This window comes from Rhincodon typus, chromosome 16 (genome assembly GCF_021869965.1).
Source record: "Rhincodon typus isolate 14 chromosome 16, sRhiTyp1.1, whole genome shotgun sequence".
Lineage (NCBI taxonomy): Eukaryota > Metazoa > Chordata > Chondrichthyes > Orectolobiformes > Rhincodontidae > Rhincodon > Rhincodon typus.
Window position 1 is genome coordinate 13,514,488 of NC_063347.1, and position 70,211 is coordinate 13,584,698.

General features: G+C 41.1%; 1 protein-coding gene and 1 long non-coding RNA gene across 3 annotated transcripts; one reads left to right on the forward strand and one right to left on the reverse strand.

The window, feature by feature from the left end:
• The first annotated feature begins 18,933 nt into the window (after positions 1-18,933).
• Positions 18,934-19,970, forward strand: LOC125485148. The gene is made up of 2 exons (XR_007263915.1): positions 18,934-19,125; positions 19,834-19,970. It is a non-coding gene; the product is annotated as an uncharacterized LOC125485148 (long non-coding RNA).
• Positions 19,971-22,357: 2,387 nt separating this feature from the next.
• Positions 22,358-59,391, reverse strand: ifrd2 (interferon-related developmental regulator 2). Of its 2 annotated transcripts, XM_020528265.2 has the most exons (13): positions 59,105-59,378; positions 51,649-51,708; positions 44,919-45,029; positions 43,684-43,768; positions 43,455-43,579; positions 41,432-41,589; positions 37,711-37,761; positions 34,884-35,062; positions 33,916-34,024; positions 33,086-33,220; positions 26,828-26,956; positions 26,041-26,136; positions 22,358-25,155 (listed from the first exon to the last, which is right to left on the reverse strand). In XM_020528265.2, exons 1-13 carry the CDS (start codon positions 59,139-59,141, stop codon positions 25,075-25,077), a joined length of 1,356 nt encoding a protein of 451 aa, XP_020383854.1. In that variant the 5' UTR covers positions 59,142-59,378; the 3' UTR covers positions 22,358-25,074. The 2 variants fall into 2 exon arrangements, with proteins under 2 accessions (XP_020383854.1, XP_020383855.1); XM_020528266.2 differs by lacking the exon at positions 51,649-51,708 and having other exon boundaries at positions 59,105-59,391.
• Positions 59,392-70,211: the final 10,820 nt, after the last annotated feature.

A 70,211-nucleotide genomic window follows, 5' to 3' on the forward strand; every position in this document is an offset into this window, starting at 1 on the left:
AGTGTACACAATTATGATATGTTGAGATGTTGTTATGGACCAGACCAAATCCTCTCCAAACATATTAAGAAGATGTCCTAGACCCTAACTTTTTCTTATTTTAAAGGTATTTTGTAAGGCTTTGCATTCCAAATGCAATTTGATAGGTCAAACTACATTTTATTTTTACACTACAGTTAAAATACAGACAAAATAAAAAGAAAAGAACTGGCTTAACTGCAACTATCAAAATGCTAAATAAAATGATAGTCTCTGACAACTGCCTTCAACTTCCTTTGCTTTACTCCTTGATTTGTCTTCCTGCTTAACCTGTGGATTTGTGACTTTTTTCCAGTCAGGAAAAATGCCCGGCTATATTTCCTGTAACAGCTCAGTTGCCTGATTTTCCACTGCCTTTTCAACCACTGTAGGCATCACTCCCACCTGTGAGCCACCTGTGTCAATTCCAAGGATAAACTGTATTTCTGGATCGAGACAGTCTCTATACTCCTACCACCACTTCACCACTTTTCACCGGACTGTCCAACCTCACTTTGTATAAAGCAACACTGCTCCTCTCTCTGTGGATTCTACATATTACCAGTTTTTCTGGCAATACGCCTACTGAATTAATATCTCCTCATCTATCACCATCAAAGATTGACTTGCTTCCGTATCTCTTGAAATCTTAATTTCTTTGCCAACTTCTCCTGGCAAAAATGAGGAAGTGTTACCTACGTAAGTAAATTCTTTAAAGAGATCTGGCATTTTCTTATCAAGCAACCCCTAGCCAAGTTGTATAATCCATTGCAACATTGTAGCTTCCACTGTATTTTCCTTTACCATTCAACAAAACTGACTTGCTTATCCTGTTTTCCCACATCTGTGTTCCCTGTGCTTTTTCTAAACCACCAACACTGCAACTTCATATGGTCTATTTTGTTGCAGTGAAAACACCTGAGCTTTTTTTTACCTCCCCTTTCCCCCTCACATGTTTCCTTTACCACCTGAAGGATTTCTCTTTTCCCCAGTTTCTACTGAAATTAATGTTGGAAGCCAAACTTTGATTTTCGAACCAACTCATAGTCATCTGGCATTTCTGTTTCTAATCTTGCAGTCTTCACTCTCTGCTCTTCCACATAAGTTCTCGCTACTTCCAAAATCTCTCTAAAAGTGTCACACATTTGATCTATTTTCAATGCCCTTATCCACTTATTAAAATTCCATTGTTAGATCCTTTCAAACTCAATGTATGTTTGACCAGGTTTCCTCCTTAGATTCCTGAAACGATGTCTGTAGGCTTCTGATACTGGCCCCAATGCACTTAAGATGGCATTTTTCATCTCCTCATACTCCCCAGAAACCTCTTTTGATAGTGATGCAAATACCTCACTAGCTCTATCTACCAACTTACTTTGGATCAACACCCACTGGCCATTTCGTTTGTTTAGCCACTTTCTCAGATGAAATGAAAAAGGCTTCTGCATTCTTCTCATTGAACTTAGGCCACACTTGTACATATTTTAACAGATCCCTAACAGGCCTTTGGCTACGATGGGATTGTTCTCCATAGTTGTCCTCATCACTACTCATACCTTTCACCTCAACCTGCACCATTTTAAGTTGACTTTGAGTTTTCAGTTCCCTCCTCTGAAGTTCAAAAACTCTCCCCTTTTCCCTTTCTTCTGCTAGGGCCTTCCTTTCCTTTCCTTTTTGTTCTGCCACTGTTATTCTTTCCTTTTCTTTTTCCTCTGGCAGAGCTATTTTCTCTTTCTACTTTTCTTTTGCTTTCAATCATAATTCAAACTGTTCCATTTCCTTTTCATGTTCAAGCTGCTTCACTGCAGTTGAATTTTAGCCATTTCCAAAGATTCTAATAACATTTCTGGCAGTCATAAATTATAGCTATTGCTGCAATTACCTTCCCTTGTACGCATGGACCAAGGCATCCCCAACTCCAGCTTCTCTGCCAATTCCAAAAGCTGTGCCTCGCTCACTTTCTGTTAAACTCCCAAACTGACTTCTTCCATCCCCAGGAAACTCTTAATGACTGAAAGAGCCATTATTACATGAGGCACACCCTATTTAAACCAACCAACTGCAACACCCAAAATAAAAAAACACCAAGACTCACCACTGACTACCTTTGAGTTCAATAATCCTAAACCCAACCTGGAATTAGAGATGTTGATTATGACAAGAGCCCCCAGTTTGTTATGGACCAGACCAAACCCCTCAAAATATATGAAGAAGTTAGCCTAGACCTTAACTTTTTCTAATTTTAAAGGTGAGTGTAAAGCGTTGCATTCCAAATGCAATTCAGTTGGTCAAACTACTCAACTTTAAGCAAAACACACTTTATTTTAAACTACAGTTAAAATACAGACAAAATAAAAATAAAACAAAAGAATTAGCTTAACTATTAATCTATAGAAATGCTTAACAAAATAATATATATATTAACTACTACTAATTAATTGTTCCAATATAGTAACATCCCATAAACACATCCTTGGCGAAGGCAAATTCAGTAAAATAGATTGTCTCACATGCAATTCCAGCAGCAGGAAGAGAACCCCAGCTTTTAGCTGTAACAGAGAGAGGAATAAGAGCTTCCATATCCAGCTTCAAGACCCCAGCAACTGCAGTAAGCTAAAACTAAAAACCCTTGTTCTGTGGGAACTTCATCCCACTCATTCAGGCTGCTTCTATTGTTCCAACTTAAATAAAAAACCAAGCCTCACAAGCTGCTTACTTTATTGGCTTTGAGCAGACTGCTCACCATCTCTGTCTCAATCTTTCTTCATAAAAAAACCAAGACAAAAGACATCTCTTAAAGCCATAGTATCATCACCATATAGGTAGATAAAGAAAAGCAGTCCTGATTAGCCAAAGGCACACAGGATAAAGGAGACGGATTTAACATTTTGTGCAATCAGTACGTAGTGGAATGTGAAGAGTTAGTGGTAATGACATGGATTTGCTGCCTCTGCTAATGGTGAAAACAAAAACAGTCAATGATCTCAAGAGGAAATTGGATAGGCATGAGTTAAATGAACATTCAGGGCTATGGGAGTAGAGCAGAAGAATGAGCCTGACCAGATTGATCTGCAGAGAGCCACCTAGACTCAATGGGCAGAATGGTTCCTTTCTGTGTCATACTGACTCTATGACTTTACTGGTCAGCCATCTAAATACTGTGCTAGAAATGAGATTGTGAATTCTGCAATTGGTAGCTCACCTCCTGGTTCTCCAAATGCTGTCCATCATCTACAAGGCACATGTCTAGAGTGTGTTGGGATACTCTCCATTTGCCTGGATAAAAGCAGCTCCACCAATACTCAAGAAACTCGTCATAATTCTGGAAAAAGCCCACTGTTTGATTGACATTCCACTTGCCACCATAAATGTTCATGCTGCTCCACCGTATCATGTTGGTAGCAGTGTGTACCATCTGCAACAGAGCCTTCCAAACTGTGGATCATAACTCCCACTGGGATCAGCGACTGAAATTTTGGGATCATAAGTCCTGAAGCAACAATGGCTGCAGTGTGACAACAACTGCATGACCCCTTTAAATCACCAGAGATTTTTGTAATAGAGGACGTGGGCTAACTACTAGAGGCTTGAATCCTGTCTTGAAAAACCTAATATTGATGTTGGTTACTTCATAATTTGGATTAAACAGCATCTGTTCCCCCCATCCCCAAACCTATTGTCTTTACAAGTCTTCCTTCCCATCCCATATACAGATCTCCTCCTGCTCCTGCCCCTCTCACAGATAGACTACACATCCTGACTTTGCTCCCACAAGTCTTCAACATTAACCTTTCTCTCACCTCTTCACTCTCAGTAACTTGCCAGAACCCAAAACAGGGTCAAATGGAAAAGATTTGGGAAGATGCACAGTAGCAACTTGTCAAACCTCCTCCAACAGCACCTTCCCAACCTGTAGTATTTACCATTTGGAGTTCCCCTCCAAGTCTCACACCATCCTCACTTGGAACCATATTACAGTTGCTTCACTGTCACTGAGTCAAAATCCTGGAACTCCCTTCATAACAGCACTGAGGGTGTACCTACACCCAATGGGCTACAGTGATTCAAGGAGATATCTCCACCATTGATGTGGCAAGTAAAAGGTTAACAGAGTTGTGTTATAATCCCAGCTGTTGGTAATAAGGTCAGAGTAAAGGATGATACCTGGTTTAACAGATTATAAGTTTATTCTTGTATTATGTTCATTGTGATAGCCAATCACTGAACATATTTAAAAGTGGCTGCCAGTGTAGTGTTAAAAAATGAACAAAGTTCATTATACACGAGAGGAAACAACGCAAACTATTTTACACTATGTAAGAACTATTTGAAATTATCTTATTACAAATGTCAGAAATAAAGACTCAATCGTTTTACCCTCAATAACAACCTTATAGATATTAAAACGTCACTAAAGGGTCTCCCTGTTTCCACTGTAAAGTCCTTTGTTCTATTGACATGGCTGCATTCACTTGATACTATTTCTTAGTTAACATTTCTTTCTGAGGCTCTTAAACTGTTAACATAGCTCACTTATTTCCTAACATGGATTCCTTAAATTCACACATGCAGCTGCCTTGTAGAATCTCTTCCTGTCTGATGCTTTAAAGGCTGCCATTTCTTGAACTTTTCTATAACTAACTTCAAAGCCACTCGGGACATCATTTTTTCTCTCCTCAATGTTCAGTCTTTTAAGCTACACTGCTGCTGTTCCGAGCTTTTTCTCCCTGAATGAACCTCTTCACTTGAAAAGAAGGAAGCCTACTTACCATCTGGATGGTTCTGTCTTTATTCTAAAAGGAAACTTGTTTCTCTATCTGTCTCCCTGAGGCATAGGATACCATGTGGCTGTGCCTCAGCCTTTATTATATCTTCTCTACCCTTTGTTTTCTAAATCACTGAACTATTCACCTCAAATGATTTTTTCAAAAGGTCTAATTAAAATGCATGCAAACACATTTCCAAAAAGCTGACACCACTCTCAGAACTCAAATAAAACTAAACTAGGCCCTTCCATTCTTAACCCTTACTGTATAGAAATACAAATCAAAATCAAAGCCATAGATAGCTCTGAGATAGTAAGAATTGCCGATGCTGAAGTCAGAGATAACACAGTGTGGAGCTGGAGGAACACAGCAGGCCAGGCAGCATCAGAGGAGCAGGAAAGCTGACATTTCGGGTCGGGACCTTTCAGATGGTGAAATTTGAATTCAATTTCTTTTAATAAATTGGTATTAAGAATCTAATGATGACCATTACCAATTGTTGGAAAAACCCATCTGGTTCACTAATGTCCTTCTGGGAAGGAGACCGACAATCTTACCTGGTCTGGCCTACATGCGACTCCAGACCCAACAATGTAGTTGACTCTAAACTGCCCTCTGAGCAATTATGGATGGGCAATAAATGCTGATGTAGACAGTCATGTCCTCATCCATGAATGAATGGAAAAAAAAGGTCTGTAGGATAAGTGATGACTGTTGGCCAAGAATTTTACCAAGAGGCTAGGAACACCTGGGTCAGAATTATCTCTCCAGGGGCCAAAAGGTGGGTCTGATGTGGGAAGCAAAGGTTGACTGGGTTCATGTCTTAAAATAACATTTCTCCCTTTCTGAATGTGTTTATCTATGTGTGTGGGACAAATGTAATTATACACAGATCACAAATTTGATTAAGAAGATTCAGAATGTGATCAAACAGGGGTGTCCCTCCCCCTTGAAACTGATGTATAAATACTTGTAACTAACGTTTTCAAGAGACTTCCCTTTGTTAAAGGCTCTTTCCTGCATGATGCTCATGATAATAGGTAGGTGAGGTGGTGGTGTTGTGGCAATATCACTGAACTAGCTATCCAGAACCTGAAATAACTCCTCGAAGGCTAGTATCCCATCACAAAGTCACCCTTTAGTTACACATGCATCGTACATGGATTCTGACCTGCTAGCTTAGAGCTGGCTCCCAGAGTGAACAGAACCCCTGACACAGAGATAGTAGGAACTGCAGATGCTGGAGAATCCGAGACAACAAGGTGCAGAGCTGGATGAAGACAGCAGGCCAAGCAGCATCATAGGAGCAGAGAGGCTGACGTTTGACACTCCTGTTTATATCCATCAGCCAGGACTCCCTGACTGGACCAGCTTAATAGCCCCAATCAGGGAACTCATATTCTGTGAGATGTTCTGACCCAGGTGCTCCCAGCCTGTTGGTAAAATTCTTGGCCATCCACTCATCCTACAGACTCCTGTGGGCATCAAGTCCTTAATAATTTGGAATTCTCTTACAGCTCTGTTGGTCACTCTAATAACATCAGGCTGACCTCGTTCCAATCATAATAGAATCCAGGACAGTGTTCTGGGAACATCAGTTTCACTTCAACTGTGGCAGATAGTGAAAGCTGAATTCAATTTTTAAAAAATGAATAAAGAGCTAGCCTAAATGGCAACCGTGTAATCACTGTCGACTGTTGTAAAAACCCATCTGGTTCACAAATGTTCAACAGGAAGGGAAATCTGTTGTCCTTATTTGGTCTGGTCTACATGACTCCAGAGACCCCTAGCCAGTTAATGAATCATTAACTGCTCCCCTGGGCAACTAGGCATCAGCAACAAATGCTGGCCCAGCCGGTGATACCAATATCCCATGAATGAAGGAAGCTAAATCGATCAATAAATAAATAAATACAGACTTTCTGACTTTCTAGTAATGTATTTCACCCCTCAACAGATACCTTTTGATGGTATAAAGGAATGAGCATCAAATACTGACATTGCTAGTGATGCTGTCATCCCTTAGAATGAATAGAAAGAAAGTCAACATAAATAAAAGTTCCTAATAATCAGCTGGAACTGAACAAGTGAAGTCAGCACCAAGATAGGACTGGATCTCTGATGCTTACAGTCTCCTGAAACCATCTATTGGGCCTTATGCCTGGAAAATGTACAGTTACAGAAGATTCTGGGGAACTGTACAGTGGCAAAGGATCAGTGACTTCAGCGAGGAAGAAGGAAGTGAGAAACGATTGTAAAGGAGTGGAAAAAACTAACTTTTCTTTAAAATAACATAATCTAGAAACAAATGGAGGGTCCCGACCCGAAACGTCAACTTTCCTGCTCCTCTGATGCTGCCTGGCCTGCTGTGCTCCTCCAGCTCCATACTGTGTTATGAAACAAATTACAGGATTTAAATTCCAATAATCTAATTGCTCCACTTTTGTCATCACTACACATGCATGATGTAGCTTGCGATATTTTTCCCATTCCAAATCGTCATGCAAAATAGAACACGTTTTTAAAACGTTAACTAGATTTTAAGATGTTGCATTCACTTATCTGTCTTTTTTTTTTGCATTGGTGTCCTAATATAAAGACAACGAAAAAGTGCAAAAAGGATTTGCAAGGCTGGTATCAGAATGGAGAGATGACAGCTACTGAATAGTTTGCGGCTTTCCTCTTTAGAAAAACCTGCCTTAGAGGCAGTAATCAGAGAGTGGGTTAAAATTATTCCGTTGAATATGGTAAATATCCAACATGCTGCCCTTGAAGCAGCTGTGGCGGGATAAGACTTTCGCACATCTCCTTCTGGAACATGCCTTTGCAAAGAAAATCTGGAGAGCGACGCAGTTGTTCTTGTTGTGGTTCGTCCCGAGCAGCTCTGTGACACAGGACTCTGTGATCTACGGTCTATTTCCTGGGATGCACACCGAGGTAAACATCGACTGAACCTGGAGGCCCATCAACTCGGTGAAAGACGCTCTTTGGTCTGCCCGAAACTTGTTGCTCTTCCAGAACACAAGTTGACCCCGACTGAATGTTGCAGACTGGCACATTCCAAGGTCCAGGACTACGTGCTGAGAGATGCACTAAAGCTCGGGGCAGCTGCTGACAAGGCACAGTCAGGAAAGACCACTACCTGAGGTCTTTCAGCTGAAATGATTATGTATATACATCCAAATATTTTCGTTAATGAATAACGTCTATTATTGAAATTTTAAAAATGGAGAAATTGTACCCGCCAATTCGAAAACAGAGGCCATAAATACAAGGCAACTACAAATAAATCCGTTACTTAAATAAGGAGAAATGTATTTATTCAGAGTAGTTAGAAAGTGGAACCCACAATCACAGGAGCTGGCTGAGCCATACAGCTCAGGGGCTTTTAAAAGGAAACTACATGAGAATACAAAAGAAAAAGAATTGAACATTAGTTGAAAGACTGGGATGAGAGATGAAAGATGTGGTGCATAAATATCAGCCCAGAGTAAGTTGAGTCAAATGATGTGATTCTCTGCTGTATATTCTATTTAATTCTATATAACACATGGCAGAAAATTCTCACAATGTCAACGTTTGACTCATTTTCCAAAAATAATGTGAAAAAAATGTGTTTTGCAACAGTTGCCTACGTACATAAAACCATGCACAGCATTTGTTGCAGTGGCAAAAGTGGTGATTAAATCAGTGTTAAATTAGTGGTAATGAATATGCAGTGTGTTTGAATTCCTCTTTTCCCCCATCGCCCTGCCCCATGATTGGGTACAATTTCACAGATGCTAGCCATCCTTCTATCACAACAGGCAAACTGCCAACATTGATGAGTGAGCCCAGACTACAAATGTTAAGTAACACAACTGAGCCTTTATGTCTCCTCAGCTGACGACTGTGCCTTCCAGCATGGCTCACTGATTTGCAATTCAGCTGATTTCTTGCCTCCTTCCAGTGACATTGTATTGCTGCTATCTCTCCAGTTCTGTTCACTTAACTCAGACAACAGCTAACAGCTCAGTCCAGTGCACTTACCAAATAACATTTGAGGTATTTACCAAAAGAATAAATCAGGCGTACCCTAGAACTCTGTGGGAAGCTAGGAAGTGATTGCTGAGCCCTTTGCTGAGATATTTGTATCATTCATAGCCACAGGTGAGTTGCCAGAACCCTGGAGTATGGCTAACGTGGCGCCACTATTTAAGAAAGGCTTTAAGGAAAAGCTAGGGAACTACAGACAGTGAGCCTGACATCAGTGGTGGCCAGTTGTTGAAAGGGATCCTGAGGGATAGGATTTACATGTATTTGGAAAGGCAAGGACTAATTAGGGATAGTCAACAGGGCTTTGTGCGTGAGAAATTGTGTCTCACTAACTTGATTAAGTTTTTTGAAGAAGTAACGAAGAGAATTGATGAGGGGAGAGCAGTGGACATGATCTATAATGGACTTCAATAAGGGGTTCGACGAGGGAGAACTAGCCATTTGGATACAGAACTGGCTCAAAGGTAGAAGACAGAGGGTGCTGGTGGAGGGTTGATTTTCAAACTGGAGGCTTGTGACCAGTGGTGTGCCACAAGGATTGGTGCTGGGTCCACTGCTTTTCATTATTTATATAATTTGGGTGTGAACATTGGAGGTATGGTTAGTAACTTTGCAGATGCCTCCAAAATTGGAGGTGTAGTCGACAGCAAAGAAGGTTATCTTAGAGTACAATGGGATCTTGATCAGAGGGACAATGGGATCAGGAGTGGCAGGTGGAGTTTAGTTTTGATAAATGTGAGGTGCTGCATTTTGGAAAGGCAAATCAGGACAGGACTTTATCACTTAATGGTAAGGTCCTGGGGAGTGTTCCTAAACAAAGAGACCTTGGAGTGCAGGTTCATAATTCCTTTGAAAGTGGAGTTGCAGGTAGATAGGATAGTGAAGAAGGCATTTAGCATGCTTGCTTTATTGGTCAGTGCATTGAGTATAGGAGTTAGGAGGTCATGTTGCAGCTGTACGGGACATTGCTTAGGCCACGTTTGGAATACTGCATTCAATTCTGATCTCCTGCTATAGGAAGGATGTTGTGAAACTTGAAAGGGTTCAGAAAAGATTTACACGGATGTTGCCAGGATTGGAGCCATAGATAGAGGCTGAATAGGCTATTTTCCCTGAAGCATTGGAGGCTGAGGGATGATCTTATAAAGGTTTATACAATCACAAGTGACATAGATAGGGTGAATAGCCTTTTCCCCAGGGTGGGGGAGTCCAAAATTAGAGAGCATAGGTTTAAGGTAAGAGGGGAATGATATAAAAGGTATCTGAGGGGTAGCTTTTTCACACAGAGGGTGTTGCATGTATGGAATAAGCTGCCAGAGGAAGTGGTGGAGGCTAGTAAAATTGCAAAACTTTTTTTTTCTATTCATTTTGTGGGATGTGGGCGTTACTGGCTGGCCAGTATTTCTTGCCCATCCCCAGTTACTCTTGAGAAGGTGGTGATGAGCTGCCTTTTTGAACCGCTACAGTCCTCCTGCTGTGGGTTGACCCACAATGCCATTAGGGAGGGAATTCCAGGATTTTAACCCAGCAACAGGTAAGGAATGGTGATATGTTTTCAAGCCAGGACAGTGAGTAGCTTTGAGGGGAACTTGAAGATGGCGGTGTTCCCATATGTCTGCTGCCCTTGTCCTTCTAGATGGAAGTGGTCATAGGTTTGGAAGGTGCTGTCTGAGGATCTTTGGTGACTTTCTGCAGTGCATCCTGTAGATAGTACACACTGCTGCTACTGAGCGTCGGTGGTGGAGGGAGTGGATGCCTGTGGAGGTAGTGCCAATCAAGCGGGCTGCTTTGTCCTGGATGGTATCAAGCTACTTGAGTGTTGTTGAGGTTACATCCAGGCAAGTGGGGAGTATTCCATCACACTCCTGACTTGTGCCTTATAGATGGCAGACAGGCTTTGAGGAGTCAGGAGGTGAGTTACTTGCCGCAGTATTCCTAGCTTCTGACCTGCTCTTATAGCCATTGTGTTTATATGGTGAGTCCAGTTGAGTTGCTGATCAATGATAATCCCCAAGATGTTGATAGTGGGGGATTCAGTGATGGTAACACCATTGAATGTCAAGGGACGATGGTTAGATTGTCTCTTATTGGTGATGGTCATAGCCTGGCATTTGTGTGGCGTGAATGACACTTGCCACTTGTCAGCCCAAGCCTGGATGTTGTCCAGATATTGTTGCATTTGAATATGGACTGCTTCAGTATCTGAGGAGTTGTGAATGGTGCTGAATATTGTGCAGTCATTGGCAAACACCCCCATTTCTGACCTTATGATGGAGGGAAGGTCATTGATGAAACAGCTGAAGATGGTTGGGCTGAGGACACTACCGTGAGGAACTCCTGCAGAGATGTCCTGGAGCCGAGATGATTGACCTCCAACAACCATGACCATCTGGATGGGTATTTGAATAGGAAGAGTTTGGAGGGATATGGGCCAAATGCTGACAAATGGGACTAGAGTAATTTAGGATATCTGGTTGGCATGGACAAGTGGACCAAAGGGTCTGTTTCCATACTGTACATCACAATGACTCTTTGACTCTATTTTATAACTCAAAATTATTTTTCATTAAGTGCCAATAGTATTTAAAAGCTGCAGTATATAGGATGATCCCAGCATATAATATCATACTGTATTTAAATAGCACCTCTAACATAGCAAACGTTTGATACCATACCACATAAGATATTATGGGAGGTTACTAAATACAAGTTTTAGGGAGCAGTGTAAAGGAGGCAAACAAAGGAGGAGGTGTTTATCTGATGAGTTGGATAATCACCCATGATCATGTTGAATGGGAAAGCAGGCTTGAGAACTGAATGGTGTACTCATGCTGCTATTTTCTATGTTTTTATGAGGAAATTCCAGAGCTTACAGCCTTAGCAGTCAAAGGCACGGCTGCCAATCCTCCAGTATTCAAAACTGGGGATGCTGAAGAGACTAGAATTGGAGGAGTCCCAATATTTCAGAGGGTTGTAGGGCTGGATGTTATAGAGATAGGATAGGGTGAGGTCATGGACAGATTTTAAAATCAAGTTGTTGCCCAACTAGAAGCAATGTAGGTCAGTGAGCACAAGGATGATGTGTGAACAGGACTTAAGGAGAGTTGAGTAGCAGTGTTTTGGATGATCTCCAAAATCATTATCTGCCATTTCCGCCAGCTCCAGTGAGATGCCACCACCAGACACATATTCCCCTCCCCTCCCTTGTCAGCTTATTGCAGGGACCATTCCCTCTGGGACACCCTGGTCCACTCTTCTTTCACTCCTAATACCACCACCACCTTCCCCTGCAACTATAGAAGGTGTAACATCTGTCCATTTACTTCCTCCTTCCCCAGTGTCGAAGGGCTGAAACACACCTTCCAGGTGAAGCAGCGCTGTACCTGTACATCACAATCAAGTTTACTGCATTCACTGCTGACAATGTGGTCCCCTCTACATTGGGGAAGCGAAGTGTAGACTGGGTGACTGCTTCGCAGAATACTTGCATTCTGTTTGCAAAAAAGACCCTGAACTTCCAGTTGCCTGCCATTTTAACACACTGCCCTGTTCCCTAGCCAACATCTCTGTCTCAAGATTGCTGCAGTGTTCCAGAGAAGCTCAGCGCACGCTGGAAGAACAACACCGCATTTTCCGCCTGACAACCCTGCAGCCTTCCTAACTCAATATTGAGTTCAATAACTTTAAGTCCTGAGCTCTCGCATGTCCTTACCCCAACTTCCAACACCAGGCCTTGGTATTATATATCTGCTCTTAACAACCCATTGTTAGCCACTAACAGTCTCCATTAACAGCTTTCACCCTCCTAGCCAGATTGTTATCTACTCCTTTGTCTGCTCTTCTCTCTCTTTGGGTTCTATCCCCACCTATTGTTTACTTCTTACCCCTCCCCCCACCCTATCTTTTGCATATAAATTGACATTTTCCTCGCTACCATCAATTCTGAGGAAGGGTCACTCGAACTGCGACATTAACTCTGATTTCTCTCCACAGATGCTGCCAGACCTAAGCTTTTCCAGCAATTTCTATTTTTGTCTCTGGTTTACAGGAACTACAATTCTTTCGGTTTTAATTCAGTTTGCAAATGATAGAAAGTGGATGGCTGCCCTAGAGTTAACAGAGGCACGGATGAGAGTTTAAGCAAAAGATGAACTGAGGAAGGGGCAGAGTCAGGCAATGTTACAGGGGTGGAAATGGGCAATTATAGTTATAAAACAAACACAGAGAATACAGGAGAAACTCAGCAGATCTGATAGCATCTATGGAGAGAAAGCAGAATTAGCGTTTCGGGTCCACTGACAATTCTTCAGAAGTGATTGTGGTTGATTTTGTCTGATTCCAGCAACAATCAGTTCTAAAGAAGGGCCACTGGACCTGAAGTGTTAACTCTGCTTTCTCTCTACAGATGCTGCTAGACTTGCTGAGTTTTTCCAGCAATGTCTGTTTTCATTTCTAATTTCTAGCATCCGCAGCTCTTTGTTTTGATTTTCTTCTCATTCTGTACAGAATGTCAGACAAGTAATGCGACACTTTAGAGATAGTGAATGAAACAGATGGTGCTGAGGCCTGCACCTTGGTGCTGAGGTAGAGTTGGGTGCATCACTGCACGTGGAAACCAATAGTACATTTCTGGATGATGTCATTTAAGAGTAGAAAGAAGATGAGAAATAGACCAAGGGTGGATCCTTAGAGGACACCAGAGGGAACTACACAGAAGCGGAAAGAGAAAGCATTGTCTGTAATTCTCAGGCTGTGCATGGATAGTTGAATATAGAGTGCAGTCCCACCTATCTAGAAGATAGTGGAGAGACGATGGAGGAGAGTAGAGTCAAAAGGTCAAATGTATAAAGACGAATAGTTTATTTTTGTCATGGCCACATAGAGTATCATGAAACGTTAATAAGAACATTTTCAGTTCAGTCTTGTGGCAGGCAGGCACCTGATTGGAGTGATTGAAAAATGGAGTTCTTGAAATGATGCCAAGAATCTGGGAGGTGAGAAAACACATTCAATAAATAAAGGAAAAGGGGAGGTGAGAGGCAAAGAAGTAGCTTGCAAGGTCAGGGGCATCAAGGAATTTACTTTTTGAGGAAGAGGTGATGAGGACAAGTTCAACTTTCAGGAACAAAAGGTTCCCAAGTCCCACTTTCACTTTGAGAATAGCTTACATCATCTTGTGTAGCACTATCACTATGCTAAATGGGACAGACTTGGAACAGATCTAGCAAGACTGGTCATCCATGAGGCCTCATGGGCCAACAGCAGCAGCAGAATGGTACTCCAACACAATCTGAAACCTGTATAACCCCCATTCCACTACTACCATCAAGTCAGGGGAATCAATCCTGCTTCAATAAAGAGTGCAAGAGGGTGTGCTATAACCTGTAGCAGACATACCCGAAAATGAGGTGTTAGCTACAAAACAGGACTACTTGCATGTCAAACAGAATAAGCAGCAAATGATAGACAGAACCAAATGATCCATAACCAAAAGTTCAGATCTAAGAGCTGCAGTCCTGCCACATCCAGTCATAAATGGTGATGGACAATTAAACAATTCATTGGAGGAGGCAGCTCCATAAATATCCCCACCGCTGGGATGTGAAAGTCCAGCAAATCAATGCAAAAGATAAGGCTGAAGCAATTACAACAATCTCTAGTCAGAAGTGCTGAGTGGATGATCCATCTTGGCCTCCTCCAGTGGTCCTGAGTGTCACAGATATCAGTCTTCAGCCAATTCAACCCAATCTACGTGGTATCAAGAAATGATTGAAGGCACTAGATACTTCAAAGACTATGGACTTTCTTCTAAATTCACTTGTGGGACATGGATACCACTGACTGGCCAGCATTTATTTCCCATTCCTAGTTACCATTGAGAAGATAGTGGTGAGCCGCCTTCTTAAACCGTTGCAGTCCACGTGCTCTAGGTAGACCCACAATGCCATTAGGGAGGCAATTCCAGCAACAGTGAAGGACAGCGATGTGTTTCCAAGACAACAGGGGAAATGGCTTGGAGGGAAACTTGCAGGTGGTGGTGTGTCTGCTGCCCTTGTCCTTCTAAATGTAAGTATGTGGCTTTGGATGGTGCTATCTAAAGATCTTTGGTGAATTTCTGCAGAGCATCTTGTAAATAGCACACTGCTGATACTGAGCATCGGTGGTGGAGGGAGTAGATGTTTGTGGATGTGCTGTCAATCAAGCGGTCTGCTTTATCCTAGATGGTGTCAAGCTTTTTGAGTGTTTTTGGAGCTGCACCCATCCAGGCAAGTGGGGACTGTTCCATCATACTCCTGACTTGGGCCTTGTAGATGCTGAACAGGCCTCAGGGCATCAGGAGGTGAGTACATGCTGCCGTTTTCCTAGCCTCTGACCTGTTCTTATAACCACTGTGTTTATTCGGCAGGTCTAGTTGAGTTTATGGTCAATGGTAACCCCCAGGATGTTGATAGTGGGGGATTCAGTGATGATAGCACCATTGAATGTCAAGGGGCAGTGGTTAGATTGCTCTCTAATAGAAATGATTATTGCCTGGCATTTATGTGATGTAAATGTTACTTGTCACTTTTCAGCCCAAGCCTGGATATTGTCCAGATCTTGTTGCATTTCAACATGAACTGCTTCAGTAGAAGTCGGAGGAGTCATGAATGGTGATGAACATTGTGCAATTATCAGCGAACATTCCGCCTTCTGAATTTATTACATTGCTTCTGACAACATTCCAACAATGGTACTGAAGAAGGTGCTTCAGAACTTACCACACCCCTAGCTTAGCTATTCCAGTACAGCTATAACACTGGCATCTACCAAACTCTGTGCCCTGTGTACAGAAAGCAAGACAAATCCAACTCAAGCCATCAGTAGACTCTTGATGATCAGTAAAGTGATGAAAGGTGTCATCCACAGTGCTATCAAGCAGCATTTGCTCAGCAATAACCTGCTCAGTGATGCCCAGTTTGGGTTCACCAGGGCCACTCAGCTCTAACCTAATTAGAGCCTTGGCTCAATCATGAACAAAAAAACTAAATTGCTGCAGTGTGGTGAGAGTGACTGCCCTTGACATCAAGACCACATTTGACTGAGTGTGGAATTGAGGACATTAGCAAAAATAGAGTCAACTGGAATTGGGGCAAAACTCTTCTCTGGTTGGAGTCATAGTTGGCAGAAAGGATGATGATTGTGGTTGTTGGAGGTCAGTCATCTCAGCTGTAGGGCATCTCTGCAGGAGTTCCTCAGGGTAGTGTCCTAGGCCTAACCATCTTCGGTTGCTTCATCAATGACCTTCCCTCCATCATAAGGTCAGAAGTGGGGATGTTCTTTGATGACCGCACAATGTTCAGCACATTCACAAGTCTTCAGATACTGAAGCAGTCTGCATCCAAATGAAGCAATTCCAGGATGATATTTAGGTTTGATCTGACAAGTGGCAAGTAGTATTCGTACTACAGAAATGCCAGGCAATGCCCATCTCCAATAAAAGACAATCTACCTACTGCCCTATGACATTCAAATGTGTTATTATCACTGAATCCCCACTATCAATATCCTAGGGGTTACCATTGGCCAGAAATTGAATTGGATCAGCCATGTAAGTGCAGTGAGTATAAGCACAGGTCAGAGGCCAGGAATCCTGCAGCAAGTAACTCACCTCCTGAATCCCGAAAGCCTACCCACTATCTACAAGGTATGGATCATGAATATTTTGGAATATTCCCCACTTGCCTGAATGGGTGCAGCTCCAACAATATTCGAACAGCTTGACACCATCCAGGACAAAGCAGCCGATTTGATTGGCACCATTTCCACAAACATCCACTCCCTCCACCAGCAATGCTCAGCAGCAGCAGTGCATACTATCTACAAGATGCAGTGGTTCACTGAGGTTTCTTAGGAAGCACCTTCCAAACTCATGACCACTTCCATCCAGAAGGACAAGGGCAGCAGATACACAGGAATGCCACCATCTGTAAGTTCCCCTCCAAGCCATTCGTCACCCTGACTTGGAAATATATCACCGTTCCTTCACTGTCACTGGGTCAAAATCCTGCAATTACCTCCTTAACGACTTTGTGGTCAACGTACAGCAGGTGGACTGCAGCAGTTCAAGAAGGCAGCTTATCACCACCTTCTCAAGGGCAACTAGGGATGGGCAACAAATACTGGTTCAGCCAGCAACGCCAACATCCCATGAATGACTATAAGAAGAACTGTTAACAGGACCCATAATCACTAACTTGGCGATTTTTCATATGGTCTTGATGTATCTATTTCTGAGATTTCTACTAATATCCAGAAAGACTTCTGTGTTTGCGATCTAAAAGTGCTCCACGTGCTGAGACTAATTAGAACTAAGCATCTAACATTATCTTATTCAACCGCTGATTTTTAAAACAAATCCCATTTTAGCCATTTGTCACAGGGAGAGCTGTAGAGCGGCATGGAGTGGCAACATTTTATTTTTGTTTGGCAACATTTTATATCTTGGTGCTTTAGCAACAAAAGGTCTCGGATCAGAGACAGAGTAAAGTTATCTCCGCACCCGAAACGTCAGCTTTCCTGCTCCACTGATGCTGCCTGGCCTGCTGTGTTCATCCAGCTCTACACTGTGTTATCTCTGACTCCAGCGTCGGCAGTTCTTACTATCTCTATCAAAGTTATCTCCGCGTTGTCCCCCAACAAATCCCTCAACTCCTGCATCACCAAACACAGTCTTCTAATTTTTCTTAAAAAAACAAGTTTCCTGGATTTTTTTTAGCTCTTATAAGAGACCCCAGCTGATTTTTCTTTTTTCTCCAGATCCCCTGCTTTTTTTTGTGTAATGAGACAGAAAATGACACCTTTGCGGACTGCGTTTATTATCATTTATAAGTTTTTCTTCGACCACCGGGAAAACAACCGAATATTTATAAATATTTACGAAAACTGAATATTCACAAGCAAAGCCTGTTACAGACAATGACAATGATAATCAAAAAGTGAAGAGTGGGGGGAGTAGGGAGAGAGAAGGGGACTTAATCAAAATGGAGTTGGAGAGAGAATTAAAACACTAACCCTGGGGTGCCCACCTCTCTTTAAACGCATCGAGAGCATTAAACACATTTTTCTACCGTGCACAATGACGGCAATATAAATTGATGCAAATCTGCATGGGAAAGCTCAGGCAGCTGGAACAAGGTGGCCCACACAACACGAAATATTCTAAATGGGAAGATTCGTCGTTTACCTGCATGGCATTGGGATATCTATCACACCATACTGTAACAAGTGAGATAGAACTGTTGCTGCTGTTGCCTTAGAGGAAGCCGCCCAGGAGGTCATCTCCGTGTGCTAATAGCGGCAGCGAAATTTCCTAACCCGCATCTGTAACTTCAGTGTATGGCAATAACTCACTGGTCCCGGACACTGTAATGAATTTCGCGAGCAGAGACAAATGTAACTGTCCTGCCACATCTACCTGCCTCGAATCAGTTCATCCATTTCCTGCAGAGTTGTAACTAACAACAAGAGAAAGTTGGAGAAACTCAACAGTTCTGGCAGTGGGTGTGCAGAGAAGACAGCGTTAAAGCTGAAGAAGGGTCACTGGACACTAAACATGAGCGGTTTTTCTCTCCACAGATGCTGCCAGACCTGCTGAGTTTCTCCAGCAATTACTATTTTCTGTTTATTTCAGATCTCCAGCTTCCGCAGCTCATTTTGTTCCTTAAAATTCTGTCTTTTTTTTATAATGCTACCGGCATCTAGGACTCCCTTGAGACTATACAAAATAAAGTAGAAACCGAACGTGGGAAATTGAAGAAAATAAAACCCATTAGTGGAAAAGTTAAACTAAATGTCTGCGATCAAAAACGTCATAAAACCGCATGATTCAAGTGTGGAGAAATATATCGAAGCATCTCACAAATTAATTCGACAGAAAATGACAGTGAGCATATAGGAAAAGGCAGGAATAAAACCTGCCAAAAGAAATTCCTTTATTGAGGTAAAAGATGACATAAGCAGAATCTATCAGAAGACTTTCCTAACGTAATAGCGAATCAGATGTTCAGCTATGCTTAACTACTGGGTCATTCGTATCTTTTTGCATATTTTCACACTAGGTGACTGAAGTGCAAGGCTTAAAGTCATTGAACATTTTCTCTTCCCCTGTTGATTTATCCAGGAGTGCAGTTTCAATGATGCCTTGCTGGCAGATGCAGGGAGGATGTTCCGGATGGTGGGTGTGTCCAGAACAAGGGGTCACAGTCTGAGGATTCGGGGTAGACCATTTAGGACAGAGATGAGGAGACATTTCTTCGCCCAAAGAGTGGTGAGCCTGTCGAATTCATTACCACCGAAAGTAGTTGACGCTAAAACATTGAATGTATTCAACAGGCGGCTGGATATTGCAGTTGGGGCGAGTGGGATCAAAGGTAATGGCGAGAAAGCAGGATGAGACTAGAGTTGGACGATCAGCCATAATCATGAAGAATGGCGCAGCAGGCTCGAAAGGCCGAATAGCCTCCTCCTGCTCCTATCTTCGCTGTTACTTTGAGCACTTTGTTGTTAGTGACACGTGGGCGCAGAAGGGCCAGTTTCTCAAGGAGCTACATAAATGCAAGTATCAGGTGATTTTCACAGGAGCTTACTCTGACCACAGTCAGATCCCAGCCTGACACAACACAAATGCCGTGATTAACAGCGGGAGCTAACGCTGCACGGTTTTTATATTATTTATAAATGCCGACGGTTTTTAAGTATTTGCTCTCTTTGGGACACCACCCGTAGACCCCAGACATCGTCACTGGGTAACAACACGGAGAAGGAATTTAATAATTGCTAAATACAGCGGATGCTGGAGATGGGAAATATAAGCTGGAAGCTGCTCGGGAAACTCTGCAGGTCTGACCGCTTTAGTGAAAACAGAAACAGAGTTTAGCGTTTCGGTTCAATGATTTCGGAACTGAATTTAATCTTTTACTGAGATCGGAGGAAGGCTCACTTGAACAGAAACGTTAACTCTGATTTCTCTTCACAGATACTGCCAAACCTCCTGAACATGCCTCGATTTATTTGCCCATCCTGTAGCAGCAATTGGATCTTTGTGTTACTAAAATAGCATCTGCCACTGAATCTCAAGCATTTACCAAATTATAAAACACGCGTGTAAACAAAGTTGGGATGAATATTGTCTACTGTTCTGTTTGGAAACGCTTCATCTTGCAAAGTCCATTTGTAAACTCAAAATCACTGACCTGGATTAAAGTATCGGGGTAAAGTTATCTAGTAGCCAGCAACCAGTAGAAGCATCCTTCACCTTCTGCCCGCGTTTACAGCTCTAACAAAATGGAAAGAACGCATCGAGGAGCTAGCTGTCCATCCGATGCAACACGCCAAGAGATCTTTCAGAGCTGAATGGTTTGTTTTTGTCTGAGACAACAGCCAGCTGTCAGCACACTCATTCACTCACTAAATACATTCTCTTCTAAAATAGGAGCGATCGGAAGATAAGTTAAAAATAGGTCCCCAGTTTACATTGAGGGCACTTCAGACAAGGGTGCAGCTGTGAATAGAGCAGGATTGAGGCAGCTGCCAACTGGCACATTTTCACTGAGCAGCTGAACAGGTAGCAAGCATTGGTCGAACGTCAGTAACTACAATCCAAAGTAGTGTCAGAGGGAAAACATAGATATCAAGTACAAAACGTCAACACTCGCCACTTACAACATCAATTAGGCATTTTGCAGGGTTACAGAAAGGGTGGTGGAGTGGGGGAAACGAGTGAACGGGCTTTGCAAACCGACAGTGAAACTACTATGGGCCGAATGGCTGCCTCTTGGGTTAAGCAGAACAAAAGTCAGGTTACTGGTTGGGTGCACGATGTTTTCCATTTGTAGATACATTCTCTCCAATTGACTTTTGATACTTACACATATTGAAGTTATTTTTTGAAAAGTTTTCACAAAATTCAGTTTGGCTGGGTACAGCTTTCATCTATTGGTGTTTTAGTATGGCCTGTCCCTGACATTCCAGATTTTTAGATCACTTTTTAAAACGAGGGGAAGACTGCTTATACACTGTAGACACATTAGCATTGCAGGGAAATTCTTTATATGCCAGTGCTTTGCCACCACTCGATTGATCATTTAAAATAAAGTTCTTGTCTAGTCAACAACTAAGCCCTTATGGAAACACCCAACCCTAAACGAACAATATTCTAACAAACTACGGGCAACAAAAACACTTGGGTCTGAAGCCAGTGGAGGAGAAAGATGTGAGGAGAGAGGAGAGAAATGTGAACAAATCCCTGATGCAGTTCTAGCAGACTTCCAACAATGAGGGAGGAGGTCACTTACCAGTCTCATCTCATGAACATACATTTTCAAACCCAAAGTGGAAAACATAGACAAGGTCAACCATAAAAGGGGTGCCACTTTAAGACTTAGATAAGAAGGAATTTCTTCTCTCAGAGCCTTGGAACTCCTTGCGAGAGAGCTGCGGGCACAGAGTTCTTGTGTATATTTAAATCTGTGATAGATTCTTGATCAATAGGGGAATCAAGGGTTATGGGGAAAAGGCAGGAAAATGGATGGGAGGAATGTTGGATTAGCCATTTTCCTATTTAATGAAGGAACAGGCTCGAGAGGCCAAATGACCTACTACTGTTCCTATTATTATGGTCTTAATTGAATTGATCAATTTCACCAATCAAATCAAATCTAGTAATGTTATACAGCCTTGAGTCTCAGGACAGAATGTTTCCAACCAGAGCTGTACACATAGAATTTTGAACAGGGTTGAGTAGATTTGAGCTGAATGTTCAAATCCTTTAAAAAATAGTTTGAGCAGCATGGTGGCTCAGTGATTAGTGCTACTGCCTCAGTGCCAGGGACCTGGATTTGATTCCAGCCTTGGTGACTATCTGTGTGAAGTTTGCACATTCTCCGTGTCTGCATGGGTTTGCTCCGGTTCCCTCCCACAGTCCAAAGATGTGCAGCTTAGGTGGTTGGCCTTGCTGAAATTGTCTGTGGCGTTTGGATAGGCTAGGTGGGTTAGCGATGGGAAATGTAGTCAGAATGGGATGCTCTAGGAAGGTTGCTGCCGACCTGATGGACCGAATAGCTCCTTACACACTGTAGGGATTCTATGATTATGCTTTAAGAATTCACTTTTAAGCAAATCTGTCATTTAAAACATTAACTGCTCATTTGCTGTGCTATAAACAGTTGACTCGGATAACAGCTGCAATTAGCATCAGCTGCATTTATCTGTTGACAAAAAACATCCAGAAATACAAGTTTCTTTTTCTCCCTCAGTGGAAGATGATCTCAAAAGTGCCTTCTCCAAGGAATTTAAATCCACCTAAAATATTAGGTTTTGAATTTCTGAGTGACAGCTATCTACAGTGATGACAGAAAGTCTTTCCCTCTATCTTGGTTTAAAAGGCAATTTTAAAAAATCCTTTTTTTTTTTTTTTTTTTTACAAATTGCCAGGCTTTTGCTGTCCTTCCATATTTCCAAAATCTTCACTCAACAAGTCAGTGAGATTAGAAGACCACCAGTACTTATGCAATATTTTAATAGGCTCTTTAGATACAGCATACATAATGCAAAGGCACATTCACAAAAATCCTTTTTTTTTCTTTACAGAAATTTAGAAAAGAATTTAATTGTTAAAAATTGTTTGCATAAAAATATGACTTGTCTGAAGCAGCACGAGACAGATTCCAAATCTGTTGGAAACCACAAAATTCAGATCTACCAGGATTCTTTATATTATAGAGGGGCACTCGGGAATTCCAAACCCAATTTTCCAGGAAGGGGAGACAAGGAACAGCAACTATCCCAAAGCCAAACTCCTGGAGCAGGGAAACAGAGATTCACTTGTAACATCTGTTCCATTCTGACATTTGAGGGTTACCAAATCAGGTACAAGTTTGAGGTGTACATGCATGATCGGCAAACATCGCCATTTGGAGACATAATTGAATTTTTGTAAAAAGCAAGGTCCTCAACATCTCTTGGGTCCATTGTTAAACAGCAAAAATCACCTTCCCTCTCCCCAACTGGTTGCTAATGTATGAAAATTTTTTTCACAATATTGAAATATGGTGTATTAAGAAATACGTTACATCCTGTATAGATACTTTTTTTTTTTTAAGATGTGCATTTTCAAGCTGACAATGGGAGAAGAGAGCGTGATGGGATGTAGAATAGGCACTGGTCCTTTACAGTACAGCACCAGACTCAATGCAAACAAACAAAAAAATAGTTGTAGGGTAATTCTGCTTCCTGAGTAAAAGTACTCAATTCATGCCAAAATTAGCTCCAGTGTCAACTTCATCAAGGTAAGATGGTTTTCCAAGGTCAAACATTTGAAGTTAGTTTGTCAGACTAGGTGAATGTCCTTTTCCTAATTTATATATTAGTGAAAACAAATTTTCACATGCAGCATCCAAATGTCAGAAGTAACTCCATATTATTTGTAGAAAATATGGCCATAAGCAAGGAGATTGAGTGATTGCACATGCAGCCAATGTTATAGAATTGGAGGTAGGATCAAAATTGTAAGAATATAATTAATCTCAGCATTAATGTAACAAGACTACCCTCTATTTTCACCTTCTCATTCCTAAAATGCCCAAAAGAAAGGATGCCTGTGCTATCTCATCCTCCAGTGTAGCACTGAACAAATAAATAATTTGAATAAAATAAGGGGAAGAAGAGAATTAACCCTAGTCAGCACTCAAGCAATCCTTCTAGTCATAGAGTTAACACTGGAGAAACTGTGGAACTCCCCAAGCCCGTGGCTGGGAATGAAAGCACCAGACAGTTTCAGGCCTGAGATTCCTAAAAGAAAAGAAGCTAAAAAGAAAAGAAAACAATTGCAATAAAGCACCCATTGTTTTACCATTTGGCTAGAAAAAAATCCCCTGAAATAATTCAGGTTTAACTAACCGGAAGATACGGCATAGTGGCTATGTCGCTGTACTTGTAAAGCAGAGGCCAAGGCTAATTGCTCTAGGAAACAGGTTCAGATCCTACTGTGACAGCTGGTGAAATTTAAATTCAATTAGTTAAAATTAAATTAGTTCAATTGCGACCATCAATTGTCATGAAAAAAATCTGATTCACTAATGTCCTTTAGCAAAGAAAATCGATCAACTGTACCCTTTTAACTGCCCTTTGAAATGGCCTAATAAGTCAGCCAGTTCAAGAGCAATTAGGGATGGGTAAAAATGGTGGCCTTTCCAGTGATTTCCAAATACCATAATACAGGTGTATAGAATAATTACTTTGTACAAGTCAAATACATTATTCATTCAGCTTCAAATTCATTATAAATATATGCCCTGAATAAAAAATTTTAAGACTGAAGTGTCACAGACCTCGTGTACTGCAAACATATATTAGAATGGAAGAACAGAGAACTAAAACATATGGAAGGAGTCACAAGAAATCTCACAAAATCCACATACTTTTCAGTGACCCAGTGGCCTCTGCTGTACCATACAGTTTAAATTATGGAGAGGTCCAAATAAACAAATGTCAAAAATCATTTGCACATTCCCATTCTTTTTACGTTGCATGAAAAGTAGCAAGTTTGGTGGGAAGCTAAATTTGCAGGTTGGCTGTACTGAAGTCAGATGGGGATAATCTTCCAGTATAAGAATCAAACTTTTGGGCCTTATGTAATGCTAATTAACATATCCAAAAAGGTGAACCTGCACACATGGCTGTCTCCAAACCCAACAGCTCTCACTATGCCCATCCATTCATTTTAAAAAGGAGAAACAATGGTACAAAACATAGGTAGAAAATTACAAAATACTACCAACTTATTTTTGTGCTTTTCTTTTTTTTTGCAAAACTAAAACCATTTGAAATGTTTAATCAATTTCATCATAATATATTTTGGATAAAGGACCAAATTTACAACTTTGCTCTGCAAGGCAACAGGTCAAGTAGAGACAGAGACAATCACATTAATTTACTTAATCCGATGGCAGCATCAATCCATAGCAATAAACTTTTGGTGAACTAATGCTGCAGATTATATACTTCTATATAATTTAAAATGCTGATTTTGAGAAATGAAAAATGAAATATGAAATAAAAAGCAAACACAGCAATGGAAACTGTGCATGTACACAATATTAAAAAGGCCCCATGATTGTTAACACAATTCAGAAAACCCCGTTGAATGTATTTTATAATCACAGTGACCAGGAACATTAAAATACGCAGAATGGTCTGACACGATGCTTGTTCTGGCTTCTCAAAGTACATCAGCTCTTTTATCCCGGACTTTGCTTCTTGCCTTGGTCCTTGCTTTAAATGCTGCAGAGTTGTACAAATGCTGTTTCAGGAAAGGATGGAAATCAACAAATTACTCTTTCCTTCTAACAACAGACGCATATATATAATAAAAATTGTGATGGGAATAATCCATTGGATTTTATTTTTAAAAAAGCACATTAACTGGCAACCTCTTGCTAGATGCTTCCCGAAGATAACAAGAGGTGGTGGAAATACATCTTCTTGGACACTTACTCAGTAATTAGACAACAAACATGTGCATTTTTGAATGGATTAGTTTAAGATATTTTTTAAAATCAACCTGTTCAGATGCATTATGATCTCTGAAGCAGGTGGGACTTGAACCCAAACCAGTGCCAACACACTGGTAATCAGAACAGAAACAAATAATTAGCAGGCTCACAAAGGCAAGTAACTTCAAAAAGGTCTGTTGTGGCGCAATCATAATGGAAAGACTTTCAAAAACAAGACACAAATATTTCAAACTATATCCTAATCATAGATCCTGTAAATTGGATGTAGAGCATAATTACTTAAGATGTAACACTCAAATTGTTGAACAACGATTGCATCGGAACCTCCACACAAGGAGGAAGAGAATAGAGGAAGGCCAATTGTAAAGTCATGCCATGGTTCTCTGATGCAATTTCTAGTCAATTAGAGAATACTTTCATATTTGAATCAAATTTCAAGTGTTAGGCCAATTAGCCAACAACTATTTGCTGTTCAAAATTCTTGCCCACATCAGTTCTAGGTCACAGTGGATCCATTTTCAAGAGAAATCAGATTCATTCATGCCAGCTTTGCGACTGAGGTCAGAGGGAAACGAAACACAAATATCATTTGTATTTCAAATCAGATAAGATTAGTAAAATGTGTAGGTCATGCTATATTTAAATATCTAGAGAGAGATTTCCAAACTTACCTTTTCAAATCTTGAAATTTTATTGGCCCTGATAGCAGCAGCATCTAGCATTAGAGGTGGACCCAGTTCAAAGATATCCCGCAGTAATTCGTTATGCTTCAGAAAGAAAGTGTTGTGAAGTTGAACGATGAGTTAAATTTATACTTTGACAAGTTTTCAAAGTAATAAAATTGGTGCGCTTTCTTAACATGGCATGCATAGAATATCTTAAATATAATGACCAGTATAATTTTGCATATTTAGCAGTTTACAAGCTTCAAGATCTCCCGAGAACACCAGTCTGGAGCCAAACCGATTATTCCATTCAAACAGTATAAAGATTAAAAAAGACTACATTTTTAAATTTATTAAGGGATAGGAAGACAAAACCATATGATTTCTCATAACTCCTGCTCCCCATAACTAAGAGGCTTCTCAACTACAGTGGTCTCAGCAGCCAGTTTAACAGCACCCGTATGCAGCCTCAAAGAAGGTTTCTGACCCACAATATCAAGTCTAACTAGCAAAAATTTCTCCCTATAATGTCTGAATGATCAGTCCTAAACCATATAGCCAAAAGGTCCTAAATGGAACCTGTTCTGTGTGAAAGTCTGGCCTGTGTCTGTGGGAGCCATTAGGATTGTTATTAGAAGGGAAGAAAACAGTGAGCTCCGCTTATAATTCCATTTTATTATCCACACATATACATGTCAAAGTACAGATTCCAATAGCTATTGATCATAGCAAGTAATTCCGATCAAATCAGCTTTACCTAATTTGTTCAGCATTTGCCTTTTGTTCTTTTTACCTGCAGATGGTGCCTGATACCAGATCCAAGAATCTCCTTGAAGGCATCATAGACTCTTCTTTTAACCCAACTATCTATGTAAAGGCACTCAATCCCAAATTTGATTGTTTCCTCTGGACATACTTCATCCTACAAAGAAACAGAAATTTATCATTTAGAAATTACTTTTGATTCCATTTTTGAGACAATCAACGCATCACACGAATTAGATTTACATATGCATAGCTGTCCTATCTTCCTACAAACTCCTGACAACTTCCCTTTTAAGACTAGCAATTACCAAAATACTTTTTCTAAAATGAAAAGACTACTTGGGTTAAATTCTTCTGCTGGCAGATCATCAATTAAGTAATAAACTCAGTTGTTTTACGTTTACAATTAATTATTTAAAGTTGAAGTACATTGCATTGCTTCTTCAGTGCAAAAGGGCTCAACATACCTACAGAAAGCAAAATCAATCTCCCATTATTTAGCAGTGTTTAATATAAGTTCTAATATCTACTGGAGTTCGGAAGTCAAAATTTGGCTTACGTAGTATGGTAGCCATTTAAGTGAATACACAATGTTATAACTTAATTTCTGGCACCGATTATCCAATTTGGGTGAGTAATAATGTCAGTCAGTAATGTTTGTGTGCAATTAGTCCTTAAAGAAAAAACTCCCTCGCAATGGAAAGTTCCAGGTCTTTCCAACTGGCTATGCAGCTCAGTCAGGAGTTTTTCCAATTTTATCTTTCCAACAAATATTTTATTTTTAATTGGCAAATAAATCTCCAGTTAGCTATGCATTTGCTAAGTGATGGCACCAAGAAACACATCAGTTTGTACATGTAATTTATTTGATTGATTGATTGTTTGATTTATTGTCCCGTGTACTGAAGTACAGTGAAAAGCTTCATTTAATGAGTGGTACTGGCAGATCATGGTAAGCAAAGATGTACAGATCAAAAAGGCATACAGGTTACATTGCACAGGGTATGTGCTAGGCAAGATCAACGTAAGCAAGTTCTGCATTATTTGGAGCTACAGAGTCCATTCATCAGTCTAATAATGTCCAGAAGGAAGCTGTTCTTGAACCTTCTCATGCATGTGTTCAGGCTTCTGTATCTTCTGCCTGACAGAAGAGGTTGTAGGAGATCATAACCAGGTTGCGATGGGTCTTTGATGATATTGCTGCCTTTCCGCAGCAGCGAGCCATGTAAATAGAGTTCATGGATGGAAGGTTAGCTTCCGTGATGGTCAGGGCTGTGCACACCACCTTCTGTAGTTTCTTATGGTCCCGGGCATAGCAGTTACCATACTATGCCATTATGCACCCAGACAGTACCTTTCAATGGCACATCTATAGAAGGTGATGACGGTCCTTATGGACATGACAAATTTCCTGAGCCACCCGAGGAAGAAGAGGTGTTGTTGTGCCTTCTTGACTGTTGCATCTACGTGGGTAGGTCCAGGACACGTTGTTGGTTATCATCACTCCGAAGAATCTGACGCTCTCCACCCTTTCAACCTCAGTCCCATTGATGTAGATGGGGGTGTGTTCTCTTCCTTTCTTTCTGAAGTCAATGATCAGTTCTTTACTTTTGCTGACGTTGAAAGAGGGGTTGTTTCCATTGCATCACGTCACCAAGCCCTTTAGCTCCCTTCTGTATTTCAACTTCTTGTTAAATATCCGTCCCACTACAGTGGTGTCACCAGCGAACTTGGAGATGGCATTCATTTAGAATTTGGCAACACAGTTGTGAGTGCGCAGGGAATACAGTAGGGGCTGAGGATGCATCCTCAGGGGGCTCCAGTGTTGAGTGTTATTGTGGAGGAGGTGCAGTTACCTATCCTCACTGACTGCAGCTTATGGGTCAGTAAGCTGAGGATCCAGTTGCAGAGGGCGGGGCTGAGACCAAGGTGTCTCAGTTTTGAGATCCGTCTGGAGGAGATAATGGTGTTGAAGGTGGAGCTGTAGTCAACTAGCAGGAGTCTGACGTAGGTGTCTTTGTTGTCCAGATGTTCCAGGGATGAGTGCAGGAACTAGGGATATGGCATCCTCTGTGAATCTGTTATGTAGGGTAGGCAAACCGTAGGGGATCGAGGCTGGGGGACTACAGCTGATATGGGCCATGACCAGCCTCTCAAAGCACTTCATGATTGAGGTCCGAGCGACTAGGCAGTAGTCATTAAGGCACATCGCATGTGCTTTCTTAGGTACAGAGATAATGGTGTAGGTGGGGACTTCAGCTTGTAGGAGGGAAGAAGTTGATGATGCCAGCCATCCAAATTCATGGAGAGCTGGAGAAGATTCTTCATTTTCCTAAAGACAGGGGAACACAGCTAGAACTGAAGTCAATACTCAAAACATCAGTTTTTGGCAACAATGAATTCATTGGTGCAAATTCATGCAGCCAAGTTCAAACAGGCCACTGCAGATCAATCAGGTACAGTCTCAAATACTTTTAACTGCAACCCCCCTTGTTTCACTACCAGTCGATGGTCTACTGTCCTCACCCAGAACTCCTGATAGATGGAAAGATAGAATCATTTCCAGCACAGGAGGCGGCCATTTGGCTCAGCATGTCCGAGTAGGTCGAGAAAGAGCTAATCACACATTCCAGCTCAGGGCCTGTAGCCCTATAGGTTACAGAAATCAGTTGGACACCCAGGAATTTATTTTCCAACAAAGACACCTACGTCAGACTCCAGCTTATGACTACAGCTCCGTGTTGAACACCATTATGCCCTCCAGACTGACCTCAAAACTGCATGGTCTTGGTCTCAGCTCTGCCCTCTGCAATTGGATCCTCAGCTTTCTGACCCATAGGCTGCAATTAGTGAGGATAGGTAACTGCACCTCCTCCACAACAACATACAACACTGGAGCACCCCCAAGGATGCAGCCTCAGCCCCCTGCTGTACTCCTTGTACACCCATGACTGTGTTGCCAAATTCCGAACGAACGCCATCTACAAGTTCGCTGACGACAGATACCTAACAACGACGAGTCAAAATACAGAAGGGAAACAGAGGGCTTGGTGATGCGGTGCAATGAAAACAATCTGTCTCTCAACATCAGCAAAACTAAAGAACTGATCATTGACTTCAGAAAGAAAGGAGGAGAACACACCCCCATCTACATCAACAGAACTGAGGTTGAGAGAGAATGAAGAGCATCAAGTTCCTCAGAGTGACGATAACTGACGACCTGCCTGGACTTCCCATGTAAATGCGACAGTCAAGGCGGCACAACAACGCCTCTTCTTCCTTAAGCAGCTCAGGAAATTTGGCATGCCCTTAAGGTTCCTCACAAACTTCTACAGATGCATGGTTGAAAGCATACTGCCTGGTATGGCAACTGCTCTGCCCAGGACCGTAAGAAACTACAGAAGGTGGTGCGTACAGCTCAGACCATCATGGAAGCCAACCTTCCATCCATGGACTCTATTTACACAGTTCGCTGCTGTGGAAAGGCAGCCAACATCACCAAAGACCCATTTCACCCTACAACCTCTTCTGTCAGGCAGAAGATACAAAAGCCTGAACACACTCAGGAGCAGGTTCAGGAACAGACTGTTGAATAGATTCTAGCCTCAAATAATGTAACCCGTATGCCTCTAAGTCTTTTTGATCTGTACATCCGTTTTTTGCGGTGATCTGCCTGTATCGCTCGTAAACAAAGCTTTTCACTGTATAGAGATAGTAGGAACTGCAGATGCTGGAGAATCCGAGACAACAAGGTGCTGGGCTGGATGAACACAGCAGGCCAAGCAGCATCATAGGAGCAGAGAGGCTGACGTTTCGGGCCTAGACCCTTCATCAGAAAAGGGGGAGGGGAAGGGGGTTTTGAAATAAATAGGGAGAGAGTGGGAGGCGGATAGAAGAGGGATAGAGGAGAGGATAGGTGGAGAGGAAACAAACAGGTCGAAGAGGCGGGGATGAAGTCAGTAAAGGTGAGTGTAGGTAGGGAGTTAGGAAGGGGATAGGTCAGTCCAGGGAGGACGGACAGGTCAAGGGGGCGGGATGAGGTTGGTCGGTAGGAGATGGAGGTGCGGCTTGAGGTGGGAGGAAGAACAGGTTAGGGAGGCAGGGACGAGCTGGACTGGTTTTGGGATGCGGTAGGGGGAGGGGAGATTTTGAAACTTGTGAAATCCACATTGATACCATTGGGCTGCAGGGTTCCCAAGCGGAATATGAGTTGCTGTTCCTGCAACCTTCGGGTGGCATCGTTGTGGCACTGCAGGAGGCCCAGGATGGACATGTCGTCTGAGGAATGGGAGGGGGAGTTGAAATGGTTCGCGACTGGGAGGTGCAGTTGTTTATTGCGAACCGAGCGTAGGTGTTCTGCAAAGCGGTCCCCGAGCCTCCGCTTGGTTTCCCCGATGTAGAGGAAGCCACACCGGGTACAGCGGATGCAGTATACCACATTGGCAGATGTGCAGGTGAACATCTGCTTGATGTGGAAAGTCTTCTTGGGGCCTGGGATGGGGGTGAGGGAGGAGGTATGGGGGCAGGTGTAGCACTTCCTGCGGTTGCAGGGAAAAGTGCCGGGTGTGGTGGAGCTGGAGGGGAGTGTGGAGCAGACAAGGGAGTCACGGAGAGAGTTGTCCCTCCGGAAAGCAGATAAGGGTGGGGAGGGAAAGATGTCTTTGGTGGTGGGGTCGGATTGCAGATGGCGGAAGTGTCGGAGGATATATCTGTATATCTGTACACGTGACAAGAAAATCAATCAAATCAAAATCAAGTTTTTGCCTCAAAAGTGAGTTCCAGATCTCCACCAGCCTCAGAGTGAAATCATTGCTCAATGACCCCCTCCAATCAATTTACTATGTACTTTATCATAGAACCATAGAATCCCTACAGTATGGAAGCAGACCATTCAGTCCGCTGAGTCCACACCGACCCTCCAAAGTGCGCCTCACCCTGACCTATTCCCCTACCCTATCTCTGTAACCCTGTATTTTCTTATGGCTAATCCACCTTGGGCAATTTAGCTTGGCCAATTGACCTAACCTGCACATCTTGAGACAGTGGGAGGAAACTGAGCACCAGAAGAAACCAATGCAGACATGGGGAGAATGAGCAAAGTCCACACAAACACAAGCTAAGTCACGCAGTTCCAAGAAAAAAACAAATGTTTGTATTCTTTCCACCTCAGATGCATTCTCAATTCACCACTCCCCAAGGCTCCCAGACATTTCTAAGAATACTTCATATAAAACACATGTGGTACACAAGTGCTGGCAGAAATGGCCTATTACTGGCATTGTAGAATTGTAGTTACTGGGTTACATGGCTAAATCTGAATCATACCAGGTTTACAAGAGCCACAATGAGATAAAGAACCAGTTAATCTATTGTTGACGGATTGACAAACATTAGCCAATGAAAATAAACTTTTCCTTAAATAAAGTCGGGGGTCTTGTTGACATCCATCAAAATAGAATCATAGTTTTAATACCTCAATTTGTGTGTTAGCACTCCTGACAATGGAAAGCTCATTTAGTTCCGGTCTACATTAATATCTACTGCACCAGACAAATGGAAGCTTGCAAGACCTGCAGATGCTGGACTCAGAGACAACACAGTATGGAGCTGGAGGAACACAGCAGGCCAAGCGGCAGAGGGGCAGGAAAGGTCCTGACCCGAAATGTCAAATTTCCTGCTCCTCTGACGCTGCCTGGCCTGCTGTGTTCCTCCAGCGCCATACTGTGTTGTCTCGTCCATTAAGAGATGTTCTGTTTTCAAATTCTTCTCCACTGCAATTTTATAGGCCTCAAGAAGTCTGAATCTATAAAGTGCCTTTACAACCCTGCTGTCAATGGGCTGGGAAGGGCAAATTTTAGGGGAAACGGATTCTTCCAGATATCCTAGTGTCAAAAGAACACCTGCATAGAATATGCCTCCAGATTAAAATGGATTTTGCATTGCACATGATACTTTAATCCATTAAGGCAACAGTGGAGCTTTAAAAAAAAAAAATCTTGGAATGACTTATAGAATTTTCTTTAAAACTTTAAATGGTCATTTTATTGCACAAGATCATACATTGCTAATTCCTACCCACCAAATATCACTGAAGTTTCAACTGGTTCCAATTCAACCTAATGAAGACATTAGCAAAATCAGATAAGATAAAGTTTCAAAGTCAATAAATCCAAGCATGTACAAATTTTTCATGAATAGCGTGCTTTGATGTATTGGTTTCTTCCTTGTAGGTTAGAAAACACAGCGCCCATCTTTTTGTGTTTGAGGTAACTTGTACAACACTTACCTCAATGAAATGCAAGACATCGCGAAAAATGGAGCGCTGTTTTCGTCGATCATTTTTTGCTCTGTGTTTGTTACTGTCGGTTGCCAAGCTCTTCAGCTTTTCACAAAGTTGATCAGTGCCTTCATACAAAAAGTCCTTTGAAAATAAAACAGCAAGAAAATGGAAATTAATATACCACAGGGAATGGCTAATTCATTGAATTTGGGTACATCAAGCCACCATGAGACCACACAGAACATTTGTGTGTTTCCAAATGGGAATCATCATAAACCAAACTGATAATTTACACCTTGCTGCACTGCAGATTTTCTTTTGATGTTCAAACCTCAGTACAACCTAGAAGGTCTCAATAAATACTGGTGGAAAGGGTAAACCCTCATTCAATGGGATGAATTCCATAAAAGGAGGTCTAAGAAAACTGGATTTTAAACACAAAATTCAGCACCAAACTTAATATGCATCTGTGGGACAAACATGTCATTTGGTTCATGCACCCGCAATAGCAAATCATGAAGGCAACTGCTTGTAACCAGACATGACAACATTTTGTTTCTAAAAGTTAAGAAAGAAAATAAACTTAGAAGTGCAAGATAAGCACAGGGACAGCTCAACTAAATACACAACTCAAGCACTGTACTTCAATTTCCTCAAGAGACAGGTTTGTCAACCTAAGATACACCATGAGGAGAGGGGCAAGAAAGTGGACAAAAAAGCTTCTGAACCTTTGAATATTTAATACATTTCTGCACAAATAAATAGTACAACAATCATTTCTCAACGTACAGTATAATTTCTCTGCAGGAATACAGACAACACAAAAACTTCCTTACTGGATCAATCTTGCGTGCCAACTCAAACAGAAGTGCTATCGCTTCCCCAGCTGCTATTCGCAAGGTCACACTATCACTGCACAGAAGGCCAGGTAACTTGGGCAGGTGACTGGAAAATATAGTTAAAATTGATTACTGTAACATTTCTGTCAGAACAACACTAAAAGATAAGGTTATGTTGAATGCAATGAAATTTGATTTTCTTAATATGATGCAATTGACTTGAGCCACAATGAACTAAGCAATAGGAGTAATAGGACATAAGCTGAGACTCACTATCCCCAAACAGGATGATGTTTTAACTTTAACTGTCTCAACTGTTTGAAGTAACAGCCAAAGTTGTGCATCTTCCCATATTTCTCTTTGGGGGAGTGGAGAATAAAGGCCATTCACCCTTAGCATTCTTCACATACTTGGTAATGGCCAGCTGTATTGCTGTATTTGGAGAGGTCTGGGAGTGGGCTTCTATCCACATAGTTTAAAAAGTAACAAGCTGTCTAGCTATTAGAGATAGCACAGATGACAGAAATGCAAAAAATAACAAACAAACTAAACAGTTCAGTGGCTGTACCATTAGTTGATTGGATCTCTTCCTAATGTCAAATATGCATAAGAAAATTCAGGTTCTGTCAAGCAGCAGATATTTTAATTACCTTTGGTTAACAAACCAAAGGAGGAAGCTGTGTGGGGTGAGGGGATAAACTTTCAATTACACTGAAGTTCCTTCCTCAGAATAATATACGAAAGGGTGATTCATTCCCTGAGGAATTCAAGGGATACACAAGACTTGTTGATTCATTTGTCTTTTTCAAAAACAGCGCTTCCAAATGTCACTACATGGTAGTTTGCCATGAAAACATTTACAGTTGTATTATTGAACAATTTACATACTATAAACGACTAATAAGATAAAACATGAATATGCAACCACAGGCAGCAGACCTATATCAGTGATTGTTCACACTTACTTTTCCAAGAGTTTTTGAATTTTGGAGGGTGGACAGATAGTAACCAGTAAGGACCAGGACAGGAGAGCATTGTAGTGAAGAACTTGAGTCTGAGAATTGTGGGAGGGAACTAATCCATCCCCCTTTATATATGAAGCACTGAAGACACTCTCCAAATAGGCCAGGCAAGATGCAAGGTCCTAAAATGAATACAAATATTATTATATGTGCATAAGGAATAGTAAGAAATAAACAAGGAGGCTCATGAAACACATTGGTAGTGTGATGTGTCCATTTCCTGATGTTAATGCACAAATTGTATACCATAAAGAGGACTTCTGGTTTAGGAAGGAGTATTTGCATTATAAAAGTTTCAGCTTTTAACTCCCCAAAGCTTATGTTTATAAACATGATTGCTCAATACTTTGCATATTTTGATCACCATCTAGTTCCAGAATCCACATTTAAGTGAAGATCAGCTGAAGTCACTGATAATTGTGAACAATCATAACAGTTGAATTTCACTGTTAGATATCTGTGAAGGTAGTAAAAATTCACAAATAGAACATTCAGTAATTAGGGATAACACAGTGTGGAGCTGGAGGAACACAGCAGGCCAGGCAGCATCAGAGGAGCAGGAAAGTTGACGTTTCCAGTCGGGACCCTTCTTCAGAAAAGGGCAGGGGGAAGGGAGCTGGCGTTCCTCTAGCTCCACGCTTAGTTGTCTCTGTGTCCAGCATCTGCAGTTCTTGCTATCACTTAATGATTAGGTGTAGTTTTGAACAAATCTTTATTACAGATTGACATATTCATGAATCACTTCTTGAGGTTACTACTAGCGACTTCTCTAAGCCACTAAAACAACCAAATAGTGATTCACTTCAACTATGATGCACTGATGCATCTCAATGGTGAAACCTAATTTCTAACTAAATCCTGAAATAGGATTATATGGTAATAATAGATAGAGGCAAATATCATTTACATGGTGGTTCAACAGCAGTTAAATGTCTCACGTCGCCTTTGTTAACTAATAATATTCTTCGGCATATAACTGGTTATTAAGGCATGTTCAACTAACCAGGACTGATGTGGGAAACATTTTTTGTGAATCAAACCAAAGCTTTAGACACAGCAGTCAGACTATCACATACAGTTTGCAAAACTAGAAGTAACCTGTTATTGGATTAGATCATATAGTGTCTTATACCAAAAAAAAGGACTCAAACAATTCTTTCCCAGGCAAGTCACCTGGCATGTACCTGCTAGCAGATGTTTTCATAAACTACTTTAAACAATTCAAGTAAAAACAAACTGTACATTTCTAATTAAGGTTATGAAATTACAAATTTTATCTAAAATTGTAAGTCAGTCAGCTCAGATAGCTGAACAGTTTGGTGGCAATGCAGAGTGGGCCAATAACGCAGGTTTAATTCACGCACCAGCTGAAGTTACTTTGAAGGTCCTGCGTTCTCAAGCTCACTTGAGGCACAGTGACCTGCAGGTTAAACACCATTAGTCATCTCTCTCTAATGAGACAGCAGCCTTAAAGATCCTTTGTGACTATGATGACTTTATCATTAAAATACAAGAGTATGATTCTGTTATTTCATTTATAGAGGGATCAACTTAACAGACCAGTGAAACAGGAAAAATAATAAACAGAACATAAGGAAATAGCACAGATGTTTAAAAAAATATATATTTTGTTTATCTTCAAAGTAGAAGGAACAAAGCACATAGCAGAAATAATGGGAAACCCAAGAGAAAATTAGTTTGGGGAACTTCAAGGAATATTAAGCAAGAGAAAGTATTGGGACTAAACGCTGACACATCTCAAGGACTCAATGGCTTACATCCTCGGGTCTTGGTGCACTGATTGTGAACTTTCAAACTGTCTTCACCTGCACTTTCCTGAATCTCCAGACTCAATATCAAGTTCAATAATTTTAGGGCCTAAACTCTCCCATGTCCCAGCACCCTACCCCACACACCAGGCCTTGTTTTCTCACAGCCAGCCATTACACACTACCTATTATTACTAACTAACAGTCCCCATTAACAGCTATTCACCCTCCTATCTAGATCGTTATCAACTCCTTTGTCTATCCAACTGCTCTTCTCTCTCTCATTTGGGTTCTATCCTTTATCCTATCGTTTACTCCCTAACCCATCTCCCTTCCTATTTCCTGGATATAAGCAGACGTTTTCCCAACTATAGATAGCAAGGTGTAGAGCTGGATGAACACAGCAGGACAAGCATCAGTTCTGAGGATGGATCACCAGACCCAAAACGTTAACCGATTTTTCTTCACAGATGTTGCCAGACCTGCTGAGCCTTTCCAGCAACTTGTTTTTGTTCCTGATTTACAGCATCTGCAGTTCTTTCAGTTTTACCTTTATTTTAGACTTCTGTTTTAATTTAAACTCAATTTCTTTCACCGACTATATACAATTTGCCCCAAGATTGCTCTACTTAATCTAGAAAGAATAAGCTAAAATGTTATGAAAATTTCTCTGATCCACAGTATATTTGGCAAAACTCTCGAGGCACAAATTTAACATCACGCAGTTTTATAATAACCACGATAAATTACATTCCACAAATGTCACTTCCTTTGTTGGATAGGACTATTTGAACTTGCCTCCACTATGGTCCATACATGGGAATGAATTTTTTTTTTTAAACAATCAGCTGAGCCTCAAACCTCAAAATGAGAAACACCATTCAGTAAAGAACAGTAAAGTACACTTAATGAATTATTCAATAAAATTGGTGGTACGATAAATCAAGTACCTCCTTGCTTAGGAAAACAGTTATCCAGTAATCCAGTAAATTAAGACTCACCTCTGCTTCATTAGCAGCAATGTAACAGCATGTTCCCAGAGCAGTGGCGGTCTAAACAAAGCAATAAACATTAAGTAACAAACAGCCAAATATGCTTCACATCTGAAAGGCGAGAGGGGTGAAGGTTTAGCTTATTAATCATTTTCACCTGTATCAAATTAGCAGACCTGCACTGGCACAGAGGTGCCCTGGAATCCTTACAATTACGGCAATGCAAAAGATGCATGTATGTGTAGCATAGTGAGCGTACAGTGCTTAAATTCTTGATAATTTTACTCCTTTGGACCAATTAAATCTTTCACAATGGTAATTTTAATTTTAATTTTAAAGCTCTGATTCTGAGCTATAAATATATTAATTCAACTAGCAGCATTGATCAAACTGATCCGTTTTTTTTGATATTTCAACAGTTTCATACCATAAATCGGAACAAGCCAGATTCCATATCAGCACCAAACAAGACTATTTCCAGCCATTTCAAAAACAGGTTGAGGGAACCTGTGCTACTGGAATGATAGTTAAATCCTTGAAACAACAATATTTGTACACTTTCCTTTTCACACATGTAATGACAACAATATGTTATCACATTTTTAAATACAAGAAGATGTAACTAGGGCGTAAAGGTGTCAAGTTGCATTAATTTGACAATCTAATGCCCATTGTTCAAAATCATTCAGTCCTCTGAACCATGTAGGATTTGTATTTTGTCAGCACAGATTGATACTGATATTTGTTCTACAAAACCCAATGGATTTTTTAAACTTTAATGTCTTCAGTTGCCTTATTATAAGCCACTCTTTATGCATGGGTCTGATAAGAGGAAACTTCAGGCAGTAACAGTACCCTCGTCAGGAACATAAATTTTGTAAATCAAATTTAAAGCATCAGACATTGCGGTGACATTTTGCATATTTACAGGTTTTGACAGATGCTGATGCAGATATGGTGACCTACAAACGAGGCAGTAAAATTTTATTCAGATTCACAGGATTATTGCATAGGTTTGAGGAGACAGGCGCAATGCTCAAACCAGCCAGAGTTCAATTAAATTCAGTTTGTGCTTTGTCCTATGATCCTTTGTTCTGTCACTTTCATTTGCTCTGTACCTGGCTGTTGATGACCATGGGATTAATCACAGAGAATACTAAATAAAAAGAGAAGCCCAGCATTCTATTGACAAAAAACAATGATAGGATATTCTGGAATTGCGACAATTGGTGCTGGAATCGGTCTCCTGAGAACCCCAAAGCAAAAACATGGAACAGTCAAGTTAAACAGAACATTTGACTCTGTCTAAACCCATTTACCAAAAATAGTCAGCTTCTCCAATTGTTGGCTGCAACCCTCAGTGGGGTTAAGCATTGAAAATTTTGGGGTTGCAAGCTCCAATGCAGCAATGAATGCTGTGTGGCCTTTAAATCATTAATCACGCATTTTCTTTTCGCAGAGCCTGGTGCCTAACTGCCTGATCTGTCGGCTTTAGTTCTGTCCTAAAATGTTACATTGGTGTTCTTTACAACCCTGTGGATTCAGTTGCTTTTAATCTTACTTACCTCAAAATTTCTTTTGTCCACACACTGAGGAATGGGGTCTTGGCAAACTCTCGGGTACCAAAATAGGACAATGGTAGGAAAAAGTCTGGAAGTGCTGTGCTGACTGTTGTTTTTGTCCCAAACTTCAGCAATGCCATCTACAAGGCACATTTCAGGAATGTGACAGAATACTGCCCAATTGCCCAAACAAGTGCAGTTTCGATGCTCAAGAAACTTGACACCATTTGGGACAAAGCAGCCCCTTTGATTGCCACCACATCAACAAATATACACTCCCTGCATCACCAATACTTAGTTGCAGCAGTACATACCATCTAGAAGATCACTACAGAAATTCACCAAAGCTCCTTGGACAACGGCTTCCAAACCCACAACTACTTCTATCTAGGACAAGGACAGCCGATATACAGGAACACTACCACTTGCAAGTTACCCTCTTAAGCCACTCAACATCCTGACTTGAAAATAAATCACTGTTCCTTCACTGTCGTGAAGGAACTCCATCCCTAACATTTGTTGGTCTACCTACACCAAAAGGAATTGCAGTGGTTCAAAAAGGCAGCTTGTCAGTACTTTCTGAAGGACAATAAGTGTTGGGCAATAAATAATGTTCGAGTCAAAGATGCCCACATCCCATCATTGAATTAAAAATACTTCAGCAACGAGAGGAAAAGTAACTTTGGATATAAGTCAACTGGGCGATGACAGGTCCTACACTAGGACTATCCAAACCTTCTGCACAAGGGGCCACATTTCAATCTCTCCCTCATTCAGGGCTGGTAAGCAAATTCAAAAAGATGAGGTTTGCTGCAACAGCGAATTTCAGGAATAAACAATCCCAAAGCAATAAACTTGTCAATAAATCAAGTTATGAACAAAATTTACCATTAAGAAGTGCCAAGCCACAGAGTTAAACTAAAATAAAAATTCTTTGCCTCTTCCGTTAAGAAGCAGAGCAAGAAACAGACTAGGCCCCAGGTCCTGATCACCAGAGGAGTCAGCGAGGAACTGAGGCCAAGCCAAAGAATTGGATTTAATGAACAATGACCTTGGTGGGGCACATTCTAAAGTGGCCTTAATAGATTTCAACTGAAGTGTTGCCTTTCACCCTGGGTTTTCCCTGTCCTGGGCCTTCCACCCACTCAACTCCACCACTGAATCCCTCCCGCTCCCTCGCAGAAAGTACTGACAAGCTGCCTTTTTGAACCACTGCAATTCTTTTTGGTGTAGGTAGACCAACAAATGTTAGGGATGGAGTTCCTTCACGACAGTGAAGGAACAGTGATTTATTTTCAAGTCAGGATGCTGAGTGGCTTAAGAGGGTAACTTGCAAGTGGTAGTGTTCCTGTATATCGGCTGTCCTTGTCCTAGATAGAAGTAGTTGTGGGTTTGGAAGCCGTTGTCTAAGGAGCTTTGGTGAATTTCTGTAGTGATCTTCTAGATGGTAATGTACTGCTGCAACTAAGTATTGGTGATGGAGGGAGTGTATATTTGTTGATGTGGTGGCAATCAAAGGGGCTGCTTTGTCCCAAATGGTGTCAAGTTTCTTGAGCATCGAAACTGCACTTGTTTGGGCAATTGGGCAGTATTCTGTCACATTCCTGAAATGTGCCTTGTAGATGGCGTTGCTGAAGTTTGGGACAAAAACAACAGTCAGCACAGCACTTCCAGACTTTTTCCCACCATTGTCCCATTTTGGTACCCCATCAGCTAGTCATCATTGCAGTCTCCCAGTCAAACCGACCCAGAAAGCCCCAGTCAGCCAGCAAACTATTCACCATCCACTCAGTTCCCCATCACTGACACACCTACCCAGCCCGTGATTATTCAAAGAGTCAGTGATGCACCTAAGAGAGAGCGAGAGCAAGGAGCAGCTTCTTACAAAGGCTGGGCAGGCCACAGAGGAGCAACCTGCTCTGGTCTATTAAGGAAAAGGCAGAGGTTGAAGACCAAATGCAGCACCATTTGCGCAAAGTACCACAACTATCTTGTGTCCCAGAATCCCTTTTCTAAAAGATACTTCATTATCATAGATTTAATATCAAATTTAATGTTTTTAAAAATAATCTCTAGGAATATTTTTGCAGTTCCACTAACAATGTTCTAATCTTACAAGGGTCTAAGGACAAAATATTGAAGTATCACTTGGAAAATACAGTACTTACACTGTGTCTGGCAGCCAAGCTAGCTGATTTGTCAGTAAAGATATTAGTTAGGGCAGACTTCAGGGTTTTGAAAACATCTTCTCCTTCTTTGCATGATCCCAGCTGAACACATAATAAGGATATGACAGTCGCAGCGATGGCTTGTTCTTCACCCTTCCCTTTAGAAAGGAAAGCGAAAATGAAACTAAAGTTCTTTTCGAACTTAAATCAGCCTCTAACCCTTGGATGCTTCAGTGACCAGTTACACCTTTTTTTGGCCTATCTTTCATTTCCATGTTTGTTCCATTATCACGCATGCATTATAGAGTATACAGCACAGAAACAGTCCATGCCAATGATAATCCCAAACGAAACCCACCCACATTTGGCCTGTATCCCTCCAAATACTTCTTATTCATGTACTTATCCAAATGTTGTAACTGTACCCACATCCAACACTTCCTCTGGAAATTCATTCTGCACACTAACCACTGTGCAAAAAGAAAAAAAATTGCCTCCCATGTCTTTTTAAAAATCTTTCTCCTCTCACCTTATAAATATGTCCCTAGTCTTGAAATTCCCCACGTTAGGGAAAAGATACCGTGATTCACCTTACTTGTACCCCTCATTCCTTTCGCACAGCTGTGTCTGCTAACACCCGCAACTGCAGACAGCTGCACACGTGCACTAATCCAGAAACATGCATGCACACTATTCCAGACCCAACATCTCATAACATAAGTTTATGTTTAAAACTACATGGAAACACCATTGTACAGAAGCACACGATTTTGAAATGGATTTCAGCAGCAGGGAGTAAGGTCAGGGATTACAGGAAGCAAGCGAGCAGCATCGCAGTCTCTTCAATGCACCTTTGTCCTATTAGTCATTTAATTCCATCACTATTCACCCATCCTATCACAGACCTCTCACTTTTGTTCTTTCCCTTACTCTACTGAAGAACAGTTCTTCATTATTTTCCAGTTCCATTGAAAAATAATCAAAATGCGACCTTCATTACTCTCTCCACAAATGTTACCTGACCTTAAGCTCATAAGACATAGGAGCAGAAGCAAGCCATTCAACCCATCAAGTCTGTTCCATCATTCTACAGGATCATGGCTGATCTGATAATCCTCTACTCCACTTTCCTGCCTTTTACACATAACACTGAATTTCATTACTGATTAATAATCAGTCTATCCCAGCTTTGAATATGCTTACCCTAGCACTGACAGCCCTCTGCAGTAATGAATTCCACAAACTGACTACCCTCAGAGAAGAAATTCCTCCTCATCTGTGTCTTAAATGAGCCCTTATTCCCTTTGGTCCTAGGGAAGGAGAAACAACCTTTCTGAATCTAACCTGTCAAATCCTACAAGAATCTCATGTTTCAGGAGCATAATGTCTCATTCTTCAATAGTCCAACAAGTACAGGCTCAGACCTACACAACCTCTGCTTGTAGTATTGTCCATCCATACCTGATATCAACCTAGTGAACATTCTCTGGACTACCTACCAGTATATCTTTCCTTAGACAAGGGACCCAAAATTGTTCACAGTATTTCAGCCATGGTTTAACTAGTTTTAGAAAAATCTCCCTCCTTTTATACTCCATTCCCTCTGAAGTAAAGGTCAGCATTCCACTTGCCTCCCCTATTACCTGCTGACCTTGGACTCATTTTAACATTTTAAGATTCCCAAACCCCTCTATTCTGTAGCATTGTGCAGTCTTTCTCCATTTAAATAATATTCAATATCCACTGCTGTTCCTGCCAAAGTGCCTAAATTCACATTTCCCAACATTATATTCCAACTGCCAGGTTTCTGCCCACTCTGAGCTAGAGTGATTGTCAGTTTCAATTTAAAATTTAATTGTAGTTCACCATATAAAATCTGAACTTTTCTGGTGAGGAAGAAGTTAGATTATGACTAGTACTGTATTGCATTCAAGATCAGATCTGCAAAATAAGGAACTACCAGCCATTTCTTCAAACTGGACATCTTTGAACCTCCTACTTCAGTTTACCAAGATACACGTACCTTTCTTTAAGCAACGTTCCAAGCAATCAGTGATAGTGACTTGCCGTTCCACCAAAAAATCTGCCAGAATCTTTGAAGAAAATGCTAACTTAAGGCTTTCAAGAGCATTTTGTCGTACTTTTGCACTAAAAAGTAGAAAATGGATTAATGCAACAAAAGGAAAGCCAAATAACTCTAGCTACTATAGCTAGAAAGCTCTGAAAGCCTAAATGCAAATACAATGCCTCACCTTTTATCCATTGTATTATCAATACATTCCCTCAATTTATTTTCCGCTTCCTCCTGGGCCATTTGTTCATTAATAGCTTCATTTCCTAAACAAAAAAGGAAAGAAAGAAAACAGCAATGTTTGCCAATTCCCTGGCATCTGCTTGGACAAGTAAAACCTTCAACATAAAAGAACATATTACAGAACCTTCCGTTCCAAGTTGATTTATCATCGTCCAGATATTTGACTCTTAAGAGCAGTGCAACATACAGTGGCAAAATTTGCTCTTGCAAAATAATCAGTGGTTAGAATGTGGAACTCATTAACAAAGAGTGACTAAGACCATTTCAACAGAAGATATTCCTTCCATCATAAGTATAGGATAGAAATGAGAACACTCACTCTTGATTACAATCTCCAATTCCATTTATGACCAATCAGATAACAGAACAGCTCATGCTCTGTGCAGCAAAGTCTGGACAACATTTAGGTTTGAGTTGATAAGTGGCAAGTTATGTGGCAACGGGCTGAAATGATTGGCCTTTCAACAACCACATTCGTCTTCCTTTGTGCTTGATATGACACTGACCAGTGGAAAATGTTTGCCCTAATTTCCATTGACTTCAATTTTGCTGGGGCTCTCTGATGCAGTCAAATGCAACCTTTTCATCTCACCTATGGAATCTGCCTTCTTTGTTCACATTTGAACAAATCCTGTGATGAGGTTTGAGCCAAGTGACCCTGGTGAAACCCAAACCAAACATCAGCGAGGTTATTGTTAAATAACCGCCATTTGATTAATAAGACTGTCAAAAATTCTTTCCATCACTTTGGTAATGATTAAAAAGCAGCTGGAGTGGTAATTGATCAAATAGATTGTGCCCTGTTTTCCTAGACAGGGCATATACCAGAAATTTAGCACACATGCATGGCTAGAGATGAGGCTAGCCCTAGAGCACTTCTAAAACATCATGCAAATTAATCACAATTACTGATTCACCACAACTTTCTAATCTCCTCAAATACACGCAATCGCAGTTAGCATTTCTAAAGAGAGGAGAGAACAGTATGACATTCATCCGCTCCTTAATTAAAAGTATAAAGGCAAGATATGGATCTGCATTTGACATTGAAAAATCCCAAGCCTCAATGTGGTGCACTTCTACATTCATAAATCTAAGAAACTTGCTTCAAGTTTAAGTTTTATATGAAGCCTTGAAACTTCAAACACCATAGATAACGGATTTCATCAGTACCTTCCTCAGGCACACTGGCTGTCTCACTGGCACTGCTGCAATGGCTCACCACTTCACTGGCGAGATCATCATCACTGGTCTGAGTGTCCCCTTTAATTCCATTCCGTCCTCCTGAAAATATACAGCAAAGTGATGCGTTCCTGTACGAAAAATACTGTTGTGTGACAGACTTGAATTTGTATCAGTGCAAGCACCAATTTGTGTGACTGTAAACATGCATTTGCAAACCACTGCATGTGAAAAGCTTTCAGAAAATTTGAAACACGTACTGAACTAAGTTTTCAGATTTTCAATAGTTCCATTCTACAATTCTAGAAGACCCAATGTGACAAAAATCACTTACTTCTGAATAACAACTTTTAATTAGTGTACTCTCTATTTTAGATTTATTTCCAGTGTAGGAAAGAATTTTTGCCAGATGACAAGATTAAAACAACGAGGATGCTGGAAAAGTATACCTAAAGCAGGATTTGGGCGGAGGGGTGGAGCAAGCGTGCACTCACACAAGAGTAAGAGCATGAATAAGAGAACACAGGGGAGGGGCGATGAAGTAGGCGAGACCCAGTAGAGTTAATTCCAAATAAAAGTTGGTGAGCAAGTAATATCAAGTTGTAATGAAACAGAGGTGTAAAAGATGTGTCTATATTGTATTATTATTAGACGAATCATGTACAATTGCCACAGTACTTAAATACATGTTAAATTATTACATTTAATTATTACAGTTGCACAGCTCCGTGACGACCTATGCCTGACTATAGGAAGTTAATGATTGTGAGAAACAGAAAAAGCTTACAATGCTACACAGATTAGTATTAGGTCAGATATTTGCGAAATTTTTAGAAGCCAGCAAAGCATGTCTAAAAGAAATGGAAAAATAGCATAAAAACACCAGCAAGAAACATTAAAAAACAGTAAAAGCTTCCAGAAGTATAAAACAATAGAAGTTGACCCCAAAATTTTGGGTTTGCTAGGTCAGAGACTGTAATGGCACCTAGAGTCAGAGAAGTAGAGCACAGAAATAGACCCTTCCATCTTAATCGCCCATGCTGATCAAATATCCTAAATTAATCTAGACCTATTTCCCAGCATTTGACCCATATCCCTCTAAACCCCTCCTATTCATGTACCCACCCAGATGCCTTCTAAATGTAATTGTACCAGCCTCCACCACTTCCTCTGGCAGCTCATTCCGTACATGTACCACCCTCCGTGAAAAAAAGTTAACCTTTAGATCCCTTTTAAATCTTTTCCCTCTTACCTTAAACCTATGCCCTCTAATTTTGGATTCCACTACCCTGGGAAAAAGACCTTGGCTACTGAATTGAATTGAACTGAATCATTCATCATCATGTGTGTTCAATGTAAAAATACAATGAAAAGTGTGTACCTTTACTGTACATATATGGCACCATTCACATTAACTTAGAACAAGATAAGAATTAACTTAAGAGACTCCAAGTTTCCTTTCTACTGCCGCAGTCCCACTCTGGGCATTCCAGCCCATGCCAGGCTGCCTCACCGGACTGCTCTCACCGCCACCACCTCACCGGCTCGCTCTCACTGGCCCACTCTTGATCCATCATTGACGGCCCAGCCCACACCAGATCTGCCATCACTGCAGGACACAACCCACACGTTCAGCTCTCGCCATGTGATTCCCCATGATAACCTGGCTCCTTCCCACCTCCTTAGATAGGTAATTAAAAGTGGTGTTTGGGGGGTGGCTAGAATTACTACTGAGGGAGGGAGAAGGAGGAAGGGAGACAAAAAAGGATGGGCATAGAAAGAAAGAGCAAGAGAACTGGCGAGCAGAGTGAAGATCCGAATGGAGCGACTTATCCTGGCGCCATCTTGCCGGAAGTGCAACCCTATCCATGCCCCTCATGATTTTATAAACTTCTATAAGGTCGCCCCTCAGCTTCTGACACTCCAGGAAAAACAGCCCCAGTCTCTTCCTATAGCTCAAACCCTCCAATATCAGCAACATTCTTGTAAATCTTTTCTGCGCCCTATCAACCTGTGGGGCAACTCTTTTAATGGATCACTTTTGAGTCAAGTACAATTCGCCGACATGCTCCAGGGCAAGACTTTGGCTGGTTATTGTCTGATCTGCAGGAACAAGTTACAATTTTGCTGCCTCCCCCTTCATCCCTACCACTACGAGAAAAAAGTACAAAGAAAACTAAATGGAACTAAAGGCGATAAGTCTCCGTGAAGAGACAATAGATATATTGGTGGTTATCTTCACAAATTCCCCACATTCTGCAACGGTTCTGGTAGATTTGAAAACAAAAAACACATCTTTACGTAATATCAGCTTCATAAAAAGTATAAGCATGCATGGGGACAGCAGTTTTATGAAAGCAGACCTGTGTGAGAAAGGCAGATAGTGGGAGATAAAACCTGGTAGCAGAGAGCACCTTCAACCTGTTTCTATCAGTCAGAGTGGGTATGATGTCAAAGATAAAAAGGCAGATGATTTGTGGGTACTTCTTCGGTTCATCTTTCAACTAACTAAGTGGTTTAAATCAGATATTATAACCGCTGAGGAAGAATAAAGGTAAGAAATTCACTTAAAATATTTAAATTGAAATTAAGTAGAATACAGATGGTTCTGCACATTGTTGCAGCAGCAGTATGTGGGAGCTAGTAGCACCAGTGTAATCCATGGTGACCACATCTGCGGCAAGTGTTTGCTGCTTGAGAAAATTTGGCTTAGAAGTGGAGTCCAGGCTATGGGTACTGCAACACATCAGAAAGGGAGAGGGGTGCCTGGACACAGTTTCAGGAGACAGTCACACCCCTTAAATTAACTACACCAAATCCACATAGAAAGATTTATGTTGATCTTGCAAGGAATGTGGTACAGATTCACTGAAATGTTATCCATGCCAAGGGTAAATTTGAGAGATTTCAACATAGAATATACTATGGAATAGTAGTGTGAATTAAAGCATGATTTGATGAAGATTTCAAAGATTTTGAAAGAAATTGGGTAGTTCAAGAAAAACACTTTTTTTGTTGGTGGGACAAAGAAAGAGAACATAAATTTACAATTAAAACGAGGTCACTCAGCAAAGAAAACAGGAAATAATCTCACAAAATGCACACACCCTCTATCCTACAAAAGGCAGGTTTTATTAACAGTTCTTAAACCTAGATACTTAGATTTTTTTTGACAAAGGGTGCTAAGGGCATATAGTGCCAAGGCAGTCAAATGGAGTTAAGACCACCCATAACCTCAGTGAATACAGACCAGGCTCAAATGGATGAATGACTTATACTTGTTCCATGATCTTATAATAAGTGGCTGAAAGCCATAATATATCAGCGGTAGCATCCCTACCCCTAGACTAAGAGATCTGGTTCAAGTTCCACCTGCTCCAGAGTTGTGTAAGACACTGCTGAACAGGTTGATTCGGAAAAAACAAGTTATAACATCTAAACATGCATATTCAACAGGCAGCATAGATCTAAACACTTTTGCCAACATCAGCAAAGATGAGTCATTTCACAAGATTAAGAACTTATTCTCAGGTTTTCTCTAATTGATAAAAATGAGTGAAAATAGTCATGTTTTAATCATAAAGGTATTGAAATAGGGTGACTTTAATTGCTGACCACTGAAAAGAGGTTCCTTCAATAGTCAATCAGTGCAAAACCAGAGTTAGCTTAATAATTATTTATGTGGTATCTCTGTTATATATTGATGTTGTAAAGTTCCTAAGGATAAAACAGGCAGCTGGAAACATCTATGTAATAATGGATAGGCTGACCGTCAACAAGTGTGACTTGTTGCTGTAACAATAGAATAAATTGCTAGAATGGAAGTGTGGGGCTGTTCACCAAAATGTAAAAGAATTTACTAAAGTAGCAGAATCTAAAGACAGCAACCACCACTAAGATATAATCATTCAGATATTGAAAAAAATGTGCAAATTCACTGATGAATTAGTCATTTTATTCTCGCCTGGACTGGTTAGAATTTTTGGTGGATTAGAACTAACTTCAAATTCAAAATAAAGACTGAAAATAAATTCTACTTTCTTATATCAATGCTTTCTTTCTTCTCAAACATTAACTAGGGGAAGAAGAGGTTTTCCCCTTCTTTGGCTTAGCACAGGCTCTAGTGGGGGATTAGAGGGGATTAGGTCCTTCATAACACGTAGGGAACACATTACATGCGTATGTCTAAATTCTAAAATTCAGTGAACATTATGTTAACATAATCTGCATAAGCTTTCCAGACTATTTCCTTACCAAACCAAGGTTTGTAGTAGTGATCAAAAGAAAAATAACTATTCCAGGACTGTACTGACTGAACACAACATGCTAAGAATTAACAAACAACCTTGTACTGAAATAAGACCAAATCATTCCGTCCAGACTAAAGATCAGCATCACTGAGACTTCCTAGAATGGCAAAACAAATATGTTGCTGGTGAGAACTAAAGATAATTCAGATCACCTAACAATGCAAACATTTTCAACAAACCAACTGTCCATCTCTCATACCTTTATCTTCAGCACATCAAGTACCTTCTCTACATAATCTCAAATATGTAAAGTAATTTCTTAAATACAGTCTGTAGTACATGCAACATCCTGCCAGCTACAAGATAAAGGGCAGAGAGGTTAGTATGGCATCAATTATTTATTTATTTTACAGCAGATGTGTGGACTTTACTAACCATTCTACATCATATCCTCTGTTTTGTTCTGCAAAAACAAAATTCCATCTGATTTTGATGTGCTACAATTTAGCTCAAACTCAGCATCTCCAAACAGCAGCAATTCTTGAGCTGATAACACTGTTTTATTAGTGGTATAACAAAGTGCCATTTTTGATAAACTCTTGCATATACAACTGAATGGAATTGTATACTCCAACCTTTCAGTTTTATCCTGTTCCATCACAACAAAACCTGGGTATTTGGTAACTTCAGTATCTTCATGGTTGTGGCAACAAATACAGCCTTCAGTTCATAAGTGTAGTTTTCAATTTGAAAATTACATGTTTGGTGATGGAGAAAGGCAAACAACAAACAGCAAGGTGTTCACTTGTTCAGCTTGTGTTCAATTCCTTTAAGTAGTCTATTAGATAATGGAATGTAACTAACATGCTCAAAGTACCACCCTAGAAAAATGCAGACATATTTAACAACATCACACATTTTCAAACCATACATAGCATCAGAACCTTTGTTACTATGAATCACATTACAGTACTGCTACACTGTATGTATACTGTTAGTAATACGGATCAGTTAGGTCATTTGGCTGGACTGCTGATTTGTAAAGTGATGCCAGTGTGGTTCCAATACCCACACTGCATGAGGTTACCCTGAATGTTCTTCCTTCTCAACCTCTCCCCTCGCCCAAGCTGTGGTGACCCTTAGGTTAAATCAGTAATAATCGTATCTCTCTCTAATGAGAGCAGTGCTATGTTCTTCTGGGGATATGGCAACTTTACTTACTTTACATTGTAGCAGCAAAACACAAACTGTATTTTCCAACGTCTACGTCTAATGTATTATCGAAATACTCAATACGTAGAAAAGTTGCAAGTGGAGACCATTTTTAGATAAAAGTGCCCTTCCAATATCAACTTTAAGCTCTGTGCAGGTACAAAATAAACCAAATATTTAAAGCAAAGAAGCAAAGTGAATTTGGAAAGTCTTGCTAAATTTGATACCGAGAAGGAAATTACACAAACCATAATAGAACATGGCACAGCAAGCAAAACGCCTTTCAAGTAAAAGTACAATCATTCCAAATGAGATCAGACACTACTGATCGCAGTCTGGCGAAAGTTTAAACTGACTACATCTTTATACATTTATAAACAAGCAGGAAAGAAAAAAAAACTAAGTTTCCACTCTCTTCTCTCCCAGACAAAAAATTTCAACATACAAATAATTACAAGATGTTGCAAAATGCAGGACTCAAACTTCATATAAAAATTGAAACTGCACTCTTCATTTTGTATTTAAGTCTGTCGATCAGAATGTTATCATACAGCTTAGAAACAGGTAAAATGAACTAATAAAGAGAAACGCAAGTTTGCACAAGACAGAGAATAATCCATGATATCATTATAGATAGGATCATGATAAGATAAGTTTGGAAGAATATCTTACAAGTTCTAAGCCAAGTTGGTGGACATGTTTTCTGGAATAATCAATAGTGGACTGGAAAGTAAATGTGTAGACTTTTTCTTATGACAGGGCGGGACTCATTCAAAGGCCCTCAGCATCATGAAGTACCTGGTATGAAAAACAGGGCTGGAATGAGGTAAGTGGGAGCTGTGCTCTTGCTCAACCATCTTACATTCTCTTCCCCAACATCCTAATCCCACAATACACGACCTACCAATCCTGTTGGCAACCACTGTATACAAAGGGACATTTATCGTGATACTCTCAGGAATTCTGGCTGATTTTGCCCTTTTCTAGCCCCAATTACGGAGCTCAACTACAGACGGAATTGAGATCAATTAACATAAAGTAGGAACTGAACCTGGAATTCAACTGGCTTAGTCTTAGTATTACATTCAATTGTATATTTTCATATTAGATTACTGGGGATGTATGCGAGGCTTTGTATTTTAATGTTTGCTGTGAGGCCAAGAGAACAGGAAAGCCAATTCTTCAAACCCACATAATGGTGAAAAAAAGCAATAGTGGCCATGCATCATGCAGGTTACAGACATATGATGACTATGTACCTTTCTGTTGAGCTACTTTGGCTGAAACTTTCAGCTGTAGTAGTTCATGTCTTAAAGAACCTGTTAAAAATAAAGTTGGAAAACCACTTTAAAAAGGTCAAGTATAGTAACTCTTCCCCTAGCTATCAAAATGTTCACTATTATCAATATTTAATGTAATAATGTCACTTAAATACCATTGCCAAATGTTAATGGATTTAAAAACAAATTTTCTGTACAATTTTTTTTAAAGCAGCTACATTACAAGTCATGCAAACAGAAAAATAAAAGTTTTGGCCAATTTTAGCCATGTCAACTTATTAGTTACTTGTTACCCTTCGACGCTCATCAATTAAACATTACCACTGACATCAGGTGCCCCTCATTCTTGAATCTCAATACTAACCCCTCTGGAATGGGGAATTTAGAAAAGATCATTTGAGGTTATAACTTTTACACACCACTGCTGCCATCATACACATTATACATAAAGCATAGAGCAATTACAGGCATTTATATGTCAACAGCATCATATTTCTCACAAATTGTTACATAAATGAGATAAAGTCCTGCCAAACACCTGGTGTGTTTTTTTTTAAAAAAATGACATTCAGCACAAAATGTAGCCTTACAGCCAAGGTCATTTCCATTAATTTACATTGTGTTATAGTTCAGCAGTAAGACTCCAGGAACAAACAAAATGTTCACAAAAACAAAAAAAAACAGAAGGAGTCCTTTGAGCCTTGCAGCAATCGGAATCGAAGGATACAGGGTAAACCATTCAGGACTGATTAGGGATAGTCAACATTGCTTTGTGTGTGGAAAATCATGTCTCACTAATCTGACTGAGTTTTTTGAAGTAATGAAAAGAGTTGATGAGGGCAGAGTGGTGGACATGATCTATATGGACTTGAGTAAGGCATTCGACAAGGGTCCTCATGGTAGACTGGTTAGCAACGTTAGATCACATGGAATACAGGGAGAACTAACTATTTGGATACAGAACTGGCTTGAAGTCAGAAGACAGAGGGTGGTGGTGGAGGGTTGCTTTTCAGACTGGAAGGCCAGTGACCAATAGTGTGCCACAAAGATCGGTGCCAGGTCCACTGTTTTTCATCATTTACATAAATGATTTGGATGTGAACATAGGAGGTATGGTTATTAAGTTTGCAGATGACACCAAATGTCACCTCAGAGTACAATGGGATCTTGACCAAATGGGACAATGGGCCAAGGAGTGGCAGATGGAGTTTAGTTTGGGTAAAAGTGAGTTGCTGCATTTTGGAAAGGCAAATCAGGGCAGGACTCATACACTTAATGGTAAGGTCCTGGGGAGTGTCGCTGAACAAAAAGACCTTGGAGTGCAGGTTCATAGTTCCTTGAAAGTGGAGTCGCAGGTAGAGGGTAGTGAAGGCGGCGTTTGGTATGCTTGCCTTTACTGGTCAGTGGCCCGAGTATAGAAGTTGGAAGGTCATGTTGTGGCTGTACAGGATATTGTTCAGGCCACTTTTGGAATATTGTGCGCAATTCTGGTATCCCTGCTATAGGAAGGATGTTGTGAAACTTGAAAGGGTTGAGAAAAGACTCAAGGATATTGCTAGGGTTGGAGGGCTTGAGCTATAGGGAAAGGCTGAATAGGCTGGGGCTATTTTCCCTGGAACGTCAGAGGCTGAGGGGTAACCTTATAGAAGTTTATTAAAATCATGAAGGGCATGGATACGATAAATAGACAAGGTCTTCTCTCCGGGGTGGGGGAGTCCAAAACTAGAGGACATAGGTTTAAGGCGAGAGGGGAAAGATTTAAAAGGGGCCTAAGGGGCAAACTTTTCATGCTGAGGTGGTGCATGTATGGAATGAGCTGGGAACTGGAAGTCGCTGGTATAATTACAACACTTAAAAGGCATCTGGATGGGTATATGAATAGGAAGATGTTAGAGGGATATGGGCCAAATGCTGGCAAATGGGACTATATTTATCTAGAATATCTGGTTGACATGGACAAGTTGAACCAAAAGGTCTGTTTCCATGCTGTACAGCTCTATGACTCGATAACTGCTGAGTTTCTCCAGGAATTCCTGTTTCTTTTTCAGATCTCCAGCATCCGCAGTTCTTTATTTTATCATTGAGACTTTCTCTCTTTTGCTGCATGCTCTTCCAGCCTCCAGCAAATTAACTTTGCCTGTGAATTTTCAGGGTTTCGAAACTGATGTGGAGATGGGCTCTGAGAAATAATGTAAATCACAAGGATTTTGCTTCCAGGCAAAACGTGCTGATGAACTCTCCTTGTGAGCCCAAATCTCCTTCAACTTGAAACTAAATGCACAGTTTATAATAACTCAACATTTGAAACAATTCTCTGGAACTTGAGATTTCACAGTCTATCCACTGTTAACACACAGGTTGCAGCCATTCCTTCAAGGAGTAAATATCTTTCAGTTTCTTCTAAGTGAAACAATTCGGGTCCCCTTTAAATCATGAACAATCAACCTATCCAGACTGGCTGTCAGGCAGTCTTCAGAAGAGGATACAAGAACCCCTTCATTTTATCTGAAATTAAAGGCAGTCCCAAAACATCATAATCTTATAAATCTTAAACCTTCAACATCAGCAAGCTTTTAGGAAGGCAAACAGCATGTTAGCTTTGGTTACAGAGGATTTAAAAATTAATAAAGAGGTCTTACTACAGTAATACATGGCATTGCCAAGGACACACCTGGAATATTGTGCATTATTGATTTCCTTACACAAGGAAGGTCGTGTGTGTTCTGGAGGGACTGCAACAAAAGCTCACTAGGCTGGTCCCTGGAATGAGGACAAATTGCATGGAGTAGATACAAGTTTAGAAGAATTTGAGATGTTAATGGAAACATTAAATTCTTAACTGAATTGACAGAATAGATGCTAACAAACGGATGGGTAATCTAGAACACAGGACTGCAGTCCCAGAATAAGGGGTTAGCCATTTGGGACTAAGAAGTGGAGAAATTTCATCACTCAAAGGATTGAGAATCTCCAGATTCTCTTCTCCAGAAAATTGTGGATTCTTGTGGAGGAGTATATTTAAGACAGAGAATGATAGGTTTTTAGGTACTAAGGAAATTAAGAGATATAGGAAAGTGGAGTTGAAGTAGAAGTTCAGGCATGATTCTTCAGATATTGAAGCAATCCAAATGCAATGAGATTTGCACAATATCCAGGCTTGGGCAGACAAGTGACAAGTAATATTCGTATCACACAAATGCCAGGCAAACGCTATCTCCAAGAAATAGGCAATCGAACTACCATCACTTGGCTTTCAATGGTGTTACCATCACTCAATCACTCATTACTAACATCCTAGGAGTTTCCACTAACCAGGATCTCAACTGGACCTACAACACAAATATAGTGGCTACATTACCAGGTCAGAGGCTAAGAATACGACAAGTAACTCATCGCCTGACTCCCCATAGCCTATCCACCATCTACAAGGTACAAATCAGAATGTGATGGAATATTCCCCACTTGCACGGACAAGTACAGCTAATACAACCAAGTAACTTGAAACCATCCTGTACAAAGCAACATATTTGACTGATACCACATCCAGCATCCATTCTCTCCACCACCAAAGCTCAGTAGCAGCAGTGTGCACTATCCACAAGATGCACCGCATAAATTCAAAGATCCTTAAACAGCACCTTCCATCTCGAAGGACAAGCAGATACATGAGAACACCATCATCTGCAAGTTCCCCTCCTAGCCACTCACCATCCTGACTTGGAAATATAATTGCTGTTCCTTCAGTGTCACTGAGTCAAAATCCTGGAATCCTTCTTAACGGCATTGTGAGTCTACCTACAGCACATGAACTGCAGCAGAACATGGAGGCTGCTCACCACCACCTTCTCAAGGGCAATTAGGATGGGCAATAGAAATGTTGACCAGCCAACAATGCCTACATCCCTAATAATTGAATAAAGAAAGCAAACTTGTTCAATACCCAAGCAGATTTGAAGGGACAGATTGCTCACTCCTATTTCTAATGTTCCCTCAGTCTATTCAACCAAATGCTTAATTCCCTCAATTAGGTTACTTGTAGCCTTCTACAGGGGACTACAAGGTTAGTTTATGCAATCCACTCCGATCCCATTTCAAGGTTTGAAAAAAATGGACATAACCCCACAGTGACAGAATTGAGGGACCAGGGCATGGGGATGGAGCTGTGAGGCAGATGTTTAACCTTCAGTTTTCTTTTTAAGAATCTATCTTTTCCCAAGCTCTTTTGGAATAGCAATACTGCCTCAGAATGGTCAGTTATGCCACACACACCATTATAAATTGACCATTTAAAGGGGCGCTGCAGCCTTAACCCTTGGGCAGAGGTGCCTCAAAGCTCGTAATCACAAAATTTCATCGGATGCAGTTTGGGAACCCCTGGGCTAGGACATCTTGGCAGCAATGCTGATGATGTGTGCTCCAGAACTAGCTATGTCTCTCTCTTAACTGTTTTAATACAACTACAACACTGGCATCAACCCAATATGGATGAATGCCCAAGTACATTCTGTCCATAAAAATGCAAGACAGATCCAACAAGGTCACCCTTTAAGCCTACAGCCATCAACAAGCGATGAACGAGCCATCATCGTACCATCAAATGGCATATGCTCACAAATACTGTATGAAGTAAAGTTGTTCGTTGATTGTTGCAGTGTTCCGTTCCATTTGTAATTCTTCAGATTAACGTAGTAGTCAGTGCTTGCGTGCAATACCTGGTCAACATCCGTGCCTGATAGATGTGTGGCGCAAATGCCCCTTCACCTCACAGTACCAAGCCATAATCATCATCAAAATGAATACCTACCAAATGATTCCCCTTGGACAGTCAATGACATAGTACACACTGCTACTACTGACAATCTACAAGATGCACTGCAAAAATTTACAGATCCTTAAACAGTACCTTCCACTCCCACAAACACTTCCCTCTCAAAGGACAAGCAGATACGAGGTCAATTTCAACATCCTGAGGTTGTCACTGCCCAGCAATTCAACTGCACCAGCCACAAAAATGCACAGGCCAAGAACAGGTCAAAGGCTGGATGCCCTAATGTAAAGAACACTCAATCAGGGCCATTTTATTTGCCAATCCATCCAATAATCTAAACTTTCAATCCATGCACAAACAGCTTGAATCAACCTGTTCAGACATGTTGAGAAGGTTTCTTAAGAGGAGTCATAGTGGACTTGAAACGTTAATTGTTTCTCTCTCCAAAGATGCTGCCAGACTTGAGTTTCTCCAGCGTTCTCTGGGCTTGTTTCAGACATGTTGAGAGATATTTCCAGCACAAGCAAGACTTGAACACATTTTTTGGTCCAGAGGCAGGGACACTACCACACGCAACAAGAGCCGTCTGCATCACCAATGCACCATGACTGTAACCTATACTAAAAAAAGGCCTAATCCATAATTTTCATCACTTCGAAAGTCAAGACAGATACACAGAAATACTGTTATTTCTAAGTGATGCACTATCTCGGTGTAGCTACGCTCCACAATTCCTACGCTATTGCTGGATCAAAGATACAAAACTCCCTACCAAACAGCACTGAGAGAATACCTTCACCACACAAAACTGCTGCAGCTCATGCAACATACCTGCAAGCACCTTTTCAAGGCCAATTAATTCAAAATAATTCCCATCCCCCAATGTAGATCAATATCAACATTTGCTGTCATTTCCCTCTAGGTTTGATACAGAGAGTTTGTTGTAGAATCTGCAACTTCATTAAAATGTCCTATAATTCAGTCAGTCTACATCCCATAGGATTTCACAAGTTCAAATATATCATCCTAAAGTCCCCTGAAATGAAAGCATATCTTCTTATAACTCAGTTATCATAACCAAGGTAATAATTTAATTGCCTTCATCATCAATACGTGGGTGTCCTTCTCAGTACATTACAGATAACCAGAATTACACATTGAACTGACCAATAGCATTGAGACACTGCTCTACCATGTGATCACCACTGAGGGTTTTTGCTTTCCAATTTATTTGTACTTGCCAAAAATCAGGTACTTTATCTACATCTTCTGTTTATTGCTCTCACCCATTGTGCTGATAGCTTCAGTGATCGACCTTTGCAATATTAAATCCAAATTCCTTTCCAATGTCATGCCCATAATACAAAATGACACTCCAGTGCAGCACTGAGGAAATGCTGCGCTGTTAGAGGCACCATCATTTGATACGACATTAAACGGAGATCCCATATACGAAAGGACCCACAGCAAAAATGGAAAAACAATAGATTTTTTCAAGAGATAGTAGGAACTGCAGATGCTGGAGAATCTGAGATAACAAGGTGTAGAGCTGGATGAACACAGCAGGCCAAGCAGCATCATAGGAGCAGGAAGGCTGACGTTTCGGGCCTAGACCCTTCATCAGAAATTGTCTTGACCAATGCGTACCTCTGAAACACCACCTGAAAAATGATTCTCTGGTTATTTATTTGATTGCCATTTATAGATCCACACTGCATTTAAACCAATGCCATGTTTCCCTAAAAGCAAATTTGTTCTTATGACCATTAGAATGGCAACCTTTCAAGTTAAAAGAAGTCTTTATTTTAATGATGTTACATTGCTTACATTATGTTTAGGACCTGATTTTCCCAGCTCACTAATACAAAATTGATCAGCTTGCCACAAACCAGCCGTTGGCCCCAGTCATCTCTAATCATAACCCCAGCATTTACCAGTACTACAGTTTGTACTTATACTATGACGGTCTATAATGCTTAATTTTTTAAACTTTGTTTCTCTCGTTCACTACTTTGTACCAAAGTTTTTGTAACTAGGTACCCTGTACCTAAGATGTCACTGTGTGGGGCAACATTGTACACTTTTCATTGTGCCCCTGTACTTCCGTATTTGCGTATACGTGGCAATAAAATCTAAATTTACTGTAAGTACAGAACAAACTCTGGTCCCAAGCCCCACCTTCCCGGTATATCTCAAACCTTGACCTCAGTTCTCACCTATCTTAGAGTATACTGAACGTCATCTCTCGCTCCCAGTTCAGCACATTCCGACGAACAGTTTCGGCCCGAAACGTTGACTTTCCTGCTCCTTGGATGTTGTCTAACTTTGCTGTGCTTTTCCAGCTCCACGTTTATCGACATTCAGAATTCCCTCTGGCTCTCACCTCATGCCCAGTCCATAGCCACACAGCGAGCCCTGACCCCCAGCTTTCACTCTCAGCAAACAATTGAACAAGACTTGGGGGTGGGGTCTCATCCCCAATAAACATCAACACTACCACGTCCCCAAAACCTGGTCCTCGTCCCCCGTATACTGAACCCCTTTCTTGATCCCAACCTCGCCTGGTTAACACACCTCCTGACCCCCAACCTTCAGCCCTGGTTCGTAGTGAATTCAATCCCTACCCCAGCCCCCAAGTACCGAGTGAACCCTGAGCACGACTCACACCTTTTTTATGGCCTGTCCGGCCTCGGGATTTCGGCATCCCCGCTGCTCAACGCTTGGCGCTTGCACTCGACCGGGACGATCCTCTCGCTGGCGGGCCCTGTATCAGCCAACCGAAGGCAGTCGCCTCTGGGATCTGGTATTGGGTTTCACCCGATCGAGAACTGTTAAAGACGATCGGCCACACTGGTTACACTGCTTAATATTGCGGATTTTCTGGGTACGATGACAGGACAACCACGCGCAAACCTCCACCATCTTTCCTCTCACTCCCACACTGTGCTGTAGCTGCCGGCTGACGCCGTAGGGTCTGATGGGAGTTGTAGTTCGCGCCGGCGCTGCGCTCCTGTTTACATCGGCAGCTGCTGGGCCGGCGGAGACTACATCTCCCGGCGTGCATCGCCCTGGTGGCGCAGGCGCAGACTCACAATCCTGGCTGACGCTCGCTGATCCTAGGTCACGTGACCTCCCGCGCGTGGCGTGGGTGGGATCAGGTCACGTGGGGCAGACCCCCGCGGGATTCCAAATTTGGATACTTCTCTGTGTAGTATTTCCTATCTGATGACTAACTTTTATATCTATCTCTTTGCTCTCCTGTTTAACACTTTTTCTTGGCATCACTCTGATCCTGTCTGGAAACAGGCAAATTAAAGCAAAATATTGTGGACGCTGGATTAAACACAGATAATGCTGGAGAAGTACAGCAGTATTTCTGGACCGAAATATACAGAACCGAAGAAGAGATAACAAGGTGTAGAGCTGGATGAACACAGCTGGCCAGGCAGCATCAGAAGAACAGGAAAGCTGACGTTTCTGAAGAAGGGTCCAGACTCGAAACGTCAGCTTTCCTGCTCCTCTGATGCTGCTTGGCCTGTTGTGTTCATCCAGCTCTACACCTACACCTTGTTATCTCAGATTCTCCAGCATCGGCAGTTCCTACTATCTTAGGACCGAAGAAGTGTTTTGTTGGGCTCGTAACGTTAAGTCTGTGTTCCTGTCTACAGGTGCAGCCAGACCTGCTGAGTTTATAGAGTCGAAGAGATGTACAGCACAGAAACGGACTCTTCGGTTCAACTCGTCCATGCCGACAAGATTTCCTAAATTAATTAGTCCCATTTGCCAGCATTTAGCCAGTATCCCTCTAAACCCTTCCTATTCATATACCCATCCAAATGCCTTTTAAATTTTGCAATTGTACCAGCCTGTACCATCTCCTCTGGCAGCTCATTCCATACATGCACCACTCTCTGCATGAAGAAGTTGCCCCTTAGGTCCCTTTTAAATCTTTCCCCTTAAACCTATGCCCTCTAGTCTTGGACTCTCATACCCTGAGGAAAAGGCCTTGACTATTGACCCTATTCATGCCCGTCGTGAATGTATAACCTTCTATAAGGTCACATCTCAGCCTCCAAAGCTCCAAGGAAAATAGCACCAGCCTATTCAGCATCTCCGTTTGGCTCAAATCCTCCAGCCCTCCAACGTCCTTGATGTTGAATGAATTCATCCAAGATGTTTGTGTATTTGCAGATGCATTATATTTTGTTTAGAAAAAAACCCTGCCTGACTCCAGGTTAAAACACAGACAGATCTTAAACAAGGCCTCACACATAAAATGCATTGTCTGTCCTGAGTTGTCACCTCTTGAACAAACTGATAGAACCCTTAATTATCTCAGGGCAATGACTTGAAGAAATTCTGGGATTTGTATTTTAATCAATAGAAACCTGCATCTCCTTTCTAACTGATTAACGAATCAACAGGAGGCGGTCAGCAAGCCATTTTTAGGGTTGTTAACTTTCTGCTTATAAATTCTGTGTTGGCCTACCTCCTCTTCTGCACTACACCTGAGGAAGGAACACAGCTTCGAAAGCTAGTGTTTTCAAATAAACCTGTTGGATTGTAACCTGGTGTTGTGTGATTTTTGACCTTGTCCACCCCTGTCCAACACCAGCACCTCCACAACATTCTTGTAAATCTTTTCTGAACCCTTTCAAATTTAACAACATCCTTCTTATAACAGTGAGACCAGAATTGAATGCAGTGTTCTAAAAGTGGCCTAATCAATGTTCTGTACACCTGCAACATGACTTCCCAACTCATATACTCAATGCATTGACCAATAAAGGCAAGCATACCAAATGCCTTCTTCACTACTCTGTCCACCTGTGACTCCACCTTCAAGGAACTATGAACATGCACTCCAAGGTCTCTTTATTCTTATAAATTAATCTACTCCCATTTGCCACATTTGGCCCATATCCATTTAAACCCTTCCTATGATGTATCCATCCAGATACCTTTTAAATGTTGTAATTGTACCAGCCTCCACCGCCTCCTATGGCAGCTCATTCTGTACACACACTACCCTCTGTGTGAAAATGTTGCCCCTTAGGTCCCTTTTACACCTTTCCCTTCTCACCTTAAACCTCTGCCTTCTGTATTTTGACTCCGCTACCCTATTTCAACTTTGGCAATTCACCCTATCCATGCCCCTTATTTTCTCTAACATTCTTTGCGTTTGTTCCAGAAATAGACAATGTCTATCTCCAACAAGAGAGATTCTAAACACCTCCCTTTAAAATTTAACAGAAGAGAGTCTCCAGAGCCTGGTAGATCATTCCAAAGGTTCATAACCCTATGAATAAAAAAAAATTCTCCTTGTCTCAGACCTGTGTGGCATTGGCATGATCATCAACATCGTGAGATTCTAATTTTCCAGAACATGAATAACGTATTATGTCTCACAATTAGTATGCAGCATACCATTAAGGGACATGGCGATATCATTGCTTTATCATATCATATTGCCTAAAGGTGTAAAGGCCTCTGAATTCATCTTAACTGGGGTAACCGGATAGTTTAGTATTGAATTCCTGTAAAATGTGTCAGTGTCAAGAGGTGCAATGAACATTATTGAATTTTTTAATTTGGCATTAGCCCTGTATAATATAGGAGTTAAAATAACTATTGCTTCATCAGGTACAAGTACCCTGCTGGAGGCAGCGTATTATAAACAGCAAACATAGTCAAAAGGGCTGAAATCTAGAGAGATGAGGTGAGAGGCCTTGATAGCAAAACTGAATAAATGGCAATCAGGGAAAACTCTACTCTGGTTAGAGCCATGCCTAGCACAAACAAAGATGATTATGCTGGTTGGAGGTCAGTCATCTCAGCCCCAGGTCATCCCTGCAGGTGTTCCCCAGGGTAGTGACCTAGGCTGCTAAATCATTTTTAGCTGCCTCATCAATGACATTCTTACCATGGTAAGGTCAGAAGAAGGGATATTTGCTAATGATTGCACAATGTTCAACACTATTTGCAACCTTTCAGTTACAGAACAGTTCCTGTCAAAATGCAGCAAGATTTGGACAATACCTAGGCTTGGTCTGACAATTGGTAAGTAACTTTCACACCTTATAAATGACAAGGAATGATCATCTCCAACGAGAGAGAATTTAACTATTGATGTTCAAAGGCATTACCATTACTGAATTCCCCCAGTACCAACAGCCTGGAGTTTACCATTGAACTGAAACTGAATAGGAACAGAAAATAAACACTATGACTACAACAGTAGATCAGAGGTTTGGGATCTTGCAGTGAATTACTCACTTTGTGACTTCCCAGAACCTGTCCACCATCACAAGTCAGGGGTTTGATGGAATACTTCCCAAATGCCTGGATGAGTGCAGCTCCAAAAGGATTGATACCATCTAGGAGAAAGCAGCTTGTTTGACCTCACATCTTCAAACGTTTACACCCTCCACCAGCGAAGCACTATAACAGCAGTGTGTGCCATTTACATTATGCACTAGAAAAATTGACAAAGTTTCCTTAGACAGCACATTCCAACCTTATGACCATCTAGAAGGGCAACTGCAAGAGATATATGGGGACACCACTAACTGCATAGTCAATTGCGAAAGGCACACTTAGGAAGATGACCCTAATCTTTCATATTGTTAACCTCACACATCACATTGATGATGAAAGACAATCAGAAGTTTTCACAATTGTTTTAATTTGCACTAAGAAGGCAGGACAACCCACATCCTAACTACTAAAATCAACACAGCAACTAGAGCCAAGATATTACCACAACACAGTCTGAAAATCATTTACTTCAGCTACTGGTGGCTCGATGCTACAACTTACAAAAGACTATCTCCCAGCACATAATGAATCACCAATTATGTCCGTGAAACTATCACAGTGTAGTGCCAATACGAAAGCTCACCTTGGTTTTTCAAAATGTGCTATCTGTTGACAGGGCTGGAAGTACACACAGATCTCGGTATAGTCGCAACATGGTGGCTCAGTGGTTAGCACTGCTGCCTCACAGTGCCAGGGACCCAGGTTTGATTCCACCCTCGGGTGACTGTCTGTGTGGAGTTTGCACATTCTCCCTGTGTCTGCTTGGGTTTCCTCGGGGTGCTCTGGTTTCCTCCCACAGTCCAAAGATGTGCAGACTAGGTAGATTGGCCATGCTAAATTGCCCCTGGTGTTCAGGAATGTGTAGATTAGGTGGGTTATAGGGGGATGGGTCTGGGTGGGATGCTTTGAGGGTCGGTGTGGACTTGTTGGGCTGAAGGGCCTGTCTCCACACTGTAGGGATTCTATGATGACATGAAATGAAACCACACTTGGTGCGATGGAACAAACCAGGTAGGATACAATTGAAGTTGAAAGTGTTCTTAAATTAGATATCACTTCGGCCAGAGCCAATGTGAACAGTTTCAACTAGCAACTGATGAAGATGAGCAACTGCAAGAGTTGCAAAAGATTGTTAATTCGTGACAGCATGACATTAAGGTACATCTGAGAACATTTGTTGATTTTGTTCATGCAGGGATAAACTTGATATACCATAGCAAGCCATTTTCTAGGGTGAACAAATCAATACACCAAAAGCACAACACTGAAGTATCATGCCTGTAGGCCAGGCCAGGTAAGGACGACAGATTTCTTAATGGACGTTAGTGAACCAAATGTTTTTTTCTCAACAATCATGACAATGGTCATGATTAGATTCTTAATTCTAGATTTGTTATTGAATTAAAATCCCACAATCTGCCATAGTGGAATTCGAACCCAGCTACCTGGAACATTACTTGGATCTCAGGATTGATACTTTAGGATTAATAGCAGTAGGCCATCGCCTCCCAAGAGTGTATTGATTGCACAAGAAGACTAGCATGTGAATCTGTTTTAAAGAAAGACAGAAAATGTTGGAGAGACTCAGCAGTTCTGAAGAATAATCATGTTAGACTTTAAACATTAACTCTGTTTCACTCGCCTCAAATGCTGCCAGACCTGCTGAGATTTCCAGCATTTTTTGTTTCTATTTCAAACTTTCAGCACCCACAATATTTTGCTTTTTATTGAATCTGAATATGTATACTAGCTAGGGATGACGCCGAATATTCACAACTCGAAAATATATATCAAGCCTGCAAAACCTATTAAATGGCCACTTTTCACATGGTAATAATTCTGTGAACCTGTGATAACAATTCTGTAGCAACCCAACAGCAGAGGGAGCTCTATGTTGACACACTGCTCTATCCACTCATTGTCACAGAGTCATACGGCACAGAAACAGACCTCAGTCCAGCTTGTCCACGCTGATGACACATCTCAACCTGACCTGTCTCATTTGCTCATTTTTGGCCCATATCCCTCTAAACCCTTCCCACTCATCTAACCATCCAAATGTCTTTTTAATGTTCTAATTGTATCAGCCTCCACCACTTATTCTGGCAGCTTGTTCCATACACGCACCACCCTCTGCATGAAAAAGTTACCCCTCAGCTTTTTTTTAAATCTTTCCCCTCTCACCTTAAACCTATGCCCTCTAGTTTTGGACTCCCCTACCCTGGGAAAAAGACCTTGGCTATTCACCCTATCCATAACCCTCGTGATTTTATAAACCTCTGTAAGGTCACCCCTCAGCCTCCGACACTGCAGAGTCAAAAGTCCCAGCCTATTCAGCATCTCCCTATAACTCAAACCCTCCAGTCTCAGCAGCATTCTTGTCATTCTTTTCTACACCCTTTCACATTTAACAACATCTTTTGTACAGAATGATGACCAGAATTGTTCTATATTCTAAAAATGGCTTCACTAATGTTCTGTACTACTGCAACATGACATCCCAACTCCTATACTCAATGTTCTGAGCAATGAAGGCAAGCGTGCTAAATGCCTTCCTCACCAACCTGCCTACATGCGATTCCGCTTTCAAGGAATATTGTGTAGAAAGTGGCATCAACCACTTAAGTGGTAGTGATACATGTTTGGACATGTACATAGATAGGAAAGTTTTAGAGGGATATGGCCAAACGCAGACAAGTGGGACTAGTTCAGTTTAGTAAACCTGGCCAAAATAGACAAGTTGGGCCAAAAGGCCTGTTTCCATGCTGTATAACTCTATAACTCTATAACTATGCACCTGCACCCCTAGGTCTCTTTGTTTGGCAATACTCCATAGGGCCCTACCATTAACTGTATAAGTCCTGCCCTGACTTGCCTTATCAAAATGTAATACCTCATATTTAACTAAATTAAACTCCGTCTGCTATTCCTTGGCCCTTTGGCCCATCTGATCAAGATCCCATTGTACTCTGAGGTAATCTTCTTCATTGTCCACTACACCAACTGTTTTGGTATCATCTGCAAACTTACTAACCATTCCTCCTATATTCACTCCTTGGTTGAAAATTGAAACAGACTTATTCACAATGCATGGGGAAGATTACATTCTTGTGAAAGATTACTTCTCTGAATTTTCCATTGCGGATGATTTATCAATAAAATAGTTGCACACATTATGGACACAATAACCACTATTTTTACTTTATCTGGTGTACTGGAAACGATAATGCTTGACAATGGACAGTAATTCACTGGCAAATCTTTTCAAGCTTTGTGTACTAACTGGTCACTGACCCACATCACATTGTCACCCCACTGTCCTTGCTCAAATAGCCCAGCATATTGCATTGTACATACAAGCAAATTTATGATCGTCACGTGTTGAGCAAAACAACAAGACTTCTGCATTGCATTGCTGAATTTTTGTGCAATACAAATGGAGAAATGATTACCATCCTCAACACTATTTATTCGCGGAAGGCAAGTATACACAACCTTGTCAAGCAAGCAACTGTCCAACCATCTTGGGACATGGAACATTCTCCTTCATCAACAGAGGTGGATAAAAGAGATACCTAATGTGTGAGCAGGTAGCAAACTACCACAGAGCACTGGACAGAGAGTGCAAATCAGAAATCCAATCACAAATACTTGAAGGTCAGCAATAGTTTCTAAAATATGCAACACAGCCCACCATCATTTGTGGTCGTAATGCATTATTGGGAAATGCATTATAGAGTTGGCTCAGACTAATGTTCAACATGCCAATCATACATGAAAACAGTGAGGAAGAACATTCTGATGACAGTGTGATAATGCTGAGCGACCTGGAGCAATGCAACCAAGTTGTCAATCAAGAGCAACCAAACACAACACATATCTCTCCAGATGGATGTACAATCACCAGAGCAGGACGACTTGTCAAACAGCGCTGTTTGAAGAGTTAAACTTGTTAACTCTATTGACTTGTTTGTGTAATTATCAAATTGATATCATATGCCTGTGTACAACCATGTTTGGGATTTGCTTTTTCTCTTTGGAAAGAAGAGAGATGTTCTGTTATGTCTCACAGCAGTATGCAGTATTCCTTTAAAAGAGATGCTTACAATTCAACACTGTATTACAGCAAGTGACTTGAGGGTATAAAAGTCTTGGACTCCGAGATTTTAGTTTGGACCACTCAGAACACGACATTGCTGATGGAAGTATATTACTGTTTGTAATTCAACAGCTTAGTTTCAGCCTCGGCACTGTAAGTTCCTGTGACTGTAATATATACCAGGAGCTGTAATCAATGTTGATTGAATTTTTCCATACTGTGCTGCACACATTTAGTTTTTTTACTGCAGGAGCTAACACAAGTATTGCCTCAACAGGTACAAATACCATGCTGGAGGGAAGAACCCATACACAATGATGGCAGATCAAGTTCCACCAGCTACGCAAATACTATGGTTACGGGAGTAGGTCAGAGAACAAGGTTTCTGCAATTAATAACTCACTTCTGGACCCCTCAAATATCCACCATCTACAAGGAAAATCTCTAGATTATGCTAGAATACTTTCTATTTGCTCAGATGAGTACAACACTGACAGCCCTCAAGGGGCTGACCCCATCCAGGACAAAGCAGCACACTTGACTGGCATCCCATTCACCACGTTAAACATATACCTGCTCAGCATTGTACTCCAATGAAGACTCAACAGTCTGAACATAAACACGTTCTCCTCAAAATACATGCATATCTGTCCATAATTGTGTAGAATACATCTTTATTCATCTTTATTGTTGGTTGAAATTTTTTATTCACTTGTGGGTTGTGGGCATCGCTGGCTGACTGGCATTTATTGCCCATCCCTAGTTGCCCTTGCAAGGGTGGTGATGAGCTGCCTTCTTGAACCAATACAGACCACATGTTGTAGGTTGACCCACAATGCCCTTAGGGAGGGAATTCCAGGATTTTGATCCAGCGACAATGAAGCAATGCCAATATATTTCCAAATCAGGACAGTGAATGGTTTGGAGAGGATGTTGCAGGTGGTGGTGTTCCCATGTATCTGCTGCCTTTGTCCTTCTAGATGGCAGTGGTTGTAGGTTGTTGAAAGATCTTTGGTGAATTTCTGCAGTGCATCTTGTAGATAATACACACTGCTACTACTGAGTGTTGGTGGTGGTGATGGGAGTGGATGCTTGAGGATGTGGTGCCGATTAAATGAGATGCATTGTCCTGGATGGTTTCAAACCTGTTGTGTGTTTTTGGAGCTGCACCCATTCAGGAAAGTGGGGAATATTACATCACATTCCTGACTTTTACCTTGCAGATGGTGGACAGGAGTTGGCAGGTGAGTTACTTACTGCAGTATTCCTAGCCTCTGTCCTGCTCTTGTAGCCATTGTATTTATATGGCTAGTCCAGTTGAGTTTCTGTTTAATGGTGATCCTAGGATATTGATAGTGGGGAATTCAGTGATGATAACACCATTGAATGTTAAGGAGCAGTAGTTAGATTGTCTCCTGTTGGAGATGGTCATTGCCTAGCATTTGTGTGGCATGAATGTTACTTGCCACTTTGAGCTTACGCCTGGATATTGTCTCGATCTTGTTATATTTGAACATGAACTGCTTCAGTATCTAAGGAGTCACGAATGATGGTGAACATTGCACAATTATCAATGAATATACACACTCCTTACCTTTTAGGGTCATTGAGTCATACAGCACGGAAACTGATCCTTTGATCCAACCAAGCCATGCCATCTATAATCCCAAACTAAACTAGTCCCACCTGCCTGCATTTGGCCCATAGCCCTCCAAACAGTTCTTATTCATGCGCTTATCTAAATATCTTTTAAGTATTGTAACTACACCCGCAGCCATCATTTCCTCTGGAAACCACACTATGTGTAAAAAAATTGCCCTTTATGTCTTTTTGAAATCTTTCTCCTCTCACCTTAAAAATATGCTCCATAGTTCTGAACTCCTCACAACTTTCGGAAAAAGACACTTGCCATTCACATTATCTATAAGCCTCACGATTTTATAAATCTCTGGGTTTGTTCCTGATTCTATAAACCTCTGGTTTTGTTCCTCACCAAACAACTTACTGTCCCGGCCTGGAAATATATCTTGTTCCTTCATTGTTGCTTGGTCAAAATCCTGGAATTCCCTCCCTCAGGGCCTTGGGGATCCACCTCAGTGCAGTTCCCCAGAGTAGTGTTCTAGGCCCAATAATCTTCAGCTGCTTTGTCAGTGACATTCCCTCCATCATAAGGTCAGAAGTGGAGACGTATGCTGATGATTGCACAATGTTCAGTACCATTTGCAACTCCTCAAATTTGTGACTGACCTTCAACAAGCACAACCATCTTCCAATGTGCCAGGTACGACTCCAACCAATGGAGAGTTTGCCCCTGATGTCCATTGATTCCAGTTTTGCTAGGACTTCTTGATGCCACATGGTCAAATGTGGCCTTAAAATCAGGGGCTGTCACTCTCACTTCTGAAATACAGCTCTTTTGTCCATGTTTAAACCAAGGTAGTAATGAGATCAGGAGTTCAGTGGTCCTGGCGGAACCCAAATTGATGTCAGTGAGGAGGTTATTGCAGAGCAGGTGCTGTTTCATAGCATTGTTGATGGCACTTTCCATCATTTTACTGATGATCAAGAGTAGGACTGATGGGGCAGTAATTGGCCGGGTTGGATTTGTCCTGCTTTTTATATACAGGACATATCTGGGCAATTTTCCACACTGTCAGGTAGATGCCAGTGTTATAAATGTACTGGAAGAGCTTGGCTAGAGAAGTGGCAAGTTCTGGAGTGTAACTTTTCAGAACTATTGCCAGAATGCTGTCAGGTCCCATAGCCTTTGCTATGATTCCTTGGATGCAGGGACAGTCATTATGGAGAAAAAATTAAGCAGGTTGAGCCAATATTCATTCAAGTTTAAAAGATTGAAAGGTGATTTAATTGAAACAAATTACAGTTCTGGAGGACTTGACAGAATAGATATAAATAGGATATTTCTCCTCATCAGGGAATTTGGAACTATGGGGGGAGGGTTTCAGATTAAGAAATCTCTAATTTTAGATTGAAATGGGAGGATTTTCTTCTCTCAGAGATTCATGAAACTTCATAATTCTCTTCCCACTGGAGGCTGGGTTATTGAATATACTTAAAGCTGGCTTCAGTGGGTTTTTTTTTTCTACAATGGATTCAAGGGTTATTGAGACAGGCAGGAAGCTGGAGTGGAGTTTGGACCATGATCAGATCTATCATGATTTTATTGAAAGGCAAAGTGTACCCAAAAGGCTTACTCTAGTGATAGTAGGAACTGCAGATGCTGGAGAATCTGAGATAACAAGGTGTAGAGTTGGATGAACACAGCAGGCCAAGCAGCATCAGAGGAGCAGGAAGGCTGACGTTTCGGGCCTAGATCCTTCTTCAGAAAATTCTGAA

Excerpts from the sequence above, each read along its gene's own strand:
- ifrd2 (XM_020528265.2), bottom strand. The coding sequence starts at position 59,141 with ATGCCGAAATCCCGAGGCCGGACAGGCCATAAAAAAG. Across the intron at positions 37,762-41,431 it reads GCTTGGCTGCCAGACACAGT|ACCGCCACTGCTCTGGGAAC; the intron begins GTAAGTACTGTA and ends TGCTTTGTTTAG. Across the intron at positions 34,025-34,883 it reads ATTCAAAAACTCTTGGAAAA|TCACCTGCCCAAGTTACCTG; the intron begins GTAAGTGTGAAC and ends TATATTTTCCAG.